General features: G+C 38.8%; 1 protein-coding gene and 1 long non-coding RNA gene across 3 annotated transcripts; one reads left to right on the top strand and one right to left on the bottom strand.

Annotated features, from left to right (window-relative positions):
- Positions 1-3,365: 3,365 nt before the first annotated feature.
- Positions 3,366-5,994, top strand: LOC121394724. Its single transcript, XR_005961973.1, has 4 exons — positions 3,366-3,554; positions 3,672-3,765; positions 4,622-5,213; positions 5,625-5,994. It is a non-coding gene; the product is annotated as an uncharacterized LOC121394724 (long non-coding RNA).
- Positions 5,995-10,627: 4,633 nt separating this feature from the next.
- Positions 10,628-45,349, bottom strand: LOC108718578 (meprin A subunit beta-like). Of its 2 annotated transcripts, XM_041566414.1 has the most exons (15): positions 45,268-45,349; positions 40,977-40,995; positions 33,670-33,720; positions 33,540-33,583; positions 31,649-31,727; positions 30,118-30,235; positions 29,670-29,848; positions 25,263-25,481; positions 24,224-24,376; positions 23,722-23,937; positions 20,220-20,672; positions 19,280-19,459; positions 15,752-15,926; positions 11,605-11,809; positions 10,628-11,310 (listed from the first exon to the last, which is right to left on the bottom strand). In XM_041566414.1, exons 1-15 carry the CDS (start codon positions 45,322-45,324, stop codon positions 11,296-11,298), a joined length of 2,163 nt encoding a protein of 720 aa, XP_041422348.1. In that variant the 5' UTR covers positions 45,325-45,349; the 3' UTR covers positions 10,628-11,295. The 2 variants fall into 2 exon arrangements, with proteins under 2 accessions (XP_041422348.1, XP_041422347.1); XM_041566413.1 differs by lacking the exon at positions 10,628-11,310 and having other exon boundaries at positions 11,334-11,809.
- Between the last annotated feature and the right edge of the window lie 8,976 nt (positions 45,350-54,325).

Raw genomic sequence — 54,325 nt, 5'->3', positions numbered from 1 at the left:
CTTGCGTAACTTCGCTTTACTAAGCGAATCAACGCTAGCGCAACTTCGCAACCTTACGCTACCCCTGAGCGCAACTTCGGATTTTAGTGAATTTGCGAAGCGCTGGCGAAACTACGCCTGGCAAAGTGTGGCGAAGTGCGGCGAAGTTACGCCTGGTGCAACTACGAATCTTAGTGAATTTGCCCCTTGGACTTTATTATATAGGATTATTTAAAAAATTTTTTATTTTTTGGGGTTACTGTTCCTTTAACATGGGGTTGGTACTGATCACCTGACAAAGGGGCCTGACCCTGAAATGTTGTTGCTTGGCACAAGTAAACTCAGGGTAAATCCCTGTTAAACAGTCTACCCTTGTGCTGGAGTTTTTCATTATACCCTACTGGACTACACATTCTGGAGAGAACATCTTGCTGCAGCACTATAGCCAACAAGATTGCTGGACAAAGGGTGACTATATGAAAGGGATCACTGGTGTGCAGGATAGAAATATCTCCTACCGTAATGTGTTTCTTACCTACCAGAGGGTTCACTGAATGTGTGCATTCATTTATTTATATAGCATCACAAATGTATGCAGTGCTTTACAAGTCATAAACTCAAACAGATGTATAGTTATAAGTTGTAATTATAAGTTGTACCGTAAACTTTACTTAAAGAGATACTGACACCTGAAATTAAACTTTTTTTTACATCTATTATAATATTGGCTTTGCAAGCTACTTCTAACTTTGCCATAAAGTATTTACATTACCTGTCTGATCCCCATGTTCCTGTATGAGGGGGCTGCCATATTTGTGCAGCAGGAGTCCGTTAGCATTAGAAACTGTAACTAACAGGCTGAGCTGGGAAAGTCAGGTTGGCAAACTCAGAGTGTCAGAGTGTCAGAGTGTCAGAGAGTCAGGCTTAGGAACTTCAACTAACAATTATATACAAAAACAAACCTCTCAGCAAAAAATGATCAACATGACCTACAGGTAACATTTAATGTACATTTATATGCTAAAATTTTTTAGTGTCAGTATCACTTTAAGTGCTTCAATGCACAGTTGGAATGAGGTCCCTGCCCTTTGCTAAAACTAAAATAATGTAATTGCTCAAAATTTACTTTGTATGATATATCAATATGAATTTATCCTAATAGTTTCCTATATATGTACTCAATCTAAGAGCTAAGGGAGGGCTACAAAGCTTTGACAACCACTGTTTTAAAGCCACAGTAGTGACTTTTTACTGATACAGGAGATCATCCTTATAGACAGTTCACTATTTCCAGTGCTAAAAGTTTGCGTTTGGCACTGCCAGAAGGCAGAGGACCCAAAGCATTCCCAGACTATAGTCTTCAATAAGGGGGTTATTTACTAAAATCTGAATTTCTCGCCCCCTACAACCACAATAACAATGGAATTGTGAGGACAAATACTGCATTGTGGTGAAAACACGGCAATTGGACTCATAAATCATTTTGCTCATTGCACTTGGGTTTGTAAATGAGCCCTAAAGTTAATACTTAACTTTAAATTCACTTAAATATAAGCTATGAAACAACAACACCTTGACTTGAAATCAAAAAGTTTAAAACCTTTTGCCATTAGAAAAGATGGTGTGCTATATGATATATGCCCTTATAAACTGAAATTGCTAGCCATTTCATTTTGTTTTCAAACATTTAAAGACAAAAAAGACTGCTGAATACTGCAGGTTTTATAAAAATAAACAATAGAACCCTGATTTTATGTACTCAAATGGTTTCCTGGAATTAACACTGTTTCTTTTGCGGTTCCATAGAGGCAAGTGGCATATTTTCCCCCTGATTTTATGGTTTCCATAAATACCACTTTGATGCTTTTCCCTGGTAAAATTGTTCTACAGTATTGCATAAAGCAGCCATATGTAACATCTTGCTTCATCTAAATAACTCATTTTCATAAAAATACTCTTCTAGTAGTGTGTGCCACTGGATAATCCTAAATAGAAAATTACATTTTTAGTACTAACCTCCTGGATTGTAGGATAGGCATGAGGGTGATATTTTTTCTTTTTATTTAACTCATAAAACATATCACTATGCCACTGCTAGTGCCACCTTTCCTGCACCCAATCCATTCAGCAGCTAGTGTCATGCATTTTAAATTAATGACTTAGCATGCAAATACCAGGCAACTGAGTTTATTACAAATAGAAGAGGCGGTATTAGCTACTTCTGCTATGGACCTCTTAGTCCCAATAGCTTCATGTTATAGAATTTATACAAATCACATTCTCCATAGTGTAAGTGTATGTTGTGATGAACCAATAACTGAAGCAAAACTCTCAACCAATGTCAAGAGCACCTAAATTCTAAATATCTTGGGTGCCCAGATTCTCCAGCTAATAAAGAAACTGTCATGCAGTAAGTTATGATAGAGTACATTTGAAAATCAAAATAAGTTTTAATGAGAGGAAAGTGTGCATCTTGCCTCTGTTATTCCACATGTGGGGAGCCTGTGACTGTGGCACATAAACATGATGTTACGGGGTTTGGGAAGGTTTAGCCTCTACTCCAGGATCTCCTTGGAAATGTCTTGTTGCCTTAAAGATAAAGTGACACTGTTGTTCACCAAAAGTTGCACAAAAGATTCTACAGTATTTGCACACATACCTTAAAAAAAAAAGAGAGAACATTGTTTTCAGTCTGACCGCAGTGACTTGGACAGAAGGATGGCAGGCAATTTTTGCCCACCCAGTCCTGGAATCCTGTGCCAGACAGTAAAACTCTGTCTAGGTGGGCCTGCCAAAATGTTTCCAGTTGGGCCCAGCAGTTGGAAAACTCCCAACAGGGAAACTCAAGCCATATCTGACCTTGCAGAGACCAAATATGTAGAAGCTTGAGTTTCCCTGTTTAGCTCAAGAAATAGCACATTGCTTAAATGTACTCTTCCAAGTCCTTCATTAACAAATCAACACACAATTGGCCTTGAATTAAAATGTTTTGCTTTCTACAACTACTGTATGACATGTTCAGAGGTTAAAAATCAAAATGACTAATGACAACAAGGAAATAGTTAATAGGTGACACTGCAGTAGAAACCAGGAGAACAAAACAAATCTCTGCAAGATAAGATAGTGTTTAGGAGAATGCCAATCAACGCCAGGTGTAAGGTGTAATAAATTTGGATAAGTTTGTAATAAGTTACTGAAGGTGATACAGGACTATAAAACAGACAGTGTGTATAGATGGTCTAGAGGTGATTTATTCAATAGAAGACCATGTCGATTTCCTAATCGGCAACAATTCAGAGGATAATCATCTGGCAGTGCTACGGATACTGTTGATAGTGATTCCCCTGATGAATGTCAAAAGAGTTATTTTTTATCCAAGGGCTCAAAAGGCAAACAAAGAAAAAAAACAAGGAGGGGACAGACTAGGTCAAAAACAGGGGATAGACGAACAAACAAATCAGGAGGGTCCGCAGACATCTCAGGGCAGTCCAGTAAAGACACGCAGCAGCAGAAGGGACAAATAATATTCAACCTTTCTTCTACACCTCTTACAGACACCCAGGTCCAGGTGCTAGGTAGGGGTCTTAGTTTTGTACCAACCATGAATTTCAATCATTTCAACTTTGAGGTTGAATTGTTTAAATTCTGCCGCAAATTAAATTTGCAATCTTTTTTTGCCTCTGCTCCTACAGGTGATCCGGCAGCGTCTGGGGCTGAGCAATTGAATCCAGATATGACTAATCAACTACGTCCTAAATCTACATTTATGCCGCCGACATTAAATAGGTCAGTAACGACTTTTGCCAATAATGTAAGGAGGGACGTAAAACAATATGCTACACATAAACATCGTTACACAAGCAATGTCAAACAAAATGAAATAACCTCCATACAAGAGTTAGCCAGCAGATAAGGGGGGAGGCATCGTTATTATGGATTATGGGGATTACAGGAGAGAAGCGTTGGACCAATTGACAGATAATGTATGCTACGAGATGCTGTCTGGCGATCCAACGTTTTTATATTTGATGGAAATTAAGGATATGGTCACTAAAGCATTGTTATCTAAAATCCGCGGAGACCGTATCTATATCTACTTCCCAAGATACATAAATCTTTGAGTAAGCCACCGGGAAGACCAATCATATCTGCCTCTGGTTCTATATGTCAACCTCTTGCTCAATTTGTTGATTCATATTTGCAGAAACATGTATCCATGATTCCCTCATTTATTAAAGACTCTTTTGATTTTCTGGAAAAATTGAAATTGGCCAATAGAGATCCTGTTGTGGCAGGTCAAACTTTACTTGTCACAATGGATATCTCTAGTTTATATACCAATATCCCACACAACTTGGGAAAAGATACTATAAAAAAATTACTAACTGAGAAATTTGAGAATCAGGAATTTGCAGATTTCATTTTTAGATTACTGTGTTTTATTTTGGATCACAATTATTTCAGTTTTGAAAATTCATTCTATAGACAGAAACAAGGAACCGCTATGGGGAGTAATGTGGCCCCCTCATATGCGAACCTTTTTATGGCCGAATATGAGGATAACTACATATATAATTCACCTTTTTGGCAATACATAACCTGTTATCATCGCTATATAGATGATATTTTTTTCATCTGGCAGGGTGATGAATCAGCTTTAACTTCATTTGTGAATTACCTGAATTCCATTGAATCCACGATACGTTTTACGGTTTCCTGGAGTTCGTCCACGATATCCTTTTTGGATATCCTTATCAATTTTGATGCAGGTAAATTCTCCACGAGTATATACCGTAAACCTACGGACCGTAATACACAGGCATAGAATTACATGTCAATCCATGTTTGTAGTCTATATTATTATTTGCCCGTGCGTCTTATATTACACTGGAAAGACTATACAAAAACTGAAAGATAGATTCATTAAGCATAAAAGTGTCATTAAGCTGGGAAAGGAATCTACCCCTTTAGTGCAACACTGTAGGGAATACAATCATAATTTATCGGCGTTACGTCTAATGGGGATTGACCAGATAACTTCTTCTATGGGGGGTGTTGATAAGAACACTCTATTATTGCGACGTGAGGCGGAATGGATATTTCGTCTCAATACAGTAACTCCGTCTGGGCTTAATGATATATTAAATTTATCTTGCTTTCTGCAGACTAGATGAGAGGTCTCTTATGGATTCTCTTGCTCAGCCTCTACATATGCCTTGATCTTCTGTTCTCGAGTAAGTATAGATTTTTTCTTTTCTTTTCATTTTTTCCTTTTCTTTTCCCTCTTTTCCTTTTTCTTTTTCTTTTTTCTTTTTGTCTCATATTTTACCTAGTATATTCTGATGAGAACATATTGCTCCCATTGATAGGTCTTTTGTTACTTTTCTTGTTAGCTGTCCTTTAATGAAAATTACATGATTTATGGGCTCTGAGTCCTTAGCATTGTTAAAGATTTGTATGGTTCACGTTAATAGAGGGGTGTGACATTTACTATTGTGCTAATGTGAATGATGTCAAAATGCTATGCACTCCTATAACCTGATGTTGGTCATGATTATCTATTAATATATTATTGATATTTGTTTTTGTTTTCTGTTAATGGACTGCTTCAAGAATCACATTTGACAGTATTCATTATATTTTAGATAACCCTTCCTGAATGTGTGAAGCTTTGGTGCTATGGGGGAACGCATGTGCGTTACAACTGGATCTTTAGGAGACGCTGGGTTATTTCTGGAAGTTGAGTTAACCGGAAGTGATGTCAGGGGAGTGATCCGCATCTCTAAATGTTTGATGTAGGATGCACGCTATATTGGAACGTATTTGCTTTCCACCAGGATACTAGGTGACGCTGCTTCACCCCCCACGAGTAGAGAGGCGGAAGTGACGTCAGACGCCGGATCCCTATCGAATGGACTCAGCATGGACTATAAAATGATACAGACAGTAAGGCTCGTTCTGCCTTTTTGATTTTTGTTAATTTTTTGTGCCCCTGATGAAGACCCTTATGGTCGAAACGCGTTGGGCTCATTATGCTTTTGTTTTGTAAATTATTTTTTTCTGTTAGATTTTTTTCTTTTTTATAATAAATTAATTTTGGTTTTCTCAAATTGGGTGTGCTATCCATTCCTTGCAGCAGTTATAGATTACATGGAGACCCTTATGGGGAGTCACTTATGGATTAGCACCCTGTAACTCACTTTAAAAGGGTGTGCGCCTTCTCTCTTTATTTTTGATTCCAGTAATTCTGAGTTTTATGGATAACGGATCTCATACCTTTGTTTAAACTATAAGATCCTTTTTATTAATCGAGTGTAAAGCTGATCTGAATGGAACAAACAGGATTAGTGATGATGATCATCAAACAGTAACACAGTATAAATCACTACTATAGAGTTATAAGGAACACTTGTGTCATATGGACTCCTGAGACTTAATTTCTCTATCACAGCTCAAATGATTTGTGCACGTTGGGGCAGGGGCGTTTCTCCCATGAGGCAAGGTGAGTACCTTGCCTCAGGCGGCAGCGCCCCAGAAGTTACCAGGGGCGGCAAAAAGCCGCTCCTGGTAACTTTAAGAGCCGAATTTCCGGTTATTAAACCGGAAATTCAGCTTTTCTAGCGCTGAGAGCGATATTTCGCACTCTGCGCTAGCAATGCGCCCCTCACCGGATATCCCGTCGGAGATCTTATGGTAAGCCTGGGGGCGGCATTGCGAACGCCGCCTCAGGCGGCGTTGATGCCTGAAACGCGCCTGCGTTGGGGACTGTTCCCCAAGTAGATGGTTATTGTTGTTGACCCTTTAAGTAGCCAGTAGCAGTATAAGGTTGGCAGCTAAGAAGGGGTATTAATTTATGGTATTTTATTATACTCCCAGATTAGGAGCAGCCTAGCAAAGCATATCGTTCAGCAGCAGCAGGGTTTACCCTTTTAGGAACAGTAACGATAAAAAATGAAAGTGTTTTAAAGTAATGAAAATATCATATACTGTTGCTCTGCACTGCTAAAACTGATCTGTTTGATTCATAAACACTAGTACTACATAAACACTACTACTACAAGCTGCTGTGTATAAATGACTGAAATTTAAAATGTCTATATGGTACAGGTTACATAGGGGATAACAGATAATATCATTATGTTCTACAGAGCTTATCTACTATCTGCTGTGTAACCTGAGCCTTTGCTCCTTTGAATGACTGCCCCCAATGCTATACAGCAGCTTATTTAAATAAACAATAGTAGCATTTCAGAAGCAAACACAACAGTTTTACCAGTGCAGGGCAACAGTACATTACATTTTTATTACTTTCATTTTTTGATATTACTGTTCCGTTAAGGCCTAATGGGCACACGGATCCCATCTTCCACACACAGTGGGAGCACAGCCACCCAAATCCCCTTTGCTGTCTCACAACTCTCTCGTTTAATACAGTAGTCAGAGAGGGCAGTCTCGCCACAAACATTTTGTGCCCTTTTTAATGATTTGTGGTGTCAGCAGGATCCTTGGCTCTGCTGCATGCTGGGAAATGTAGTCCAGTTAACTATCCATGCACACTCTATTGAAAGAAATGCAGGTATTTGTTGTGCTCTTTAAAATTTGAGGTGTTATAAATGAAATTGCATATACTTTATGCAGCTAATAGCAGTTATTGGGTATTGATTTTCAGGATGTTGAATAATGCTTTTGGAGAAACTATTGCTTTTCAACAGGCATTAAAAGATCTGGTGGCTTCCATTGATGCAACATATGCCAAGCAGTTTGAGGAGTTCAGAGGAGTTCAGAGTTGGATTCAAAGGCAGCATTGGCAGCAAGCATGTACCCTAACAGACGGTCTCCGGCCTCCTGTATACTTTACAATACGGGGTACATGATTCCCTATATCAGTGTCATTTGGTCTTCTTGGTACTTGCTGCATGTCAACAGCAGATATTCTATATATTTATCGAAAAGTGTCATCTTTTATGAATTAAAGATGATGAAGCTGATGATGTTAAAACACAACGTAATGTGCTTATATAGTGGGAAACACCTTGCTTTATTGTGGCTATGAGTATAAACTCACTGTTAAAGTAGACCTGTCAATTTAAGAAATAATTCCAAATCCTATTTAATGATGCTCGTTCTTTACACTGTAAAAATAATTTACAGTCTGGGAATCCACAATCAAAGCAAGTAGGCAGTAGCATTTTGGTCACTGTTATTAAGGTAAGCTTTGCATCATGCCAATATCTTGTTTATGTGCTAGAATGGGGGACCTAATGGCCATGCACTGGTTACACATTTACTGTAGGTAAAATGGTGAGGACTTTTAAATTAGTTTATATCAGGTATGGATTTTTTAATATAAAGAATTTGTGTTTCATGATTAGTTAGAAAATTACTTTTATTATACAGCTTGTTATGGGTGATAGGTCCCCTTTATAAATAGTTCATGATTTATTGATAAAAAATAAGTCTTACAACTCTGGGCCTGATGACCCATCACTTGGCACTTGTAACATCTTCCATAGAATCTTCTACACCTGCGGCGTACTTTACACAGTGCAGATTGGGTTTCACCTTCATCAGGAACTGGACAGTTTGGCTGGATGTGGCCATGCTTGCCACACCAGTAACACTTAGGAACTTTCTTAGCCTCAGCCGGGGGTTTGGCTCTTTCAGACAGTTGAGCTTTTAACTCCTCCAGCTTGTTTTCTTCCAACAGTTTAGCATCAGCAGGGGATTTCTCTGTATACCCTGAAGTGGGACTTCCATCTCTTCCCGGAAGTTAGAGTGGAAGCTATAGAGCATCTCTGTAGCACTCTCTACAGGACCAAACGTCACCTCCAGGACTTCAATCAGATCACCTGAAGTAGCATCAGGGTGACCAACCATATAGGATTTTACAACATCCATAGCAGGACTGCGGAGACTCTCAAGGATCTTCCTTCTCATAGTCGTCTCGGGCCAGTCCAATCTCTCACGGACACAACAGTGGAGTCTCTCCAACTCTCAAAGGACTATTCACCTGTGGGTACAGGATCTGTGCCGGAAAACACTTTCTAATGGCATAACTCTAGAGGAAGCAGACCCTTCAGCTCAAGGGGCACAGCCAAAAATTTTGATACTGGTTCAGGAATGGGGCAGATTAAGGTTGCGTAGACTAACAAAGTGTTGACCCCCACCTCACTACTGCTCACTTGATTGTGATATGTTAGTGTTCTGCTACTACAACATCTTAGGGTAAGGGCATACGTGCTGTGACAAATCAACTCTTCTTCGAACACTAATCTCCCAGAAAAGCCAGCTAGAATCTAAATAGCCGGCGGGATGGCACTCAGAGTGCTTCATTTTCCAACGTCGCCCGAAGTTGCCTCACGAGGAAACTTCAGGCGACTTCGGAAAACGAAACAAAGTCCAATCCCGCTGGAGATTTAGATTCCAGCTGGCGTGAAGGTTTTTCGGGGAGATTAGTCGCCCAAAGAATAGGTGATTTGTCGACGGCCGGGCGACTAAATCTCCCCGAATTTTCACGTGTGTCTTTGCCCTTAGCATTGTGGGGAAATGGTGCTTGATTGTATAGTGTTACTGCCTTATCTCGAGTTAAACACATACAATTACAAAAGATTACAGGCTCTTCTAAGGAAATGTGTAATACAACTTCTAGGCAAAATGAGCTACCCCTATAAGATATATTGTATATAACTGTCAATGATTATCTGACACCCAACTGCTGCATTAAGAGAGAATGAAGAGAAACAGAGGCTGAGAGAGGAATAGTGAAAATAAACTTGATTATTTCAGAAATTATGCAGAATATTTAATTGATTGCATTTAGAACGTTTCAGTATGATGAAGCTTATATAAAATTTTAATTTTTGTGATAGTTCCCCTTTAATTAAAACAGTCCAAAAGTAATTTTTTAAGTGCACTTTCTGTTTTTAGAGGTATATACTGCATATGTCTGACTTCAGATTAATTGAGTAGGTTTGGCATTCATTGAACAGTTTTTAATGTTTTGGAGACTCCAGTGGAGTAAAAACTAGCTCTTCCTTTAAAACAGCTTCAATGCTAAGCAGTTTGCTACTGTTTCACATTGTTGCCAAGCAAAAAACTTTTACTTAAAATGTTGCTCATATAAAGAAATTGAGGAAATATTTTTTTTCTTTGGGCAATATAATATCTCTTTAAATGGAAACTCCACAAAAACATAACTTAAGCTTTTTGAAAAGTAAACATAATTTCAAGCAACTTTGCAATATACTTCAATTAAAAAATATTCAGGCTTTTCATGATTTTTAATGGCTGACAGTTCCCTAAGCCTAGCCCCTTGCTCTCCTGCTGATCTTTCTGACTACTTTACTGAGCTGGCTGACTACTGTTACTTTGTATCAACAGCCATCTGTCCTTAGCCTGCATCCCCAAACCCCACAATTCCCTGCACATGTGATTTCAATAAGGAAAGGAAGATCTCAGTGCAATGCATTGTGGGTTATGTAGTTCCTGCATGCTGTCTATAAGCTGTAGAGTAGTTGTTACAATTTGTAACATCAGTGTTTAGTCCCTCCTTCCCTGCCAGGATTTCAACTGATGCAGAAAGAGAAGAACTGTTGAACAGCTGGATTGCAGCATAGAAAATGGCATTTATTCATACTTTTTGAACAAACAGGTAACTGTGATGGATATATTAGGGGTTTCTGTGTTATGTGGGTCTCTTTATTGAATTTTGGTTTGGATGCCAGAGTTCCCCTTTAACCTAGAGAGTCTTTTTATCTGAATGTATAGTAAAAAGATAAATTCCATAAAAGTTATAATTCACTACAACCTTATTTCTGCCACATATGTAACTTTATTGCTTTTATTTGATTGCATTTTTGTTTTTCTCCACCGAAAAAAAAAAAGAAAGAAAAAGTTGTTTATTTTATTCCAGCATGTTTTATAAAGTCAGGCTAATGCCCTGTTTTCCGCTTTCCTTAAAAAGTCAAAGATTGTGAGCAGGCAGTTTATTCAGAAGTATATTCATGTTGCTACTGATTAAACCAGTCCTGAATTCTGAGTAAATAGTCTGCTTTATTTTTGTGTTAGGAATTATTAGCTGCTGAAATGTCAATGATTAAAATAACTCAAGAAACTAAGTAACAATAAAAAAAAACACGGTAAAGGCTTTATTTTATATTTTTCTTGCATGGCTTGAGGATATCTTGTAGTGTGATAGCTGATTGATTTCCCAAATCATAATTTTTTTTGTAGACAGTAAGAGGATTGCTGCTGAATATCTTGCTGTAGTAATTATGTAGTTAATTTCCATGATTATTGCACAAACTTCTGTTGCTTTTAAGACACATATTGCTGAATAGAAAAACATATACACATATTAAGTTTTGTCACTGCTGCTCAGTTCCATAAATGTGCTTATTTTGATTCTTTACCCTTCTCCAGTCTGGTGGGTGGCCCATTGAATATGGCTGTTACTGTTCCACCCTACAGTACCATACCTCCCAACATTTAGGAAACAGATTTCAAATGTTACTTTATCAAACACGGCAACTATATACATATGAAGAGAAAAATTCACTTTTGCCTCCAGTGAGGTTTCATGGCCTATTACATTTTGTTCTACATCATTTCTACATGCATACTTACATTTCTAGTCGTTTGAGCTTTTCCAGTGTTTGCTAGTTGCTTCTTGTGTTTCTTTTTCAAGCAAAATACACTTGTGAGTGTGATAATCAGCATAACAGCAAATATGGTCACTGAAGAGGAGACTGCTATCACAAGTGTGTTTTGGCTTGAGACTTTCCTTTCACATTTCTCTCCAACATACCACCAGTCTTTAGTAACCTTGCACCTAAGCAACAGAAACACCCACAGTAAGCGCAATCTGTAAATAATTTGCTAGATAGTCTATTATGCCAGGTTCTGCCTGGCAAATTAATAAAATGAAGCTACATCCTCAACATTATTATGTCAGTGACATCATATCCTGTACTCCAAAATGTGGGATTATGTTTACAAGTTGCAATTTTTAAATATGCATTGTTTACACTTTTGCAAACATTTGAAGCTCATGCCACATTTGTTTTAGGATGGGCTTGTGACCTAGTATAATAAAGGATCTCTATTGTCTTTATTTTGCTAATAATTAATATTAATAATTAATAACAAGTAGCCACTTCCAACAATTTCACCAACATCAGTAATAAATACATATATATGACCTTTATATACCCACTGAATTTAAATTGACGTAAGCGTAAGTTAACGAAGTTTTGCTGGGAAGAAAAGCTAGAAAATTTGCTAAGAAATTCTCTCGCTAACAAATTATTGCTGACGAAAGTACTCCATTGTTTTTTTTGCCGAGATGTAATTACACATTTTGATGAATACACATATTTGTCATGAAATAAAATCTGACGTAGTTGTGCAAAGTTTCAAAACAATTGAAAATCAAGATTCTACGTGACCATGAATAGATTCCATTCTCACAATAGATTTGGATTATATGTATAGGGTACTGTATGTATAGCTAGAAATTCCTAATTTTCTAGCTCTGTTAGGTTCATCATGTCCATTTCTGGTAATCATGCAGCCATAATTCAGAATGTTGATCAGAGATCAGAAGATATGATAGATATTCAAACATGTCACTGTTGTTTCAGGTGTTTTCACCCCCTGTGTGTACTAGTGATTCATACTATAATTGATTTTGGATGTGTCAAGTCCTACACATGTCAGGGCAATCCTTTTTACCATTTCCCTACTACAGATAAAAAATCTATAGAGCTGGGATGAAAATTTTGTTTCTTTATATCTTTGCCAAAAAAGCAACAAGTTCAAGCTCATATTAAATAAAGCAAAATGTGTAATAGAAATGTGTAATGTAATTAATGTCTAATGAACATTGTTAAATATAGATTTCCATTCATTAATACATACATTTATATTCAGTTTGCGATAATTATTTTATTCCACCATGTACGTCATGCCCAGACAGCTTTTACTGATCTTGACCAGCCAGATTACTGAAAACAGGGAATCCACAGGCTGTCTGTACTCCTTGTATATATCTCCTGTGTGTAGAGTCTACTATGAGTCTACTATGAGTTTGTGCCAGCATGGTTTTATGCGTAATAGATCTTGCCAGACTAACTTAATTTCTTTTTATGAGAATGTAAGTAGAGACCTCGATTTTGGGATGGCAGTGGATGTGATTTACTTACTGGTTAAATTAAGGAATGTTGGCCTGGAACATAGTATTTGTACCTGGATAGAGAACTGGCTAAAAGATAGACAACAAAGAGTGGTGGTAAATGGAACATTTTCTAATTGGACCAGTGTTGTTAATGGAGTACCGCAGGGCTCTGTACTAGGTCCCTTGCTTTTCAACTTGTTTATTAATGACCTGGAGGTGGGCATTGAAAGTACTGTTACTATTTTTGCAGATGATACTAAATTGTGCAGAACTATAGGTTCCATGCAGGATGGTAAATTGACGTAATTTCTGCAACATATTAAGTGGGAAATGCTTTTCTCAGGGTTAAACACAGAACAAAAATGGGAAGTCTTTAAAATGCTGCTTAATAAATATACTTGTCAGTATATTCCACTTGTAAGCAAGGAACGTCGTTGCAAAGCAAAACCTTTTTGGTTCAATAGAATCGTTGGTGTTGAGGTGGGTAAGAAAAGACGTGCTTTTAAGGCTTTCAAGTTAGCTGGTACAGCTGAAACATTTATAATGTACAAGGAGGCCAATAAATCATGCAAAGAAGCTATAAGGCAAGCTAAAATTGCTATAGAAAAGGATATTGCAGCAAGCAGTAAAAAAAATCCAAAATTATTTTTTAAATATGTTAAAAAAATGAAGCAGGAAGGGGTGGGACCCTTACTATAAGAGGGGGGTCAGCTGGTTGATGAAAACAAAATAAAAGCGCAGATTCTGAACTCATATTTTTCATCTGTCTACACAAATGAGGAATCAGTAAGTGAAGGTTCCTTCTTAACAGTTCCAATTCTAGTAATACAACTAATGATGCATGGTTCACACATGAAAAAATTCAAAAGAGACTAGAACATGTTAAGATTAACAAAGGTCCAGGGCCAGATGGTATTCATCCCAGGGTAATTAGCGAGCTTAGCTCTGTGATTGCCAAACCTCTTCACTTAATTTTTCAGGATTCATTGAGATCTGGCATAGTGCCGAGAGACTGGCGAATTGCTAATGTGGTGCCTCTATTCAAAAAAGGATCCCGTTCTCAGCATCAAAACTATAGGCCAGTTAGTCTGACGTCAGTGGTAGGAAAGCTTTTCGAAGGGTTAATAAAGGATAAGATACTGGACTTCATAGCAAATCATAATACTATGAGTTTGTGCCAGCATGGTTTTATGCGTAATAGATCTTGCCAGACTAACTTAATTTCTTTTTATGAGAATTTAAGTAGAGACCTCGATTCTGGGATGGCAGTGGATGTGATTTACTTAGATTTTGCTAAAGCATTTGATACAGTGCCACACAAAAGGTTACTGGTTAAATTAAGGAATGTTGGCCTGGAACATAGTATTTGTACCTGGATAGAGAACTGGCTAAAAGATAGGCTACAAAGAGTGGTGGTAAATGGAACATTTCTAATTGGACCAGTGTTGTTAGTGGAGTACCGCAGGGCTCTGTACTAGGTCCCTTGCTTTTCAACTTGTTTATTAATGACCTGGAGGTGGGCAGATGATACTTTCTATTTTTGCAGATGATACTAAATTGTGCAGAACTATAGGTTCCATGCAGGATGCTGCCACTTTGCAGAGTGATTTGTCTAAACTGGAAAACTGGGCAGCAAACTGGAAAATGAGGTTCAATGTTGATAAATGCAAGGTTATGCACTTTGGCAAAAATAATATAAATGCAAGTTATACACTAAATGGCAGTGTGTTGGGAGTTTCCTTAAATGAGAAGGATCTAGGGGTCTTTGTAGATAACACGTTGTCTAACTCTGGGCAGTGTCATTCTGTGGCTACTAAAGCAAATAAAGTTCTGTCTTGCATAAAAAAAGGCATTAACTCAAGGGATGCCTCTTATGCCTCTTTATAGGTCCCTGGTAAGGCCTCATCTGGAGTATGCAGTGCAGTTTTGGACTCCAGTCCTTAAGAGGGATATAAATGAGCTGGAGAGAGTGCAGAGACGTGCAACTAAATTGGTTAGAGGGATGGAAGACTTAAATTATGAGGGTAGACTGTCATGGTTGGGGTTGTTTTCTCTGGAAAAAAGGCGCTTGCGTGGGGACATGATTACACTTTACAAGTACATTAGAGGACATTATAGACAAATGGCAGGGGACCTTTCTACCCATAAAGTGGATCACCGTACCAGAGGCCACCCCTTTAGACTAGAAGAAAAGAACTTTCATTTGAAGCAACGTAGGGGGTTCTTCACAGTTAGTACAGTGAGGTTGTGGAATGCACTGCCGGGTGATGTTGTGATGGCTGATTCAGTTAATGCCTTTTAAGAATGGCTTACATGATTTTTTGGACAGACATAATATCAAGGGCTATTGTGATACTAAGCTCTATAGTTAGTATAGGTATGGGTATATAGAATTTAATTAAAAGTAGGGATGTGTGTATGTATGGATGCTGGGTTTTCATTTGGAGGGGTTGAACTTGATGGACTTTGTCTTTTTTCAACCCAATTTAACTATGTAACTATGTAACTATGTAGCAAGCTACCCATCCAATTCAATATCCAACTACATATAGTAAGTCCATTTAAACTCAAATGTTTAATGATGAAATAGGTTCTTACCTGCACACAGGTGTCCCATTCTCAAGGATGCATATTCCATCATTTTTACACCCGTAACCTTCACATTCTTTATGAACTTCTGTAGGCTGTGTGGTGGCGGGGATAGGAGTTGGCTGAGATGGCTGAGATGGCTGAGATGGCTGAGATGGCTGAGATGCATTTAGATGTGAAATATCTAATTTAAAAAAAAAAAAGGAGGGATATAATATTACCAAGTTTATATACATTTCAGTCACCATAAATAAAAATCAACACTAATAAAACATAGTAGGTTGTTTTTTTATGAGTATCCATACAGAATGATGTTGCACGCCCATTAGCATGGCATTCCAAGCTAAAAAGACCAACATGTTACTGTTACATAATTGACAGGTGATACCTTTATTTTCTAAGTAACAAGTGTGTAAAACATGGGTCTATAATTACTAGATGAGATCCTATGATTACAGCTGAATTCTATTGGAAACATTGTTCCAAAATAAAAGCTGGCCATAGATATCATGATCCATTTGTTTGACTAAGTTACTTTAGTGTTATATTCTGGCTGATCTGAATGTCTGGATCACACAATGGCAACTGTGCAAGTCAGTAATGTCCTACAATTACAGCTTGTGTGGTTAAAGGAGAACTAAACCCCCCACAGTGATAAATCCCCACTGGCCCCCCTCTGCTGGCCCCCTCCCTGCCTCCCCCTGCTAAGTGTTACCCCAGAATTGAGTCCCCTGTAGGATTACTGACCACAAATGCAGAGTGAGCGCAGTGGAGCTCACAGGCGCCATCTTTTGGCGCTTTGGTAATCTTCGGGTCTTCTTCCAGCATTTCGACAATTTCCGTCACTTTCGGCACATGCGCAGTTGTAAGGAACCAGATTACTGCTCCAACTGCACATGCACCGATACACTTTACAAGGATTAGTGAAGTGCTGAAGAAGGCACCCGTGAACTCCGCTGTGCTCACTCTGCATTTGCGGTCAGTAATCCTACAGGGGACACAATTCTGGGGTAACACTTAGCAGGGGGAGGCAGGGAGGGGGGCCAGTGGGGACTTATCACCGTGGAGGGTTTAGTTCTATTTAAAAAGGAATTTTCCTACTTACAGTATGCTTGATTATCTGAAAGAGTTCCAATTGTTTAGCTGTCCCCAGTGGGCCTGTAAAACGCTGACATGTATTATTTACCATACCAGTTTTGCAAGTCACCTGATAAGATGTTATAATCGGAGTGGGCTATATTTATATATAAGTTCAAATACAATTGTGGTTGAAAAGTGTTATTTGCATGTTTCTCTTATTTAGAAAACATAAGGGGTTATGTAATAAGTTGCCCAGGTGCAATAACCCATAGCAACCAATCAGCAGGTAGTATTTATTAGTCACCTGTTTAAAAGCAAACGCCTTATTGGTTGCTAATCGTTACTGCTCCTGGGCAAACACATTGCCTTTTATAACAGAGAGGGGGTAGAATTTGCCAATAGTTTTTCCCACCACAATTTGTCTGCTGTGCATCCCTTCACTTTTCTAGATATTTTCAAAGTTTCAGCAACAATTTTAAAAGGAATTTTTTAAATTTCCCCATATGTGACACCTATAGTAATATGATAGATAAAGGAAGCAATATTAAATACCTGCTGTTATTTTTCACATTAAAAGTACAGCCATTAGAGTCAGTCTCACAGTACCAGAGTGGCTCTTTAGGGAGGCACTTAAAAATGGCTATAGTGTTACATATAGAAAGATTATTCACATGAACCGGAGTTCAGTCAGTATTATTAGCAAACCCTGATGATGAAAAATAATTCATTCCTTTTTTCCCTGTTTTCACAATTGTTTTCAACAGTTATTAAAGGAAAATGTTTTCAGTTGTTAAGAAATCAATATGTCAATTTTCATCAAATGGTTTTATTTATTTGTTTTGTGGGTTAGTAAAGGCAATTACGTAATAATCTTTATCTGGGCCCAGGTGCAGAATGTACAACCAGCCCCCCAGATGAGCATTTTCTCAATGGACACACATTCGCTCAGAAATTCCATTCACTTCCACAATCCTGTGTGTTAGTAGTTCACATGGGAGCTGCTGAGCACCGGGAGCCCTCTTGTTCTGCCACTGATTAGGTGCTCTCTATATCAGCAGTCTGAGTCAAGATCTCAGGATGGTCTGTCAAAACTGACTCCCAGCAAGGAATAAACACCCAAACAGCTGGGCAGTGTGGTCAAAATTGTCAATTCTGGGCATGTATGGCCAGTTTTGGGAATAGTAAAAGGGAACATATATCCACTATAAAAATAATAATATTATTATAAACCGCCAGTATCATGAATGTGTAAAAGGAGCGTACCCTGCCTACTCATGGATGGCTGGCAAATACATGCTTGTGAGGAACATTTTGTACACTAAGCAGTAGAAAACGTATTCTTGGTCTGTGCTTGAACTATTGCCAGTAACATGAGCCATAAAGGTGCATTAATGCAACTTTTGCTCTAGGAGCAGGGACCCTAGCCAGCCCACTCCTTGAGATTGAGCTTCTAGTCTCCTCACTAGGCTTGATTAATATAAATATATATTGTAATTCTCAACAACCAAGCCTGGGACCCACCTTCTAGTATGGAGGTGCCACACTTCCTTGAGTGGGTCAGTTTTTAATGGTAACCTTTATTTATTATGTACACCGCTTCAAGAAAACTTATATACCGTATATACTCGCGTATAAGCCGAGTTTTTCAGCACCCAAAATGTGCTGAAAAACTCGACCTCGGCTTATAGGCGGGTCATATGCGGGTCTTATACGCGGGTCATATACGCGGGTCATACCGGGTCATATAGCGCAGGACTGTCTGTGTGATCGCCGCCCGGAGCAGGTCCAGGAGCTCCGGGCGGCGCGTCCTTCCCTGCCGGCGTTCGCTCTCAAAATGGCGGCGCCCATGGCCGCCACGTGGGTAGCGGCCGGCGCCGCTACCCACGTGGCGGCCATGGGCGCCGCCATTTTGAGACGAACGCCGGCAGGGAAGGACGCGCCGCCCGGAGCTCCTGGACCTGCTCCGGGCGGCGATCACACAGACAGTCCTGCGCTATGGGAGAGGGAGGTGTGTTGGGGCCGCGGAAGGAGCGTATCTGCTCCGGGACCTGCACAGACAGTCCTGCGCTATGGGAGAGGCACAGACAGTCCTGCGCTATGGGAGAGGGAGGTGTGTTGGGGCCGCGGAAGGAGCGTACGGTACCTTTTTTCTGCTTTCCTAGGTGCAGCACCTCATTGATCTTCTGAGCAGCCATGACAGGTAGGAGGTCACAGGGAAAACAAGTGGCAATTGTCCAGCTAATAGTTCTGACTCTTTTAAATCGTTTTAGATAGATTTCTATGCCATAAAACATGATTACACATTTACACTTTCACATTTTGAAATCTGACATGGGGCCCCTAGGCTTATACACGAGTCAATACATTTTTCCAGTTTTCTTAGGTAAATTAGGTACCTCGGCTTATACACGGGTCGGCTTATACACGAGTATATACGGTAGGTATAAATTGACTTACCCTTTGCAGATACCAGAATAAAGGCATCTCCTCCCTTTAAAAAGTCTCTGCTGTGAAGTCTGTCATGGCTAATGAAGTCCAAGGCTCCCAATCCAGGCCCACGAAAGAATTCAGTTCCATTAGGGAATTTGTGGAGCCATCCAATCTTTGATGGTTTGTCCCAGAATAAGACACCATTACCTAAAATAAACATTTGCCAGTGAAGCATTGTGTGCACATACAATTGCTATGAGTGATCCTATTGCTATGAGTGATCCTACTGTATTATCCATGTAACTACATGTATACTTAGTTTGTAAAACTTTTGTTTTCATGTACAAATCTACATTTCTGACTTAAGTGAAATCAAACACATTAACCAGACATTAAAAAAAACTATACTATATATATATATATACTATATAAAATAATACTTTTGTTTATTTCATACTAAGTGGCCTATTAAGGAGTTTTAGCAAACTGGAATATATATTTAAGCAAATATTGCCCTTTTACATATTTTCCCTTGAGTCCCCATTTTATGATATTCTCTATGCTCCCTCACTAGAAATAATTCTAACAGGAGGAAGTGAGGAAGAAAAAGACAGAACATTTTCTGTTAATTGGCTCATAAGACCTAACATATATGGTTTGTTTGTGTGCACTGTGAATCATAGGATCCCAGGGTGGCCTTTAATTCTTAAAAAGGCAATTTTCTATTTAGGATTACTCAGTGGCACGTTTTACTAAAAAGGTATATTATTATGAAAATGGGTTATTTACATGAAGCAGGGTTTTACATATGAGCTGTTCTATGCAATATATGTTTATAGAAACCTACATTGTTTGTGGGTATAGTTTTCCTTTAAAGCTCAAATGGGGGTCCACAGTGAATTATATTTTTTGCCACATGGCACTGCTGGAATGCATTTTTCCCAATAGATATAAAGGTATAACTTACTGTACACCTCTGTAGGATATGTTATGATGTGCATCGGATTTGATATGCGTTTTCGGATATCTGGATTCTGATCCATAAGCTCCATAGTTGCCTGTTTTAAAGAACATGGCCATTGCAGTGTATCATCATTTGCTCCTGATATCAGGAAGAAAAACATTGCACGTTGATTTGGCTTGTCATGTCGACCATCGGGTCCAATATATATCTGATATGCATAACCATCTTCGGAATAAAATGGGGGACTGAAAACTCCACTCTCTTGTAGGGACTGATTCGCAAAATTTCTGATGTGCCAAATATAGTGAGGGCAGAGAGCTTCGGACAAGTTAATGTCATCTATGGCAAACCCTCCATTGCTTGGTCCATTTCCTTTAACCCCCTCAAACACGACACGGAATTTGTTATTTACATTTAAAGAAACATGATGGAGCTGCCAATATTCTGCCGGATTTCCTGGAAAAAAAAATTCACAATCATGGAGTTTAGTTGCCATTTTATCAACTTTAGCATTAGCATTTCTTTTAAGGAGAACTAAGAAAGACTTCCCATCCACTAGCCCCATTTTCCCCCTGCATGCAGACTACTCACATAGTCCACTATTTAGAAAAGTGTTGCTGAATGTCGTAAATGTTTGCCCACAGAAATAAGAACTAAGCAAAACAATTACCTTTGGTGTTGTGACAGGCAACACAGTCAGACTCACCATGCCCAGATGGAAAGACCACAAAGGCCCAGGCCTAGGGAGGCAGAATTTTTGAGGTGGCGTGTCAACCAGCCACATTGCAATGGGTTCAGAAGCACCATCACACATGGAGGAGGCCTTGCCTTCTGCATCATCAGTGCCTCCACCACTAACTGAATTTATTGTCTGGATTAACTCCACAATTCAATCTACAATTAATCTAAAAACCACATAAGAGAAAGAAACTCACCCAACCACTCGAATCAGACTTATCTGCTTTTGAGTGTAATTCTGCAGGAGACTCAGAGTTAGGATAATTATCTGACACATCCTCTTCAGAGGGCTCTGAGCCCAAGGATTAAAAAATTCTCTATTTTCAACCCAGATGTGGCCAAGCCCCTATTAAAAGACATGCTGGCCATACTTGAGATCAAAGACAAGCTTGTCACTAATTCCAAAGCTGACAAAGTACTGGGGGACAACCCAGAAAGACTATAATAGTCCTAGTACTTAAGTCAATACAGTATATCAGTTGATTGACAATGAATGGTCTAAACCTGATCGCAGGATCACCATGACACAACACTTTTGCAACATGTACCCCATACCAGAGGAACAAAAGAAAAGCTGTGACAAATTGCCAAAATTGGACTCTGTAAATGCACAATTATCCAAAAACACCACACTGCCAGCAGAGGATGCTGCCTTCAAAGAACCCATGGACAGATGTATCGAATCCACTCTACACAAAGTCAACGCAACCTCCATTCTAAAGCCAGCTACAGCTTTAGCTGGTCTAGCCTGAACAGTGCATCACTGGTGGCAAAAACTCACCCACTTCTCAACAGTCCTTACTGATGAAGAAAGACAGACTTAAGTCAAGCATTTGCTTTTTAAGCGGATGTGTCCATCAGGCTGGCGGCTAAATCCAGTGTTAACACAGTGCTTGCTAGAAGAGCCGTATGGCTACGACACTGGACAAGGGACAGAATGTCCAAAAATGTATATTTAGTTTTGAAAATGATTCCATTAAAGGAGACATTTCATATAACCTTCATATTCAGATCTATTACTCATCCTTTCTCAAAACATGTAATGATGCAGAAACAAAAATGTTTTGAAAGCATTTAACCTCCTAAAACTGTCATTATATCAGAGCTGCAAAGAGATCTTTACAAGTCAGAAGTTAGGCTAAAATGAAGAGTGGTAGTGTCTGTTCATTCTCTTACAGGAAGTGGTCACAGCACTGACTGACAGGCTGAACTCTGCAGGGAAACACCTCCCCTCCCACCCTCTGTCCTGTGTGTTCCCAGCCTGCACATAGTCTTATGCTGCTGTCTGCTTTATACCTTAAATGCTCAACATAAAGCAATAGATGTGAAGGTTAATACAAACTGTAAAAAAATGTAATAGTTTTATTTTATTTTACGTAAAACAGTATTGTCCTGTGTTCCACAGCAAATAGGCATTATTCACAAATGTACCTGTCCAACTGGACATAATCTATAGTCCATAATATAGTGAATAAAGTACCCCCTCTTGTAAAATATAAGGATATTATAAGTTACCGAGGAGTTTCATGACCATATAAAAACACGAGGCATGTGACAGAAATGACATCACTACTCACCGTTTATAACTGATGACATCACTACTCACCGTTTATAAGGATATAATTTACAAGATATTCACGGCTTTTGTGTATTATACATTGTTATACACTGTGCAACTCTCTGCCTCTATTACATTATACAATTTATACAAACAGTGTACATTAGTATTTACTGTTATGATATTCCAGAACAGCAGCTGTAGGTTTGTTTTCCTGCATATTGATATGTGATCAGGTGCAGGGAGTTGCAAGGCAATAAATGCAGTTATTCTGGAACAATTTATGACCAGGTGCAGGGAGTTGCAAGGGAAAATGCAGCTGTTGTGGAACAGTTTACGGTCAGGTGCAGGGAGTTGCAAGGGAATTAATGGAGCTGTTCTGAAACAATTTATGATCATGTGCAGGGAGTTGCAATGTAAAATGCAGCTGTTCTGGAACAATGTTTTGGTCCAAAAGAAACCATGTGCAGTTGAACAGTTTGAGCAGTTGAGCAGTTTAAAGTTCGGCTTTTGGTTGTACTGTGCATGCACAAGCCGGTGTGGATTTGGTTGGACTATTTAACCGAAAATTATCAGAAATTTGGGGTTTTTGATAAATAAGGCCCACGTATCATGTTTTTAAGTCGCTCTAAAATGTAGAACCAATGTAAATTACTTGACATGTGCTTGAATCAGTGCTTGTCAGACAATAGTGGCCGAAAGAAAATCAGCACACAAATGTTGACCTGACCCTTAAAGTTTAGAAAGGTTTGCTAATATGACACATGAAACAGACATGTTGCATTTAAACATATATATTGCCTTTAAGCATAGGACTCCTTTATGAACAGCAAGTTCAGCTGTAGAATTTTTGCCAAAGTCATTGTCACCATTCATTAACTGTACTTGCATTTAATAATCCTTGCAGTGCGTCTGTTATCACAATCAAACCCAGGAGCCACTACCTATTAGATGGGTTCCCACAGCAGCCTGTCAAAACAATTTGGCGCATATGTTATTTTGATACCAAAAGCTGGAAATTATACCAACCAGACCAACTTTTCAGCAATTGTATCCAATTTGCACCAGAGTGGAGAAACGTCTGCATTGTGGGTAAGAAAACATAGCCGTTTGCTTTCACTATAGCATTTTGCAAACTGCACTTCAATTAGTGATTGAGCCCTTATGTGTTTTTTTGTACATACAAATGAATTTATTTACATTTCTTACCTTTAATGCTGGTGATGAATGTCAGAATGCCATTGGGATAGGCTTTTGTGTATTCCCTGATCCAAATATTCAGTGCATCATTCTCATTTCCATTGTAGTAATAGAAGAACTCCAGACATTGAAATCCCCTATTTGGATAGAATAGTCTGCTTTCCAGCACAGCCTTTTCCCCAGCATTACCTGTACTGGTGCTGAAGTGCATGTAATAACCGCTGTCTAGAAAACCAAAAGGAATATGATGATAACCTTACGGATGCAACAGAAAGAAGAACTGCTGAGAGAAATGGGAAATAGTTATTTTGATGTCTGCCAAATTACAAAATATCATGGGTTTTAACTGTGGAGGAAGTAAACCCTGGGATTGTTCGAGGGCCCATGCAGTTTCATAAAAAATGTTCTTATTCCCAAAGTTTAGGGGTCCTAAAATATTTGTGACTCAAGATGTACTTATATTTCATGCCAGAGTGCCAAAAACCAAAATAAAAGATAAATAATCCTCTACCTTTGCAGGTCCCTAGGTGAGTATGATCATTACTGGGCCCAGCAGTGCTATGAAGAACACGATTCCAGTCACCATTATCTCCTTTACCTTGTATCATGCCACAGATATTATTGACCTCAAAGGTACATGTGTCCATAAAGGTAATGCTGGAGGCTAGGTGTTAAAAAGGAGAAAAAAAGGTAACATCAGTGTACAACCGTATTCTAATAGATAAACATGCATATAAACAACTTATTTCAATATCTGCTTGCCTTCCAGATTTACATTTAATAGTACTTAGTATATAGTCATATCAGCTATTATTAATATATATATATAAAAAGGGGGGCTGGATAGAAACTGAAATAACAATACAATTAGTTGTATATAAATTGTGAAAATATTCCTTGCAAAACTGGTCTGACAAGATGCAGATGGAGTCAGAGTATTGCTTATGTGACATTTAATTATGTTTTTGTAATAGTTGCCATTTGACCTTGTGTCCCATCATTTACAGCAAGGTAGACTGAATGACGTACTATTGTTTGGTCAAGACAAGGTATATCATGTGCAGGGAAACCTGCAATACGACCCATGCCATCTGGGTTTTGTAAGCAATAGGGAATTGCACATTTTCGTCTGATACAGTTTCACAGAGAAGTTTTGAGTTTTCACTAAAATAGTGAAAATTGTCCCCAATCTGCACTAAAATTTCACCATGTGCTTTGTTTAATCCGGGAAACAAAATTATGAAAGATAGAAAAAAAACATCCATTGGCTCTAATGCATTTGGCACTAGAAAAAAGGCCCATTGACGTGTTCATTGATTCGAATTTTGTCATTTTTCTAATTTTCACAACCTCCCAGCTGGCAAAGACCATTCTCTTTCCTTGTTGCATGGAGGAAAAAATAAATTTTGTTTAGTTTTTAATTCCTTCCTTGGCCCAGGTCTGTTAGTGAGGTCAAACTGTTTATAATACTCAACTAAATAATTATACTATGCCACAAACATTCTTGATCAGCAAACTGTGGCAGTAAAAAGTTGCAGTACAAAACTCACAGCATTTGTATAATCGACTCAGTTTCTCAAGATCATAGTCGCTAAAATCCATCCCCTGTCCGATCACATCATTGAAAGCAGGATCCTTAGTGACAATGGTTGGTTCCGTTCCAATCTGGAAAGCTGTTTTACTATAGTGCATGAGAGAAGTGTAGTCATATGGCACATTCAAAGAGTCTATTCGTGTATCATCATACATATCGAAGCTGTATTCCCATCCTATGAAAGGCAAATAATATACAAATTCAGTTTGCTATGATTTAGAAAGTTTAAGCAGTCTATTTTATGTCTATCATTTATTAAGTTTAAACAGTCTTATTTTATAGTATTTTTTTTTTTAGTATTTTTTAGTATACTTAGTTTCAAGTCAGTCGGGTTGCAAATTATTAATTGTAAGATGAAAGAAAAATATTTACAATCCCAGGTGACCACTAGCGGTATAAGAATGAAAAGTTTCAAACATTTTTATATGATGATCATAATTTTATGCACAGCGACAGAGTGCTGTAACAAATTGCCACTTTAAACCCTAGTGCTGGCAAACTAATAAATACGGTGCCTTAAGATTTATGATATCTGCCACTTAAAATGTTAAACATATGGAGTTTTTTTTACACAAGGACATTAACAAAAATATTCCAGATGAATATACAGTAATACTGAAAACTTTTACAAAGAACACAGATCTACTGAAGAATCTCATTTAAAAACTGTTCTCTGTCAGGCTCTGCTGGGATTCGACCCAGGGACATTTGGGATTTTGGCTCATAACTTGACCATTGGGCACGGTGAGCAGCCTGCAAAGTTGCTCACTGTCTATAACCTGGGCTTTGCAGCCCTAGCCCAGCAGCAGCCTGATTGGTTTGCAGTCAGCCAATCAGGGCTGACTTTGCCCTGAGACTGAAGTGACACAGATTGTAGATACTACAATTGTGGAGTGGAGGAGCAGATTTTAAAATCACTCGCTCCTTTTTTGCTCCTTCTTTGCTCCTTCTCTAGCCCATAGACAATGAGTGCGGGGAAACGAGTGGCCCCTGGGGCGCATTTGCTAATGGGCCCCATAGGCACAGCAGACATGTGGAAACTATGTGTCCTGCTGCTGTCTTTACTTCCTCCTCCCCCAAGCAACTCGCATCACCCTGATGACTGCTTCCTCCCGTGCCTCCAGTCCTCCAGTGTGTCTGAAGATGGATCTGCAGCCTGCATACCCCAAGTAAGCGTAACACTAGGGATGTAGCGAACGGCGGAAAAAATGTTCGCGAACATATTCGCGAACTTGCGTCAAAAATGCGAACAGTTCGCGAACGTCGCGAACCCCATAGACTTCAATGGGAAGGCGAATTTTAAAAGCTAGAAAAGACATTTCTGGCCAGAAAAATGATTTTAAAGTTGTTTAAAGGGTGCAACGACCTGGACAGTGGCATGCCAGAGGGGGATCAAGGGCAAAAATGTATCTGAAAAATACATTGTTGACACAGCACTGCGTTTTGTGCTGTAAAGGGCAGAAATCACACTACATCACTCAGGTGATGTTTCTGGACACGGAATGTGAAAAAGCTCACACAGCTAGGTGGCACTTGGTTAAAGACTGGGCAAACAATGCCTGCAAGGGCAACGTATACAGTAGTGGATACGGAATATATTATTGCTGCTGTAAAAACATCACTCAGGTGATGTTTACGGACACGGAATTATTATTGTTATTTAGACAGAATGTGAAAAAGCTCACACAGCTAGGTGGCACTTGCATACCTCCCAACTGTCCCTCTTTTGACCACTCAACCCCCTGTCCCTCTTTTGTACTGGAAAGTCCCTCTTTTCTCTGAACTGAACAGCCAGAAAAAAAACAGTTTCTAACTTAATTAGCTTTTGGCAGAGAGCTCAGAACAGCTTACAGGTGCAAATAAGATACTTTGTAACAATTTTGACTCTGGTTGGTGCTGGTAGTGGTGAACTACTAGGAGGAGCAGCACACCAGTTCCACTCCCCAACACAGCTAGACTAATAGCACTCGGCTCTTACAGTAGCAAAGTAAAAAAAACAAAAAAGAAAATAAAAGCAGTCCTTACAAGGACTATTGGGTTACAGGCAGCAGTCAGCAGACGAGAGATCAGCAGCAGGACAGCTGCCCACAGCAGCTACATACAGAGCACTGCAGTAGAAGGTAGATTACTAGCCAGCAAAGCTACCTAACCTAAAATGTCCCTCAAATCCCTGCAGAGTTCTGTCCCTACAATACAGAGCAGTATCAAGTAGATTACTAGCCAGCAAAGTTACTATCAACTGTCCCTCAAATCACTAACAGCTCTCTCCCTACACTAGCTCTTCCAAGCACACACAGGCAGAATGAAAAAACGCTGCAGGGCTTCAGTTTATATATGGAAGGGGAGTGGTGTGGGGGTGGTCCAGGAGGGAGAGCTTCCTGATTGGCTGCCATGTATCTGCTGGTCTGGGGTGAGAGGTCAAAAATAAGCGCCAGCTAAGGCGAACCCAAATTGGCGAACGTTGTGCGATGTTCGCGAACATTCGGCGGACGCGAACAGTCGATGTTCGCGCGAATTAGTTCGCGGGCGAACAGTCCGCGACATCCCTATGTAACACACATAGACAAAATACAGTCGCACACTTTTTACAAACACACACATTTACAAACACACACAGATAAATTTTTGGGGGATTGGGGGAGTTTCACACATCAGATCACTCCTACTCATACTCATACTTGCACATGTGCTCACATGCATACAACACACATTATACACACACTCTTGCACACTTTTGTAGCTTATTTTATTGCATCATGTTTTTTTTTAAATTTAAATGTTTGGTTGCCATTGTAAATAGCTTTAGTTTTATTAGGATTATTTAGTGATATTTTTATCCATTATATTGCATTTGCAGTTCTGCATAAAAAACGTATTTGGCAGGCCAAAATATATAAAACTGTGATTCTGACTGCTGATTTCACTATGCAAAAAAGCATTGGTTTTAGTGGTTTTATTTGATTTTAGTGATTTTATTGAAACCTGCATTGTTCTTTGTTACTTGTTTTTACCCATGAAAATTTCTATACAGCCCATAGTTTGTAAATCTATGTATATTGGGTATCAAACTATTCAGTAGACTCCTGGCATTTATATTTAGAATGTTTTTATGTTGGTCCAATTTGATCATTTCATAACTAAACAATTTAGTTATTATTGACTATTGGGACCATTTTGTCAGAACATCTTAACACATACCTCCCAACATTTTGGAAACAGAAAAAGAGACAAAAAGATTTGGCGTGCGGAGCGAGGCAAAATTTTTTGACCATGACTATACTTGTGGCCACGCCCCCCAATTACCTGCTCCATTTTACAAAATTTGTCAGGTTATGAAAGTTTGAACACATTTCTGTGGTTTTAATGTGTTATTACAATTTTGCTAATGAAGGTGAATTGCCCTTTAAGATCTGAGTCTCAGAGAGACCTTCTAATCTACAACTGTTACAACAGTATCTAACTATCTATTCTGGGCTCTCTGCCAAAAGCCAATTAAGTAAGTAAGAAACTTTGTATCTTTTTCTGTCTGTTCAGTGCAGGAGATCAAATAGAAAGTTGGGACATTTCAGTACAAATGTGGGACTGGTGGTTGAGCTGTCAAAAGCGGGACAGTTGGGAGGTATGGTAACATATCGTAAATTTTATTTTCATTTGCACCCCAACAATAACGGAACTAGTAATTCCTAGGCCAGGGTGCACATTGTGCACCTGGGCCCCTCCACTCCAGACACGATTTTTGTGCTGGATTTGTGCCAGTGGGCCCCAAAGGGGTGCAGGCCCAGGCGTTCAGTCCATAGTTCCACCACTGCACCCCAACAATGTAATTTTAAGTAGACACATTTATCAGATTGTGCTAAAAAAAAAATCTTGTGAATCTTTTTGACTGATATTGAGCTGTCTACAGTCACTACTGAAGAAGATAATGTCTGAGCAGAGCATTTCCCGTGCTATTCCAAAGGAATTGACTACCACTGAGGTGGGCAAAGTACCACATATGCCATTGCCCTCAATTATAGATGGCCTAATAACTTGGTTTCCTAGAGATTCAAGCTGTGTTATCCAATAGTTTAGATGTGGCAGAGCCATGTAAGAGCTATAAGTGAAAGTGAATGTGAGTACAACAACCCGCTTATATTATCCAATCCTTTTATTAATTGACAAACAATTACTGATCTTAAACTTAAAGTTTCTGAGAGGCCAACTTCCATTGAAAACTGTCTGACTGCAACCCATGTTCTCCAAGAATAAGTTTAAATGAGATTGTGGGACAAAGTTACATATAAATAAAACTATATATACATACATTACAAATATTTTTACTTTTCAAAGAAAACGTTTCATGTGATTTGACATGAGACAATACCTGGCTGAATTCTGTCCCACATAATAGTGACATAGTCATCCCTGTCAGATCGAGATTGTTCGTGCCAAAATCCCAGAGCATGAAGGAACTCATGTTGACTTGTCATTACGTAATCACAGCCAGTTCCCAATGAGAGTTGTTGCTTTCCTCGTCGTAAATTCCCAACATAAGAATAGCAGCTGAAGAAAATAAAATGTTTTTGGTTTATGTGAAGGTTTCATGTAAAAATGTATCCACGTGTTCATACCGTAACCAAGCCAGCTGTCATATTAACAGAATAACAAAACAAAGAGACACAGATGCTTTGTACTGTTTAAACCACTTAGGACTGACCAGATCAAACCAAGATTAAGCTATGTTTGTTTAAATAGTAGGTCTGTGCTTTTTAAAGGAACATAGTTTAGACATCAGGCATTAATTATGGACAATAGGATTTATAGTTACCTACCCATCGCCTTTAAAGACAGAGATATAATTCTGTTCACCTTCCCATGGTTTGAAATCAATACACGTTTTCAGTCGAAAACGTTCAAAACCTTCTAGAACTGCTGCTTTTGCACTGATGTCTAAAACAAAAGAAGTTTATATACACAAATAAAAATCATAACAATTACAATGTGAATACTGTGTACAGAAGTCTTCTAAAACTATAGGTTTCATAGTCGCAATAGTTAATTAGTTAATTTACAGTATAAGGGCCAGAACATGGCTTCCAAGAAGGCATAACTTAAAGGGCACCTGTTACACTAAAATAGTTTCCTCACCAAAGGTGTGAGCTAATACAGCCTGCACTCCAGTTGTCGGAAACAGTAGTTCTACGACACCCTGCACCAAGAGGGAGCTCACAGTATAATTGTTTTATAAGTCTTGTTGTAAAAGAGAAATCGAAAGTTTAGCAATTTATTTACTACTACTTCAGTTAGTTTTTAATCAATAATGTGTACCTTGACCCCCATATCTCAGACTACATCTCTGTGTAAGGAAATACTTACATTAAACTGTACATTATAATAATGGCGGTGTTATAAAGGGATAATGAAGGAAATCGCCAAGCACTCCGGAAGCCACTCTTCTGGTAAAATTCAACTTTTATTTCAACAGTTTAAAACCATTACATCCTGATGCGTTTCGTATCTGGACGATACGTAATCATAGGCCTATGATTACGTATCGTCCAGATACGAAAAGTGTCAGGATATAATGGTTTTAAACTGTTGAAATAAAAGTTGAATTTTACCAGAAGAGTGGCTTCTGGAGTGCTTGCCGATTTTCTTCATTATCTGCACAGACACCCACTGCTACGGGTTCGGGGCGATGCACCCGGACCACTCGATACGTTGGGTGAATGTGTTCCCATTCTCAGGCGGTTTTCATTCATTGTGATTTATGTTGAAGCGTTGGACCTGGGGTTTTTTTACACCCAGGTCACAGTTGTTATAGGGTGAGAAAGCGTTAAAGTAAAAACTTGCTAGCGCATTGAGATGTTTTACAATTAGCACCCTATGAAAATTTATTTTCAAAATATTATAGGACATGAGCGGCTTTTATTTTTTGGTGTTATAAAGGGGCCATATTATTATCCTTTTTATACAACACTGATTGTTCTTTATTTACATTAGACCCTGCCCCAGTGAAGCTTAATTCACATCTATTTTATCAGCAGCCAATATTAATTTCAAAATATTTCATGTGGCCCTGTGAGCACTATTTTATGTCTCTTTTTAAGTCTCTGCTAAATTAGGCATCTTCTTTACTTTTGTTCTTGGAACACTGCTATTGGACAAACTAGCACAGAAGTGTGAAGTTGACTGCCACTCTGTGTGTGTGATTGACATCAATTGTTACTTGATGTGAAATAAAGTTTCTTCTTTGATCTTACACCGCGTACAAAGTGCAATGACGAAGTGAATTGGCATAAATCAGACTTTTTTTGCCAATAATAATACAATCAGAGGAATGTTACATATTTACAGACTTACCTAAATCGTCCTCTAAAACATACGGAACAGGTATTGGCCACCTATATTCATCTCCAATGATTGTGTTTCTTTGGTGTGTCTGTGTGAAGATATCAATAAGTATGTACCATTAAATTGAAGTATATTCATATATATAGGGCCAGATTAAATTCCATGAATAAATCTAATGACACATTCCAAGAAGACTTGATAGAGTCTACATTTTAAGTTTTTCCATCAAATTGAATACTGTCTGTTATTAGATATACTGTGATGTGTTGTGTTCTTAGAATGCAGAATGCTTGGGACCTTGTGTTTTATGGATAAGGGATCATTCCGGAATTTGGATCTCCTAAAAATCAATTAAACATTATTCTACCAATATGGATTCATGCAGCTTAGTTACCATCAAGTACAAAGTGCTGTTTTGTTATTTCAGAGAAAAAGGAAATCATATGCTTTTTACCTCTTGAATTGGTCTTCTAGTATGCTTAATGTATACACCCATTTATTGTACAATGCTGCATAATATATTGGCATTTTATAAATACGTGTTAATAACAATAAAAAATAATAATTTTTTAAAAATTAGAATTATTTATTTAAATTGGAGGATGGCCTTCTGTTAATTCAGGGCTTTCTGGATAATGGTTTTCTAGTTATAGGATCCCGTACTTATGCAATATAGACTGATCTTTAATATCTTTTCATTCCTAAAATAATAATTTACTAAAAGGGGATCTAATTTGCTCCAATGTACTTTCCACATACATTGCATTGTGTTTATAAATTAAGTTTTATGTTATTTTAAATTTTGTTAGTTTAAATCAGAAAATGCTGCAACCACTTAGAGGCACATTTCTCAAAGGTCAAAATTTGAATTCATATGAGCCTTCTTTAACTCTAATAACTTAGAATATACTTGAAATTCGATTGGGGGTTATGAAGAAAAAAATGGAATATCTAAAACTTGCACAAATTTTACCGTCTTGAACTCGAATATCAAGAAGGCTAGTAGCATGTCCAAATTGGTCTCTGGACCTCTCCTGTTGACTTATACAAGAACTTGACAGGTTTTATGTGGCGAATAGTCTAATTTGAATTTTTAAATGGCCAGAGTTTGATAAATCTCAAAATTCGAATTTAAATTCGAATCGAGTTTGGATAAGTCTACCACCACAACCCTCTGCTCAGCAACCACATTCCCCCACCCTGTTCACACCTATGCAGGCATGTCTCCTCATTTCTTCCACTGCCACTTCCTGATCAGGGCCGGATTTAGAGGCAGAAGGGGCACCTGCCTTAAGGTTCAAGCGCCCCCAACATTGCACCCTAGCAGGTTTCTCTTCTGCCTACACCCAGTTCCAGCCTTGAATTGTGCCTTAAGACACAAGGAGCATATTAGTTTCTATGCATTGATTTATAGAAGAGGTTGTAATTATGCATATGAATAGTACAGATGAAGCCACTTGGATTTGTGAGATAAATGCGTCATGACTCATGGTTAATTGAAGAAACTGCGTTATCTAAAGTCATCTTAACTCATTTAATGCATTTAACCTTTCCATTAGCATACCAAAGCACCATTGTGAACAATGGTGAATGCCTTAATTAGATGGGATGTTGTGACGCAGTTTTCTGTGTTAAATGAGATAAATGGGATATCTGTGTTTAGTTATTCTGTGTTAAACAGACAAACCAAAGTGGCTGCATCTGTATTATTAGGTACAAAATGCAATATGCACTACCAAACTTTGTGCTAATTATGATAGTACAGTATGCCCTGTTTTATGAAAACATTTCAGTATTGACAGTTATAGGAAGTACCCGTATTACATCTATTTACATAATATATCTGGTATTGTTCTAGTCCTACTGCTTTGCAAGATTTACTTGGGTAATTTGAACTTACATCTGCCAACATGATGTCTCCCTCAAACAGATTCAAGCCTGCATCTATAATGAATACAAAAGGATTTATAAGAATTTAATTCTGCTAAAGCTGTTAGGAAATTAAAATTATGTAACAGAAATGATCATACCTTTATTGATGTCTAAAATATTCATGTTTTTCATTCCACACACATATCTTTCTGTAAAAAAAAAACATTTTATTTAATATTTATTTTAATATTTAATATTTAATTGCTGTTACATTTGACTTTCTTATCCCATAAGGTAGTGGTTCCAAAACTGTGTGGCTAGGCCCCTGGGGATACAGTACTTGCAACAGTAGTAGTGGGGCTCAGTCTGAAGACCAGCTAGGGACATTCTGGAAGAATGCCTTTTTGCTGGACTAGGTTAACCGGAAAGAGTAGCTTGAAGGTCAATTTGGGTGAAATTTGGGGTGAAAACATATCTGAAGTTATTATTGGAATTACAGCTGAATGTCTGATACACCAATGTTTTCCCAAATCAGTAACCTTGTGCTCAGGAGGCTCAAGAGGTTTTGATATAAAAAGTCTTACAATCACATGCACTCAATAGTGTGCTCTAAGTGTGGCAAAAATCATTTCAGCACTCATTATTTACATAGTACACACTGGATAAAAGGATTGGCAGTACAGTACTACTCTATAGGTTATATATACACATTCTCCAATGTTTTAGAAATTCCAAATGCTTGCCTCAGGGAGATGAGAGCTATTCTTAACTCTCAAATCACCTAAAATATAATATATTGTAAGAAACTTTTCTTAGAAGCAATATCATTACAAAAAATGTACAACGAACAAAACATGCCGATTTCATGTGGGAAATGAAATTTGTGGGAAAGAACAGTAAAGCATCTAACAGTGAAATCACATAACACCTATACCAGAGAGCCACATATGGGAGAGAAAAAAGTGAAAAAGTGAAAATACAAGAAGAGACAAGAAGGAGTGGATGAACATCATAATCACTAATGTGGAGGAGATGGAGAGAAAATAAAACAACAGCTGGAAAATGGAAAGGTCCCCTACTGCCTCTGCATATACAGTAATGTACTTTGGTCCAGAATGCATTTCCTCTCAATGTATAATGTGTTTTGTAGCGCCAGCATTCACAACTCTCAGTGTAAATTGTTCTTGATGTGTCAATACCCACAGTGTGCAGTGCCAACACCTATCACTATTTAATATGCATAGGGTGCCAGTATCTACTGCCATGTACTGTAATGTTCTTGGGGTATAAGACTGTTTACATCTTATTTATGATGCTATGCGGATACCTTTGCCATTTCTCTGTTGGTATAATGTGTTGGAGATGACTTTCACAGTGTCTCTATGGCAGTGTGTGCTGCTAAAACATACCTCAAATCAACCTCCTCCTAATCTCCTAACCCCATAGATATATGATAATTTATACAGTAACAAAAACTGATATACAACTTCCATGCTTTGTTACTTTTTGCCTTTCGGCACTGCAGGATCAAAATGTATTACCAAAGCCAAGTTTGCTCCAGGTCTCCTAACCCATACATAGTGCCCAGCCATCTGTTTACTGCACTATACATATATATTAATGTCTTATTGTTATCTAGGTTATCAGACTTGGAGCAAATGTTGTCCCCCCGCTATGGTTTTCCTTGAAATTCTGTTAAAATGCGCTTTAAAGTGGGTGGAGCCCAATGGGCTTTGTCTGAAAAGTGGGGGTGGCCAAAAACTATCCTCTGCCCTCTGGCCACAGGAAGAAAATCATTAAGCTTATATTTCTAATGTTTGAATGGTTAGGGCCTGACGGGTATTTTTTTGGAAAGTTGCTGTAATGCTTTATTTGGTATCACCTGTAGCCATAAGGGCTGGCATCCAATTTTATGGCCATACCTGGATTAACAGATTAATACTGTGCAGCTAGGCCAGCACTGCTCACAGCTCCCTTCTCTGTCTTGTTCGTCCACACGCATGCACAAGTCCTATATTGTCGGGTCCAGCGCACTGGGGATTTACATGGGAGATTCAAAGAGCTAGCAAATCTCCTGTCCCCAGTGCTCAGAATCCATTTAGATGCCATGCCGCCCCTAAAATTCTGCTGTCCTAGTCCAGGGCCTTAATGTGACATATATGATACTGGGCCTGCAAACATCATGTTATCAAAGGGTTTAGTTTACTTTGGGTTACCAGTTAGCTGCCATGTATAGTTGTTGATCCCACTTGTCAACTTATATAAAGGAATACTTGTCCTGAAGCAGCTGCATTTCAATACCTATTTCCCTCATTAGGATATGTGTTTCCTCCCTAAAGGTCCTGTTTCATTACAATTCTGTTCTGGACACTGGGGATAACATGCATATTAGGCAAGTTAGTATTAGACACATGGCCGTCAACAAAGGGGGACTTGCCTCCACGGACTTGTACTAAATAATAAATTATATTCTCTTGCTATAAATATATATATATATATATTCTTTTGTTTTGTTCTTTTTATATGAGCACATTTCTTAAGATTTCCATTAAAGAGCTGCCAAAAGTTTAAGCAAGGCTTAAATCCATGGGATTGCACCTCTTCAAAAATGGACCATCCCAAAGTTATTCAGCTACGTTTGCTGCCTATACTCATGCAGTTCTGTCTTAGCCCCACCCCTTCCCTCAGTAAGCTTCCTGTTCCTCCTCTGTGTGAGGGAGAAGAAAATCAGAGCAAGTGGGCATGTGACAAAGTGTGTGTGTGTGATAGAGAGTATAAATGAACTTGTGTATACATAGCTGTGTAAATACAAATTTTCACATTATTAAATCTTATAGGGGCAAGTTGGGTGTTAGTTGCCTACAATCATTCTCTCCAAGGCATTTGCCACAAAGCAGATTGACCCTTTAGTTCCTTGTCCCACTGTCTCATTCTTTTAACTCTATTCACTTATCATATTTATATTGATGATTTACTCCACAATAACCTCTCACTTTGTAATACCCTTATGTCTCCTCACTGCTCTATATATATCTGTATAGCTATAGATATCTATAATATTTATTAGATTTATAATATATATATTTACATCTATATAATACACAAAAGTTATGAATATCTTCTAAATTATATCCTTATAAACGGTGAGTTCTGATGTCATTTCTGTCACATGACTCACTGAAATTTGTGTATTATAATAAATAAAGTACCCCCAGTTGTAAAATATGAGGATATTAGAAGTAGGTTTGCCACCTTTATGTCTGGCTGAGACCGGGGCGGGGGGTGGGTACGTGACGTCTGTGGGTGTGTCTGTGACATCAGTGGGCGGACCCGTGATGTCGGTGGGTGGGGCTATGATGTCAGTGGACGGACCCGTGACGTCAGTGGGCGGGGCTATGATGCGGCGATCAGCGATTGCCCGATTGCCATGTCAATCAAGGGAATCCCGCCTGGTTTTCCTTATTTGGAAAACCGGGCAGGAAGTATAGACCCGGCAGCCCCTCAATATACCGGGCTGTCCGGGTTTAAAACCGGACAGGTGGCAACCCTAATTATCAGTTACCTTGGAGTTCCATGACCTGTATAAAAACGATCGTCCTTCGGCCTCGTGTTTTTATATGGTCATGAAACTCCTCAGTAACTTATAATATCCTTATAATTTACAAGAGGGTGTACTTTATTCACTATATATTTTAACCTCAGCCCTTCTCCTGCTCCTGTCCTTCTTCTACCTCTCTGTTTCTGCTTTAAGCCCACCTTTGCCTATTCCTCCCCACAATGCAAGTACTGTACTATCATGCCTTCTATTTGGATGATCTTATGTTTAACCCTTTGCCTTCTAAACCACCACACCACAGCTTTCCCCTAGTTAACAGAATGCATAAACATAAATTCTACACTCTTGTCATTATGTTAACCCCTTTGCCAACCACCTAGAAAGTAGGTTGTTGGCAGCCAAAGTAAAGGACATATGTTGTACACATCTTCCTGCTGATGTTATTTTAAAAAGTTACATCAGTTTGTCCACTCTCAGTCCACATAAACATTTTTATTTCTCTTGAATGTTTTCTCTTGAATGTAAGGCACTGCTTTGGTTATGCACAGACTAGAAAATTGGCTATTTAACCCGATGGACTAACTCGCCTTGCTAAATGTACATGCCAAAGGTACTGATTTGAAGATCACTGCATTTGCACAGAATAATGTGTGTGTAGGTATAATGCTGGCTAGCTTTGTGAAAGAGCAAATAGTCAAAATGTAAATCAAGAGAGCAGACACCCTTGACCCTTACTAGGCTGGGGTTTTGAAAATAACTACTCTTTAAATTATTGACAACTATGAAAGAATTCAAAATAACCTTGTAAACTGTGTTGTTTGGTTTCTTATGCAAATCCTGTGAATGCACAACTGAATACAATTAAGCTGAATACAATTAAGTGAGCAATGTCCGCTCGCTTGGAGGGGTCACTAAATGAGCATATCTAAGCCTGATTAGGCCACCGACCCACATGTCAGTAACAGAATGAAAATGCTATACATATGCAATTTGTACTACTTTATATATTATTGAAAAGCTTTGTAGATTCTGAACCATATTGGTACAAGTAATTTGTGCAATTCCTTTGCCTCCTTGCTCCCCCCCATGGAAAATTTTCTGCAGACACCCATGATTAGACATACTAGATGTTAAAGCAAAGATGGACACAGAAAAATACTGCTTATAATAAGACAAATAATTTCACCGGTTCTGGGTCCTAGCAGGATTTTTCTTTGTCCATTGATGTCTTGATTTCTTGTGTTTGATATAATCCTTTTGAAATGTATCTTGTACATTAGTAGGGTATGCATGTGGATTTTTACTGCAGAATAATTATCTCTGTGAGGTTATTACTCAATTGGGGACTGAGATTGCTACAAACCCAGTCATTTATGATATGGAGTATGTCCAGAAAAATGTAAATTATATCATATTTACAGTGATTTTACTTTCTTTGGCATACTCCAAATCTGTGCATTCCCATCTTTTCTATAATGTTTGTCTTAAAATTTGTACTTGTAAAGTGTAATCATGTCCCCTCGCAAGCACCTTTTTTCCAGAGAAAACAACCCCAACCTTGACAGTCTACCCTCATAATTTAAGTCTTCCATCCCTCTAACCAATTTAGTTGCATGTCTCTGCACTCTCTCCAGCTCATTTATATCCCTCTTAAGGACTGGAGTCCAAAACTGCACTGCATACTCCAGATGAGGCCTTACCAGGGACCTATAAAGAGGCATAATTATGTTTTCATCCCTTGAGTTAATGCCCTTTTTTATGCAAGGCAGAACTTCATTTGCTTTAGTAGTCACAGAATGACACTGTTATCTACAAAAAACCCTAGATCCTTCTCATTTAAGGAAACTCCCAACACACTGCCATTTAGTGTATAACTTGCATTTATATTATTTTTGCCAAAGTGCATAACCTTGCATTTATCAACATTGAACCTCATTTTCCAGTTTGCTGCCCAGTTTTCCAATTTAGACAAATCACTCTGCAAAGTGGCAGCATCCTGCATGGAACCTATAGTTCTGCACAATTTAGTATCATCTGCAAAAATAGAAACAGTACTTTCAATGCCCACCTCCAGGTCATTAATAAACAAGTTGAAAAGCAAGGGACCTAGTACAGAGTCCTGCGGTACTCCACTAACAACACTGGTCCAATTAGAAAATGTTCCATTTACCACCACTCTTTGTAGTCTATCTTTTAGCCAGTTCTCTATCCAGGTACAAATACTATGTTTCAGGCCAACATTCCTTAATTTAACCAGTAACCTTTTGTGTGGCACTGTATCAAATGCTTTAGCAAAGTCTAAGTAAATCACATCCACTGCCATCCCAGAATCGAGGTCTCTACTTACCTTCTCATAAAAAGAAATTAAGTTAGTCTGGCGAGATCTATTACACATAAAACCATACTGGCACAAACTCATAGTATTATTATTTGCTATGAAGTCCAGTATCTTATCCTTTATTAACCCTTCGAAATGCTTTCCTACCACTGACGTCAGACTGGCCTATAGTTTTGAGGCTGAGAATGGGATTATTTTTTGACTAGAGGCACCACATTAGCAATTCGCCAGTCTCTCGGCACTATGCCAGATCTCAATGAATCCTGAAAAATTAGTAATTAAGTAAAGAGGTTTGGCAATCACAGAGCTAAGCTCGCTAATTACCCTGGGATGAATACTATCAGGCCCCGGACCTTTGTTGATCTTAACATGTTCTAGTCTCTTTTTGAATTCTTTATGTGTCAACCATGCATCATTAGTTGTATTACTAGAATTGGGACTATTAAGAAGGAAACCTTCACTAACTGGTTCCTCATTTGTGTAGACATTTGTGTAGACAGACATAAAAATCTGTATAATGTCATCTTCAAATCAAATTATTTTTTTCATTAAAGTGTTCATAGCTGTTGCAAACTCATTTAAAAATCTCAGCTGTCAATCAAATATTGCCTGCCCCTCCTCTATGCACACACCAGATTTCAAAATTAAATTAAAAAAAACCTGTTTGCCCTTTTTAAAAATGGATTTTAGTGCATAATTCTGCTGGAGCAGTACTGTTAACTGATGAGTAACCCTTTAAAGGAGAAGGAAACCCTTTGCGCAGATTCTTCCAGCAGAGTTCTACACATCCATGTTCCGCTTCCTCGGTAAGCTGACTGGGAGATCGGCAATTTCCGTGTAATTGCACACATGCGCAGTTGGCGCAAACTGACAAACTGCTCCAACTGAGCATGCGCAGTCAGCTTACCAAGGACGTGGAAGATGGATGCGTGGAACTCCACTGGAAGAATCTGTGCCAAGGGGTAAGTATGGAGTATGGGAGGGGAGGTTAGTTGGCCTGGGGGGAGGAGGGAGGCGGGTCTACCTGGGGTGAGGGTATGGGTTTTTTTGCAAAAGGCTTTCCTTCTCCTTTAAGGAGACTATTAATGAGCTACAGAGTGTGCAGAGACATGCAACTAAACCAGTAAAGGGGTTGAGGGTAAACTTGGTTGGGGCCTAATTACTTTTTACCACTACATTAGAGGACATTATAAACAGCAGGGGCTTTTTTTCCATAGAAAAGATAAAAGCACTAGAGGCCACAGAACTTTTCTTTAAAATAGGATAGGTGATTCTTCATGGTGGGGCCAGTGAAGTTATGGGATTCCCTGCTGGTGATGTTCTTGTACAAGCATAATAACCAAGGCTATTCTGATTTTAAGATTTACAGTTAGTTATTATAGATATTGGTAAATATATATTTTATTAATATATTAAATATAAAATATATTATTTATATGTGGACTATAAGGAATGTGGTCTTTTTTTCCACCAAACTTAACTAAGATGAACTTCAGTGGTAACATTGCTAAAACTGGGGCTGTAGCAGTAGAGTTCAATCAGAAAAACTATATAAAAATATATCAACATACCTGCATTATCTGGAAGAGGCTGAGAAAAAAAAAAAAAAAAATGTAAGAATACATTGTGCTGACATAACCTAAGTACAAACACAATATTGTCAAAATGCTTGGTTTTTCTCATTCAGTCTGTAATATAAACTGATATAACTTGTAAATACAGAACAGTGATAACCATTTTATCTGTTTCAAAGCTTCTGTGCTTAAATAACTTTTTCTAAGTTGTACAATTATACAAACTTCCTCCTTTAAAGGAGCAGTTATACCATAAAATGATAATGTTAATTTTGCCCTGTGGAGGGAGTCTACTAGTTACAGGCTGCTTTGTTACAAGTTATTAGTTTTAAAATAATGGATTTCCACCTTTTCAAATACCCTTTTTCAGTATTTTTAATGCATTACTTCATGCATGAATTGCCTTGGTACTTGCACAAAATGATTACACTGATGCCTAGATCCACAACATGTTTGCATAGTACCTTGGTGGTTTGACAGCAAAATCAGCAGTCTGGACTTAATGCAATCATTCACAAAGGTGAACAATATAAAATCAGAATATTCTGCCTAAAGATATGGATATTAATAATATATTTTTTCATATATATTACGTTAATTATGATGTTGTTGTTGTTATTATTATTATTATTATTAGATTTAATATTAATATATGGCATATGATATTCTTTCCGGAAGTACAGAGATTAGTAAAATTTATATATTTTAGGCACTCAAAACCTGTTGGAATAACACCATGTAAAAAACGAGGTATCGTATAGTACTTCTACCCTGCTTTCAGAGAAACAATGGATGAGATGATTGTAGATATGTTTTTGATGAATGAAACATGGCAATAAAAGGGTGCACCCAATAATGGCTGATTATAACACGTAAGGGCACATTTACTAAGGGTCGAATATCAAGGGTTAATAAACCCTCGAAGTAAAATCCTTCAAATTCGAATATCGAATTCGAAGGATTTACCGCAAATACTACGATCGAACGATCAAAGTAAAAATCGTTCGATCGATTCGACCGTTTTTCTTTCGATCAAAAAAACCTTAGAAAACTGATGGGGAAGGTCCCAATAAGCTAACATTGTACCTAGGTAGGTTTAAACTGCCGAAGTATGTAGTCAACGGTTTTTTTAAAGAGACAGTACTTCGACTATTGAATGGTCGTATAGTCAAACGATTTTTAGTTCGAATTGTTCTAATCGAAGTCGTAGTCGAAGGTCGTAGTAGCCTATTCGATGGTCGAAGTACCCAAAAAAAACTTCGAAATTGGAATTTTTTTTACTTCGAATCCTTCACTCGATCTTAGTAAATGTGCGCCTAAGTAGCACAGTTATCAAAGTTTGAAGTGAAAATTAGAATTTAAACAATTTGAATTTCAAGCTATTTTTTGTGTACTTCGACTAGGGAATAGTCCAAATTCGATTCGAATTTGAGAAGAATTAAAAAATTCGAATATCGAAATTTATCATGTACTGTCTGGAGTCAATTGTTGGAGTATGAGAACTCAGAGTTTTTTTTGGGAAAAACTTAGATTCAAATTCGATCGAATGTGCTATTACTTGGATTCGTACTATTCAAATTCAATTGAATATGGACCTATTCGGACAAAAAAAACCCCTTAGATTTCATTTCGGTTGGTCTTTTTGAATTAAAATTTTGAGGTTTTTCAAATTCGACCTTGATAAATCTGACCCTAAGTGTATCTTTGGCAAATTGTGTTGTGTGCTTGAGTGATTACAATTTTAACATGCCATCAGTCCACCTAAAACAGCACCTTCTCCTACACAAAATGGTAGTCAGAAAAAACTTTTAGTCTCATAGCCAAACTTTCCCTCTAATTAATGTACAGGTATGAGACCTGTTATCCAGAATGCTCGGGAACCTGGGGTTTTCTTTTTTTTCTTTTTTATATTTAATTTGTTTATTCAGTTTTTAAAAGAAATAAAGTACAGAATGAAGCAATAAAGCAATAAATATTTTCTCATTACACAGTCATATTCGACTCAGAGAATTTGTACATATACATAAACATATACATATACATCATAGAAATTGAAATGAGATAAAATAAAGAGAAAAAATAAATAAATAAATGTAAAAAAAACCTTTTCTTTAATTATTATATTCGTTCGTTCGTTAGGAATTCACACCATTGTTCCCATAATTTACAATGTTTACTAATTTTACCTTTCTTTTTTGCTATTATTTCTTCTATACCTCTTATTTCCTTAATCCATGATACCTTATTGATTGATTTTTGTTTTGTTTTTGTTTTCCATTTACGTGGTATCATGTTTTCCATTTACGTGGTATCATGTTCCTTGCCACAGCTATCATTAGTTTAATTATCGGATCTGTAATAGTTCTTTTATTTTTGTAATCGTTTAGAAGTACAATTTGTACTGTGTCTGTATATGATATATAAGTTCCCATTTTCCCTAGAGCATTTAGGACATATTCCCAAAATGGTCTGATCACTTCACAGTCAAGCCATAGATGCGTATATGTTCCTTTTACATTTTCCACATCTCCAACATACATCAGACAGTCCATACATATTATGAAGTTTAGTCGGGGTACAATACCATCTGGTTATTAGCTTATATGAACCCTCATCTCCTCTTTCAGCATTAAACCAGGGTGATGATTTCTCTTCTATAGCCCAGCTCAATACCCTCGATAGATGAACTGCTTCATAATATGTATGGAGACATGGAAAACTTACTCCTCCTTCTTTCTTTTTCTCAATCAAATTCATAAAAGACACCCTTGGTATTTTATCTTTCCAAATAAATCTCATGATAATACTTTTCATCCTGGAAAAGAATCCTTTTGGTACATATATCGGTAATGCCTGGAATATATATAATATCTGTTGAGGGAACATCATTTTTACAATATTTATTCTCCCAAACCATGATATATTAATATTTTTACATCTATTCAGTCCACTTTCTGCTATTTTAAATAATGGTACGTAAAAGCTGGTTTACTTGAGCTGTAACTTGGATTCCCAGATATTTAATTTCCTTATTAGACCATTTAGCATTCATTTGCTTTCTAATAGTTCTACTTCTTCCTTTTTCAGATTTAAATTTAATATTTCTGATTTTTTTGTAATTAATTTTAAAGTTTGAGAATGATCTATATCTCTCTAATAATCTCATAATATTGGGTATTGTTATTGTAGGTTGTGACACATAGAATAGTAAATCATCAGCAAATGCTGCTACTTTATGATGGGTTCCCCTGATTTTAATTCCCTTTATATCTTCTTCTTCTCTAATTGTAGTAAGTAAGTTTCAATGCATAAAACAAAAAATATAGGAGATAGGGGACATCCCTGTCTAGTGCCATTTGTTATATTGATTCTTTCTGACAGAGTACGTTAATCTTTATTCTTGCATTCGGATTTACATATAATGACATTATTTTACTTAATAATTTGTCTCCAAATCCTATGTACAATACTTTTTCCATAAATTCCTAAGACAATCTTGGGGTTTTCTGGATAATGGATCTTTCCAAAATTTGGATCTTCATACCTTAAATCTACTAGAAAATCATGTAAACATGAAATAAACCCAATAGGCTGGTTTGCTTCTAATAAGGATAAATTATGTCTTAGTTGGGATCAAGTACAAGGTACTGTTTTATTATTACAAAGAAAAAGGAAATCATTTTTAAAAATGTGAATTATTTGGATAAAATAGAGTTTATGGAAGAAGTCCTTTCCATAATTCCCGAGTTTTCTGGATAACGCGTTTCCAGATAATGGATCCCATACCTGTACTTCATTAAAGGACAACTAAATGTCATACAAATTTTTGAAAATTACCCTTTTAGAATGGGTTCCTGCAGCTCTTTTGTCACCCTATGTAGACAAATGGATGTGTACCAGTACCCTGCACCCCAAGGAAGTGCACAGTGTTTGTGCTACATCACAAACACACTGGTGTAACTGTAACCCTATGCACAATTAAGATACTGTATGTAATGTTTTTGGGGCCAATTTCATTGTGCTAACATGTTCTGGTGTTGTTCAAAAAGTGAATGATATGCGCAGCAAAATACTAATCTTAATTTTACTGGAGGTTTCCACTTTACATTATTTTAGAGATTGCTAACTAAGCTAAAACAACCAGGAATATTTGAGTTTATCAGCACAAAAAGCTCTGGTTCATTGGTTTTTGACAGCGCTGGTCACAGAATATTTTCAAATAAATATTCACTTGAAGTCCTGGTTTACTCTTACCTATTGCTTACAAAATATTTTAAAATATACTTACAATTCCTATGACAATGTGCAGGCAAAGAAGAATCAGAGGTAAAACCATTGGCTTCATGCTGGGTCCGCTACTGCTGCTAAATGTGTTGTATACAATGAAATTCTAAGCTTTATACTTTACTATCAGTAGCTTTATGTATACATGTTAATAAAATAACTTTTTATGACTCCCAAGCCCTTTTATTTATTTATATAAATCCATAGCAACCAATTTTATTTTATTTGTTTCCTGGTATTTCTATAGCGCCAACAAATCTCCACAGCACTTTACAGAGATTTTTTTGAGTGTGGGAGTATGTGGTAGAAACCCATGAAGACACAGGGAAAACATACACAGGGTTTTCTGGATAACTGATCTGTCTGTAATTTGAATCTCTATACTTTAGGTCTACTAAAAAACATTAAATACATTTTGTGGTAGAGTGACTAGGAAAAGGAGGAAAAAGGTCACTCTAGCCTTTAATTTCTCCCCAGGTACTGAGATAGGCTCCAGGAAGGGAGTTATGAAACAGAGAATCAGCGCTCTGTTTAAAGACTTTAGTAGCCAGGGACTCCATTCTGCAGATCCAGTCCAGAGATTGGAGTTCACCTTCCACAGGAAAGCTGTCCTGTGGAAAGACTATTTAAAGTTAATTGGAATAGGAGAGTGGGTCTCTCAACAGGGCACAGCAGGTAGGAGACCTGGCTGTATGAGGAACTCCCAGAGGAGCTGGGAGTGCTGCCTGTTACTGCAAGAAGCAGAGGGAGCCCGTGACTCTCACAGAGAGTACTGTGAAGAGAGTGAGGAAGCCAGGAGGCTGAATAACCACTAGGGATGTCGCGGACTGTTCTGCGGCGAACTTGTTCGCGCGAACATCGGCTGTTCGCGTCCGCCGCAAGTTCGCGAACGTCGCGCGACGTTCGCCAATAGGCGTTAGCGTCAAAATCGTTCGACCATTCGACCATTCGGTCGCTAAAATCGAACGATTTTCGTTCGATTCGAACGATTTTCGTTCGATTCGAACGAAAATTGTTCGATCGAACGATTAAAATCCTTCGATCGTTCGAATGGAACGATTTTCGGATGTTCGAAGTTCGCGAACTGTTCGCATTTTTTGCCTGTGTTCGCGAACGGCGTTCGCGAACACATTATCGGCGGTTCGCTACATCCCTAACAGCAAGTAGGCAGGTAGCATTTTTGGTCTCTGTTATTATGGTAAAATCTTGTTTATATGCTAGAATGGGGGACCTAATGCCTGTGCACTGGCTACACAATTAGATGAAGACTTTAAAATAAGTATATAACCGGTATAGATTTTTTTTTTTTTAAATTTGGGTTTCATTATTAGTTTGGAAATGGCTTTTATTACACAGCTTTTTGTGTCTGGGTGATGTGTTCCCTTTAAAGTAGGGCATCCCAAGTGATTTTATTGACTTACCTGAAACCTCAGGCCCATGCTCCTATCAGCAGAAAACTACACTGGCCTGGGGGTTCTTCCAGCAAGCACCACGGAACGATTCTCTTCCGGCTTCTTCTTTCTTCAAATTTCCAGGGGCAGACACATGCACAGTAGAAAAATCGTTCGATCGAACGATTAAAATCCTTCGATCGTTCGAATCGAACGATTTTCGGATGTTCAAAGTTCGCGAACTGTTCGCGAACTGTTCGCATTTTTTGCCGGTGTTCGCGAACGGCGTTCGCGAACACATTATCGGCGGTTCGCTACATCCCTAATAACCACTACAGGAAGGAGTCCTGTGAGTACAGGGGTGAGCCAAACTATTTGTTGTGCTGGTTGTCCACAAGGGGCCCAGTCTAGTCAGGGACTGCTTCAAAGTGTGAAGGTAGTGCCCAGTGGGCTAGGTTTTATTTTATGTTTTGTTTGTATGATACAATGGTCACCCCTGTGTCCGTGCATTGTTGACAGTGTTTGTTGGAAAGTGGGAAAATAAACCTGTGTTTTCCGTGAATAAACTGTGTGTCCCTGTCTTTCTGCTCCTTTTTCTTATGCTGCTTGCTCACCATTGACTAATCCCCCTAAAAGTTACGTGTTCAAGCCGCCAGCTTGCCACATATGGTGTTTCGGATGCGGGCAAAATAAGGAGCAATTAAAAGACATACACCTGTTTAAAGGGCTGATGAGCCTAAGAGACTTTACCTATAAGCCTGTGAATATGGCAATTGGTGCTGCTAATCCCATTTCTTCAGCTGTTCAGAAGGAGGCTGTGAGGGCCGTGTTAAAGCGACAGGAACAGCAAGATGGTGGATGAAGTTCCACAGTGACTGGGAGAGAGTCTGCGCGCCAAATGTGGTAAAGATGCCAATGGGGAAGAGACTGCAAAATGCCCCACAAGTGAAACGTAAGCGTTTCTGTGAGTTGCAAGGAGCAGTGGAAGCTCCTGAAAAGTCTTTAGAGGAAAAGACTAATTTTTTCTGTGTACCACAGAGGGAGTTCTTCCAGCAAGCTTCCTTAAAGGTACAGCGACCTGTGTGTTTTCAACAGATGCCAAAGGAAGTGCGGGAGACTTCGCGAGTGGCAATGGAAGTCACTGCATCTGGATCCAAGCAAGGAAACTGGGTCCCAAGAGGTGGTACCCCAAAGTTGGAGCCCAGGCGGTGGGTACAAGTGCAGCATGCCAAGGAGAGAGGGTATGCTGGTTTCACAGTCCAGTCTGGCAAGATTGGCCAAAGGTTATCCCCAGCAGTTCCAGAGTGTCTGATGCCCTTCAGGAATGTGAGACTGTTCATAAAGGGGTGGTGGAAAGGGAACAGCATGCTGGGGGGATACAAGACTGGGACTGTGGGAGGAAAGGCAAGGTCCTGGGACCTAAAGATATAAGTGCGCAATCAGAGTGCACTGTGCCTGTTAAAGGTACTGCTGAAAAGTCAGTAGAGGTGAAAGTGAATGGGATTTTACTGTGTGTCACACTGGACATTAACTCAACTAAGTCGGTGGTGTTGCATGAACTGTTAATGTTTGTTCTACCCTGGCAGGAGCTCCCTGAGATGCAAGTGAACTCTGAACCGACTGTATGTCTTTTGAAACCACCAAAGGGACAGTTGTTCACTCCCTCGTAGTTGCCAGTGAGGGGGAGGTGGAAATTGTCCTGGGAACAGACTTTCCCCTATTCTGGTTGTTGTGGGGAATCCACAAAAGGTTTAAATGTGGGGCAATCAAACCAGGTGGTTAATAATGTCTGTTCTATGCAAAATGTTATGTGTAATTTTGCTGACCAATGTCCAGATGTGAATCCTATGTGTGTGACTGTGGGGTGTGAAGTAACACCCATAGTAAAAAGTTTAGGGGTGACCCCCAAAGTGAGTTTTTCCCTAGCAGAGTTGAATTCTGCAGTGCAAAGGCTGGAAGGTTTAAAGCCTAATTTAACAAACATAAATGTTGCCAGTGTGAATGGTAATGAGACTGCAACTCTGGTGCAAGAAACTGCAGCAAATGTGGAAAAAAGTCTGCATGGGGAATTGTTGAGAAGAGAAAGCTCAAGTACTTTAGTAAACAAGGAGTTAAAGCCAATAGATGGTAACCCTTTGTTTCCCTGCAGTAGCTCATCTATCAAAAGTCTTAATGGTGATAAGCCAGACAGTATGTCTGAGGAAGCGAGTGATAAAAATGTACAATTGCCTCCTGAATCTGTGTGTGTGCAGGTGTCAACCACAGAACTGTTCTCCAGTGAGCCCATCTGTGTGAGAGTTGAAACACAATGTGCTGTAGAGGGAAAGGTATGTGAAGTAACAAGTTCCCTAGTAAAATGTGTGCCTTCTATTGAGAAGTGGAGTGTGCCTGAGAGTAGTTTAACGGCACAGACTGCCGGTAAAACAGTGAATGTGAACAGACCTGAGTGTGCTGTTATGGAGAATGGTAACATGGCTGTCAATGGGGATAAGCCACATGGAGTGACTGCGGTTGAAAGCGAAGTCATGACTTCTGTGTTACATTCCATGAAAGGAGTCTCGGAATCTGTCTGTCTGACAGCGGTTTCATTGGGTCCCAATACAAGTGATACCAAATGTGAGTTGCTTGCTAACCCTGAGCATGTGACTGAGTGTGTGTCTGGTTGTATAACACAAGTCTGTGAGCAAGATGCAACCAGAGGACAGGCTAAAACTGTTGGCCATGGGCTTGAAGTGAAAGCCCTCAGTGTGTTTAAAAACCCATCATTGCCAGTTGCGGAAGGACACCCTATATCCCAGGCAGTGGGTAAAACTAAAATGCAAAGCGTGCATGATGGTAACAGAGATGCCAAAGTGTGTGTGTCTTCACTAGTAAATAAAATTCAGGAGATGGAAGTGTGTGTGGCTGCTCCCATAGAGACACATGTGTCAGATTCATGTGGTAGCAATAATAAGTTTTCATTGAAGGGTTCATCCAAAAGGAACTCCCAAAAGTCGAGTAGGAGAACCTGGGTGACTAAAGTAAGGCAAAAGTGCAAGTACATGGTGATGCTTGAGAGTCACTCAGCCTTACAAAGAAGCATGCATGTGGTATCCCTGATTGAGATGTGTGTGTTGGATCTTGTGCATAGGAAAGAAAACATGAGCAGACTTATAGAAATCCCTTTAAGAAAGAGAGAATTTCTATTAGGGTTTCAATGTACTCACCCCTACGGGTTGAAGCAGAGAGGGGGGATACGTGGTAGAGTGACTAGGAAAAGGAGGAAAAAGGTCACTCTAGCCTTTAATTTCTCCCCAGGTACTGAGATACGCTCCAGGAAGGGAGTTATGAAACAGAGAATCAGCGCTCTGTTTAAAGACTTTAGTAGCCAGGGACTCCATTCCGCAGATCCAGTCCAGAGATTGGAGTTCACCTTCCACAGGAAAGCTGTCCTGTGGAAAGACTATTTAACCCTTTAAGTGCCACAGAACGTAGAATCTACGTTCTGTGGAAAAGTAACTTGAAATGCCACAGAACGTAGATTTTATGTTCTGCAGCACTTCCGGGTTCTGGAGCGGAGGAGCGGCTGTTAGAGCCGCTCGCTTCGTTCCGCTTCGATCCCCTGCCCCTAGGCAACGAGCAGAGCAGGGGATCGAGTGGCCCCTGGGGCGCGATCACCCAGGGGCCCAAAAGCAGCAGCAGGCACGTGTTACTTACGTGTCCTGCTGCTGCAGCCTACACTGCGCCGTCGATCCCCGCCCCCACAGCACAGAGACAGGAACCACGTCGCAGATCTCTTCCAGGGGCAATTCCTGATCGTCTGCAACAGTCTCCAGCGACTTTTTCAGGTTAGTGCAACAATTACACACACAAACACACCAACAAACACATTACATTAATACACACTTAGATTCACACTTACACACACTTACACATACATTTTTGGGGATTGGGGGGTCACTTACACTCACTGCACTTACACACATGTGCACACAACATGTAATTTACCATTTGTACACACGCACATACATGGCATTGTGGCTTTTTTTTTTTTTCATCTCGCATCGTCCCTTTTTTTGGCTGAAAAAAATGTTTTATTACCATTACGAATAGCGTATTCGCTAACCGTACTGTGCAATACCTTTTGTATGTTATTTCGGTGATTATATTGCAATTTTGGTGCATTTTTAGCCATTTTATTGCATTTTCAGCTCTGCATATGTTGTTGTGTTCACTTGTTTCTAGCCGTATAACCTGTTTGGCCCAGCTAAAATATTAAAACTGTGATTCTGACGGCCGATAACACTAGTCTGGAAAAAAACATTGATTTTTGTGGTTTTATTGGATTTTTTTGCATTTCACTCTTTACTGCCTTATTTTGTTTTGCCTTGTAAATCTACTATATATCCATTTGGGGGTCTCTGTGCACCACATAGTTTGGTATATTTATGCATATTGGGCATCAAAGTGTTCAGTAGACCCCTGGCGTTCATATTTAGGATGTTTTATGCTGATACGTTACGAAATGTGGGGCATATAATGGGGTAAAATTCAATCTTTCTGACGATTTTCAGAAATTTGATAAAAACCGTTATGTTCAGCATTGCTTTGCAGTTTGGCAGTTTGCAGTAGAAACACTTATTTACCCATATTGGATTCGTCAGAATGTGTACTTTCTGAAAATATATGTTTTTCTGGGGTCTCTGTACTGTTAGGTGGTCTAATGTCGCATAATAAACACACCGGGTGGTTATATTGCAGCAGCCAGCTCGTCAGCCGTGAAAATGTCTATACATATTGTCATTTGGGGGTCTCTGTGCGCCACATAGTTTGGTATATCTATACACATTGGGCATCAAACTGTTTAGTAGACCCCTATGTTTATATTTAGGATGCTTTATGCTGGTAATGATACATGGACAATAAGATGCTGGAAAGTTGAAGCTTTGAGGCAATTTCCAGATATTTCACCAAAACCGCCAAATTTGGCAAAGCCTTGCGACTCAGTAGTTTGGAGCAGAAAGGCATGGGTACCCATTTTAGATTCTGTAGAATGTGTACTTTCCAAAAATATATGGGGTTGGGGGGTAAACATATATTTCTGTGTTTTTACCCCACAAAAATGCAGTCAATGTGTTGATTTTTCATTAGATGAAGTTGCCCACAGGACTATTTGTATGCGCTAACTTAATTTTGAGGCCTCTAAATGCCAGATACTTTGGTAAACCTATGAACAATGGCCACCAAACTGTTTGGAGGAACCCTGGCAATCATATTTAGGGTGCTTTTTCTTGGTGCGTAACGATACATGGGTGATATGGTGCTGAGAAGTTGAAGCTTTGAGGCAATTTTCAGATATTTCACCAAAACCGACAATTGTGGGAAAGCCTTGCGACTCAGTAGTTTGGAGCAGAAAGGCATGGGTACCCATTTTAGATTCGGTAGAATGTGTACTTTCCAAAAATATATGGGTTTTGGGGGGTAAACATATATTTCTGTGTTTTTACCCCACAAAAATGCAGTCAATGTGTTGATTTTTCATTAGCTGAAGTTACCCACGGGACTGTTTGTATGCGCTAACTTCATTTTGGGGCCTCTAAATGCCAGATACTTTGGTAAACTTACGAACAATGACCACCAAAATGTTCAGAGGAACCCTGGCAATCATATTTAGGGTGCTTTTTCTTAGTACGTAATGATACATGGGCGATATGGTGCTGGGAATTTGAAGGTTTGAGGCAATTTTCAGATATTTCACCAAAACCGACAATTTTGGGAAAGCCTTGCGACTCAGTAGTTTGGAGCAGAAAGGCATGGGTACCCATTTTAGATTCAGTAGAATGTGTACTTTCCAAAAATATATGGGTTTGGGGGGTAAACATATATTTCTGTGTTTTTACCCCACAAAAAATGCAGTCAATGTGTTGATTTCTCAGTAGCTGAAGTAAAGTCCTGAACAATTTGGATGTGCTAACTTCATATTGGTGTCTCTAAATGCCAGATACTTTGGTAAACCTATGCATAATGGGTATCAAACTGTTCAGTGGACCCCTGGCAATCATATTTCAGGTGCTTTTTCTTGGTACCTAATATAGTTTGGGATATGCGGAGCAGCAAAATAAAACCTTTGAAATGATTTTTCAGAATTTTGAATTTTTTTTTTGAAAAACCGCTATGTTCAGACAAGCTTTTATGTTTGGTAGTTGGGAGTAGAGAGACATAGTTACCCATTTTGTAATCGGCAGAAGGTGTACTTTTCAAAAATGTATGGTTTTCTGGGGTAAACCTATGGTTTCAGGATTTTTTGCCTTGGAATCTAAAGCATGCCGTTTTCTGCCTTAGTGCTTTCAAAATTCGGTAATATACTGCCGGGAGTTTTTGCTGTACAGAAATCCTAAATCTCCCTAAAACTATATATATCTGGTATTGGCACGTTCGAGAGACATAAGGCTTTCCAAATCAGTTGGATTTTCATCCGTAAAATGAAATATTTTTCTGGTATAAATTGATATACGATGAAAAATGGTAATTTTTCATTTTTTTTTTGGTATTTAGCACTATAAATTTTTTTGCACAGGTGGAAATACATGAAAACTCAGGCAGATTTAGAAAGCTCAGTTTTCCTAGGTATAGTTTTCCAATGTATAGTTTTCCTAGGTAAACTATAGGTTTCCCCTCAGAAAATGCCCCTAAAGTGAGAGAGCACAAAATGTTTCAAAAACGGCTGGCATTTCGCATAACCAAAATGTGAAATTCTGCTGGCACTTAAAGGGTTAAAGTTAATTGGAATAGGAGAGTGGGTCTCTCAACAGGGCACAGCAGGTAGGAGACCTGGCTGTGTGAGGAACTCCCAGAGGAGCTGGGAGTGCTGCCTGTTACTGCAAGAAGCAGAGGGAGCCCGTGACTCTCACAGAGAGTACTGTGAAGAGAGTGAGGAAGCCAGGAGGCTGAATAACCACTACAGGAAGGAGTCCTGTGAGTACAGGGGTGAGCCAAACTATTTGTTGTGCTCGTTGTCCACAAGGGGCCCAGTCTAGTCAGGGACTGCTTCAAAGTGTGAAGGTAGTGCCCAGTGGGCTAGGTTTTATTTTATGTTTTGTTTGTATGATACAATGGTCACCACTGTGTCCGTGCATTGTTGACAGTGTTTGTTGGAAAGTGGGAAAATAAACCTGTGTTTTCCGTGAAGAAACTGTGTGTCCCTGTCTTTCTGCTCCTTTTTCCTATGCTGCCTGCTCACCATTGACTAATCCCCCTAAAAGTTACGTGTTCAAGCCGTCAGCTTGCCACATATGGTGTTTCGGATGCGGGTAAAATAAGGAGCAATTAAAAGACATACACCTGTTTAAAGGGCTGATGAGCCTAAGAGACTTTACCTATAAGCCTGTGAATATGGCAATTGGTGCTGCTAATCCCATTTCTTCAGCTGTTCAGCAGGAGGCTGTGAGGGCCGTGTTAAAGCGACAGGAACAGCAAGATGGTGGATGAAGTTCCACAGTGACTGGGAGAGAGTCTGCGCGCCAAATGTGGTAAAGATGCCAATGGGGAAGAGACTGCAAAATGCCCCACAAGTGAAACGTAAGCGTTTCTGTGAGTTGCAAGGAGCAGTGGCAGCTCCTGAAAAGTCTTTAGAGGAAAAGACTAATTTTTTCTGTGTACCACAGAGGGAGTTCTTCCAGCAAGCTTCCTTAA

Source organism: Xenopus laevis, chromosome 6L, assembly GCF_017654675.1.
Source record: "Xenopus laevis strain J_2021 chromosome 6L, Xenopus_laevis_v10.1, whole genome shotgun sequence".
In the NCBI taxonomy this organism is placed as follows: Eukaryota; Metazoa; Chordata; class Amphibia; order Anura; family Pipidae; genus Xenopus; species Xenopus laevis.
The sequence above is the reverse complement of the archived record's forward strand: the minus strand, read 5'-3'. Positions and strand labels throughout refer to the sequence as shown.

Bases quoted from the DNA above. Each gene is read 5' to 3' on its own strand.
- LOC108718578 (XM_041566413.1), bottom strand. From the start codon at position 45,324: ATGAAGCCAATGGTTTTACCTCTGATTCTTCTTTGCCTGCACATTGTC. The intron at 29,849-30,117 runs GTAGGTAACTAT...TATTTTCTTCAG, and splicing joins TCTGTCTTTAAAGGCGATGG to CTGCTATTCTTATGTTGGGA. The intron at 19,460-20,219 runs GTAAGTTATACC...TGTTTATTTTAG, and splicing joins ATATCCTACAGAGGTGTACA to GTAATGGTGTCTTATTCTGG.